This window comes from Pituophis catenifer, unplaced genomic scaffold (assembly GCF_029215685.1).
Source record: "Pituophis catenifer annectens isolate HBS135680 unplaced genomic scaffold, rPitCat1.0.hap2 SCAF_6, whole genome shotgun sequence".
Taxonomy (NCBI): Eukaryota; Metazoa; Chordata; class Lepidosauria; order Squamata; family Colubridae; genus Pituophis; species Pituophis catenifer.
The window spans coordinates 7,035,455-7,095,164 of record NW_027256886.1 but is presented as its reverse complement, the minus strand read 5'-3'; the positions used below and the strand labels follow the sequence as shown (position 1 = coordinate 7,095,164).

The 59,710-nt window shown below is 43.0% G+C and overlaps 3 protein-coding genes across 3 annotated transcripts; all 3 read right to left on the bottom strand.

The window, feature by feature from the left end:
- Positions 1-3,510: 3,510 nt before the first annotated feature.
- On the bottom strand, positions 3,511-14,697 carry LOC139318668 (fetuin-B-like). The gene is made up of 7 exons (XM_070946243.1): positions 14,456-14,697; positions 11,770-11,877; positions 9,963-10,050; positions 7,681-7,835; positions 7,092-7,205; positions 5,900-5,989; positions 3,511-4,801 (listed from the first exon to the last, which is right to left on the bottom strand). The coding sequence occupies exons 1-7, from the start codon at positions 14,660-14,662 to the stop codon at positions 4,511-4,513; spliced, it is 1,053 nt and encodes a 350-aa protein (XP_070802344.1). The 5' UTR covers positions 14,663-14,697; the 3' UTR covers positions 3,511-4,510.
- Positions 14,698-24,226: 9,529 nt separating this feature from the next.
- LOC139318670 (fetuin-B-like) lies at positions 24,227-35,334 on the bottom strand. Its single transcript, XM_070946245.1, has 7 exons — positions 35,122-35,334; positions 33,356-33,466; positions 32,058-32,145; positions 30,282-30,448; positions 29,290-29,403; positions 26,433-26,522; positions 24,227-24,479 (listed from the first exon to the last, which is right to left on the bottom strand). Exons 1-7 carry the CDS (start codon positions 35,332-35,334, stop codon positions 24,342-24,344), a joined length of 921 nt encoding a protein of 306 aa, XP_070802346.1. The 3' UTR covers positions 24,227-24,341.
- Positions 35,335-45,809: 10,475 nt separating this feature from the next.
- On the bottom strand, positions 45,810-58,380 carry FETUB (fetuin B). Its single transcript, XM_070945560.1, has 7 exons — positions 58,144-58,380; positions 56,077-56,187; positions 53,883-53,970; positions 51,308-51,474; positions 50,056-50,169; positions 47,787-47,876; positions 45,810-46,481 (listed from the first exon to the last, which is right to left on the bottom strand). The coding sequence occupies exons 1-7, from the start codon at positions 58,348-58,350 to the stop codon at positions 46,008-46,010; spliced, it is 1,251 nt and encodes a 416-aa protein (XP_070801661.1). The 5' UTR covers positions 58,351-58,380; the 3' UTR covers positions 45,810-46,007.
- Positions 58,381-59,710: the final 1,330 nt, after the last annotated feature.

Sequence of the window (59,710 nt, the reverse complement as noted above, 5' to 3'; positions counted from 1 at the left end):
CCTCTGATGATCGTGCGGCTCAGCAGGGATTTTTGCTACCGGTTCGCCGAACCACCCACTGCCCTCACTACCGGATCGGGTGATCCAGTCCGAACCGGGAGCATTTCACCCCTGCTAGGTAGTATTCAGAGTGGCTTCTGGTTTTTTTTTTTTTTTTGCACTTTAAAATTACGATAAGCACATTTCAAAACAAATTATCTCAGGTATTGTTATGAGCGTGCTAAATTAATTAGTAAAATGTTGAAAATATTATTAATTTTGAAAATGATTTTTACCCTAAAACGTACGTTTCAAAAATGATGCAAACAGATACATCCAAAATGATCACACAATATAGTCAAATACTAACTAAATTCCAGTATTTGAGGGGCTGCCACAAAGAAGAGGGGGTCAAATTATTCTTCAAAGTACCAGAGGGCAGGACAAGAAACAACGGATGGAAACAAATCAAGGAGAGAAGCAACCTGGAATTAAGGAGAAGCTTCTTAACAGTGAGGACAATTAACCAGTGGAACAGCTTGCCTCAGGAATTATGGGTGTCCATCACTGAAGGTTTTTAAGAAGAGTCTAGAGTCAGTTGCTTATTTAAAATGGTATAAATTCTCCTGCTTGAGCAAGGGAATGAACTAGAAGACTTCCAACTCATTCTATTCTAAACTATCTGGGGATTGCATTAAATCAGAGTACAGGTAGTCCTCGACTTACGACCACAACTGAGGCCAAACTTTTTGTTGAGACATTTGTTAAGTGAGTTTTGCCTCATTTTACGACCTTTATTGCCACACTGGTTAAGTGAACTATGGCAGTTCTTAAGTTAGGAACATGGTTGTTGAGTGAATCTGGCTTCTCCGTTGACTTTGCTCATGAGAAGGTCACAAAAGGTGATCACAGGACCCCAGCACACTGCCACCGTCATTAATATGAGTCGGTGGCCAAGCATCTGAGTTTTGATTACGTGACCATGGGGATGCTGCAATAATCTTGTGAAAAACGGTCATAAGTCACTTTTTTTTCCAGTGCCGTTGCAAGTTTGAACAGTCACTAAATGAACAGCGGTTGCACCTGAAAATCAGCAACACGAAACATGGCAAAACATAGCATCCTTTGCAAAGTTTATTGATTAGATTGAGTGCCACCCCCTTATCCTCCTCTCTTCCAATTTTCAGGGACTATCATACCTTGGCTTGGTCCATTCCACGATAAACAGAGTGCTGACATGGCCTGTGCAACAGTTTCTCTGAGATTAGAAAGTAAAAGATATTACGTAGTTAGCTGCAGAGTGCGCACATGCACACATGCATACTCTCACACACATGCCTCTTTCCATTTCTCTATTTTCCTACTTTATTAGCACATCTTCAGTCAGTATAGTGCAGTTAGTGGTGCTGGATCTGAACTGGAGAGAGTCACTGGATGAATTTGGACCTGACATCCTTTCTTAACACAGCCTCCATCGCAAGGCAGTAGTCGTGAGAAAATGCTTTGGACTTGGCACTGGGTGAGCTGCAGAGTGCATTTTGCCCAACCACTTTGCTTGAGATGGGAGAACATTCTCAGGAGGAGAGGTGGACTGAAACCCGGAGGCGGTGTTTTTCAGTCATTGGGCTAGCCCTGTTCTGTTCTCCAGGCATCTGGCTCTACTGGGAACAGACAGATAAACTCTAGCAAACAGGTTTTCATGCAGATTATATTTATTTCGGGTATCCTCAAACATAGACTTACAATCATGGTGAGTCAAGGTGAGATTCATCCAAGTATTTCATAATCTATCCCATTTCCGAGTATAATTTCCTAGTTCCGTCCCCCTGTTCAGAAAGCATGCTTCTCTCTTCTGTGGTAGTTCATAATGGCCAGGTTCTTTGTTCTGCACCTAGGCAGAGAGCCTCAGTGGCCAATCAGACACAAAGATGTGGTCACATGTCATGGACTACATTTCCCATAATGCAATCTCTCTCTACATCTCCCACAATGCAATCTCTTAAGGAGACAGCTCTTAATTCTTAAGGTAATTAATTCACTATAACTCACTATCTGAAACAGCACAGGCCCTGCAAAACGGCCTCCCACAGGAAGTTCAGAGGATTCAAAATGACCTCCTATCAGAGGTGGGTTGTACTTACCTTTACTACCGGTTCGCAATGGGGCCACATGTGCGCGCTTCTGGCATTGGGCAGAAGCTTCCTGATGGCATTGGGATCGGTGGGAGGAGCCTCCCGCTGGTTTTACTACCGGTTCTTGCGAACCGTTCCAAACCGGGGAAAACCCACCACTTCCTCCTATGACAAGTTCATTGGGTTCAGTGGAGGTGTATACAGGATACTGTTTGGGATTGCAGGTATGTTTTTATTTTTATTTTATTTTCTGAGGTCCTGAGAATGTCTTTGGTGGAGGGATAGATATTCAATGAATTAATGTATTAATGACATTGCCTTGATGCATAAGATTCCAAAGTTCAAAGTTGCAAATTAACCCTTTATGGAGTATGCTTGTGGTTGCATAGTTAGGGAACCAATAGTTGTTGGATCCTTATCCTACGGTTGGGTAGATAATATGTACTGTAACTTTAACTGCTACAAGATGACTAATTGATTAAGTGGTTAAAACAGAAATAAAAGGAAGGCAGGAAGTTCATTCACTCCTGCTCACTCCTGCTCGTGATATTACTGCTAAAGATACTGTGTCGGTGTTACGGAACTAGAACTGTAAGCAAACTTTGTTTTGTATTGAAAGTGTTATCTTTGTTTATGAGAAGCCAGGTTTGTTTGTTTTACAACAAGTAAAGACTATTTTTCTAACAACGTTCAGAGTCTGAGAGTATCTGTGTTGCAACGCTGTCTGGTCCGTCGCTCTACTCTGCAGAGGGCAGTTTACCCTCAACAATGGTCCTGCAAGATCTTGGGGTCTCCTTCAATACATATATTCAAGAAGAATTTAGAGGATTTTTTTTTCCTGGAATGCCTTAAAATGGGATTCCTGCACCAAGCCATGAGATGGACCAGTGGTCTCATTCTATGTTTTTCAACCTTAGCTGGACGTGTGGACTTCAATGCTCAGAATTCCCCAGCCAATGTGCAAACCCTGGTCTAAATATCCTCTTAACATTTTGTAGTATTGTTTACTTTGCTGGTTTTATTAGGCATCTTATGAGAAGTAAAGGAATGTTTGGATTTCTAGACATCAAATAACTTCTACTACTACCCAATTTCAAAGAGCATTTTCTCCAAGCTCTGAAACATCCAGGGAAAAATCAGGTGCTGCTCCTTACAAGAGGGAAAATACCTGGCATTCTCAAGGATCCTCTGCGAAGCCTGTGTGTTTGTTTCAAAAGAATAAATGGGATTTATTTTTTTTTTGAAATAACCACTACAAAAACTGTCATGGTACATGGGTTCTTTTATTGAATGTTTTTAATATTTCTTTTTTTTTAATTGAAAAGTTTTAAAAGTTTTACATATATATCCCCCCCTTCCCTCCACCCTCCCCAACCCTCCCCCTCCCACGCACCCCCCTCCCTACTTCCCAGAGCAAAATACAGGGTATAACATTCAACAATCATAATCTAACATAGTCTAATTAATTATAATCTCTTACATCTCTCTAATACTTTAACTCCTCATTTACCAAACTAAATTTGAATACATAATAACATCTCTCTATCTATTCGTAAGCTATTTGAATTTTTTTAATCCGGTATTTATTTTGAATATAATCTATCCATCTTCTCCATTCTATCATATATTTCTCATTTGAATAGTCCTTCAAATACGCTGAGATCTTTGCCATCTCTGCTAAATTTGCTACTTTTAATATCCATTCTTAAGTAGTAGGCAAATCTTCCTTCTTCCAATACTGCACCAACAACAATCTTGCTGCAGTTATTAAATTCAGGATCAAATTAGTCTCTATAACCGTACAATCCGTGATTATACCCAACAAAAATAACTGTGGAGTAAACTTTATCCTCTTTTTAAGAATATTTTGAATAATCCACCAAATTTTTATCCAAAATGCTTTAACCTTTTTACAAATCCACCATACATGAAAATAAGTAGCGTCATCACAATCACATCTCCAACATTTAGATTGTAAATTCGGATACATACAAGCTAACTTTTTGGGATCTAAATGCCATCTATAAAACATTTTGTAAAAGTTTTCTCTCCAATTTTGCGCTTGTGTAAATTTTACATTTCTTACCCATATCTTTTCCCATGTTTCCATCATTATTGGTTGTTCAAAGTTTTGTGCCCATTTTATCATACAATCCTTAACTAACTCTGTTTCCGAGTCTGTTTCTATCAATATATTATACAAACTTTTTATATGCATTTGACTCTGGTCTCTAATTTGTTTCACCAAATTTTCTTCACTTTGTATGATACCAATATTTAATATTTCCTTGAGCGGAAAAATAGTTGCTGTTCTTGTGATAAGTAAGCGAGTGAGTGAATGAGTGAGTGAGTGAGTGAATGACAGAAGAAGGGAGGGAGGCTTCCTCTGAATTAATCTTTCAGTGTTGTACATCACTCTTTGTTTGGGAAGTTTCAGCCTGTTGCCGTGAAAGCAGATGAAGGCCAAATATCTCGTTTAAAACCTTTCCTGGGCATTCAGCTGATTCAGAAAGCCCTTTGGGATAAGGAGGAACTTCTGGCACGTCACGGTTGCTCGAAGGATGATACTCAATCACCTGTACCACTGCTTCCTTCTGTTGTGGTGGCGTTTCTGTGACAGTAATATGAGGGTGGTGTAGCTCCTGTGTTTCAGACTGTGTTTGTGAAGTCTGTCCATCTTTAACTGATGGCTAATAAGAGAGAAGATAGATAAAGCGACTTAGAGAATTGTCCATATGTGGCAGGGGTGAAATCTACTTATCTTTCTTCCCGATTCGGAAGTGCATGCATCACATGCGCGCACAGAACCTCTGCGCATGCGCAGAGGATAAAAAACACATTACTTCCTGGTTAAAACCAGGAAGTAACGACACTCGGGCGGGTGGGCGGAGCCTCGCACTGCCATCGCTACTGGTTCTCCAAACCATCTGCCACAATCGCTACCGGATTGCCTGATCCGGTCCGAACCGGGAAGATTTCACCCCTGATACGTGGCCTATCAATTGTGCTTAGTTATTTTGTAAATTGTTCAAGACAGTTGATGTTCATACATTCTGCTCTCTGGATGCAAACAAGGAGAGATCTTTCCAACTGTACATCCTCAGGGGTCGATCTTAATCACTGTCAGTCTTGCTAAATGGATGGACTGGAAGCATGTCCAGATGAGATAATTTTAATTTCTTTATGGATACTTTAAGAGAATCTTGCAAATCTGAAGGTACAATAGCCCCACTCCTTTACATCCCAAGAAACTAGGGAGGGTCTCTTCTGAGTCTCTTTCTCCATCCATTATGCAGCTAAGAAGTAGCTCTTCTTCCCTAAGAAGCCATCCTGGTAGCACAGTGGTTAAAGTCCAGAATTGTAGGCAAATTCTGCCCCCATCCTGAAGATCGACCCTGACGGGGTTCAAGGTTGACTCATCCTTTCTCTATTTATTTAATTGTGGGAGGGATGTCATTCGATGGTTGCTAATCCTTTCACTACATTACTGTATTTTAAAAGTTACAAAGTGCCTCACTCCAAAGACTTTAGGCAGAATTTAAAATTGAAATTTAATAAAGATCATTCTTAAAGTAATATTAACTCATAAAAACATTATTAAGCAGATCTTCATCTGCCTGCTTAATCAAGCCAAGTCTTAACTAGTGATAATTATTGAATTATTATTTAACAGAAAAATTTGTTGGTTTGCTGGGTGAAATACAGTCAATGTGTTTTAAAAAGTAAATTAAACTGAACAACCCAGAAATAAATATTTTCTGCAGTTGATAGCTGTCTGAGAAACTTACCGGATGTGGGAAGAAATCGCATTGTACAGTGACAGTTTTTTCAAATTTTATTGGTTTGTTGATTACGGAGCCTTTGCATAGACCTGCCTCCTAGAGCAAAAGAGAAAGGTTGATTAAACCAAAAAGTTTAATCTGCTCAGAATTTTGAATATGCAGGGGGATAGCAGTGGATGTGGTTGATCAGAAGTTCTGTATCAAAGGGCCTTCTTCATTGCTCCACTGAATGACAGTTTCTGTGGTCCCATTAAAGATGATGGAGCCTCCATCGGAAAGCTGAATTCTTGTGCTGTGCTTCTTAGAATTTTTAATTCTTCCTTTTCACAGTCATCCAAACAGTGGTGAAATGTAAAATTTGTTACTACCAGTTCTGTGGGCGTGGCTTGGTGGTGGTAGGGTAATGTGACTGGGTGGGCATGGCCAACTTTTTTTTTTTTTACTTTTAAAAGCATTTTTTTCTACAACCTCTTTGCCTGAAGAGGTTGTTAAAAAAATGCTTTTAAAAGCTTCTGACGATCCCAGCTGAGTTGCCTGATTGTCAGAGGCTTTTGTTTTCTTTTAAAAGCATTTTTTTTTGCTTTTAAAAGAAAAAAAAAGCCTCTGACGATCAGGCAACTCAGCTGGGATCGTCAGAAGCTTTTAAAAGCATTTTTTTCTACAACCTCTTCCACCCAAAAAATGCTTTTAAAAGTAAAAAAAAAAAAAAAGCCTCTGATGATCACGCGGCTCAGCTGGGCATGGGGAGTGGGCAGGGATTTTTGCTACCAGTTCTCCAAACCACCCACCGTCATCGCTACCGGATCGGGCGATCCGGTCCGAACCGGGAGCATTTCATCCCTGCATCCAACCAGTCTATGGATTTCTTGAAGCAAATTTTCCAAATTAGGAAATGTGTTTTGGTGTTCCAGGTATTATTTTTGGTATCTTAATGATTATATTCCTATAATTATATACTATAGTTATATACATATAATTTATGAAACAAACTAAGAGAAGGTCTGGATTCCCACAGATTTTAGGCCAGGCTAAATGTTCTATAAATGCAGCCATTGAGTCTGGCAGACGTAGATGAATAAAGAACACGATATGAGCAGTGAAAAATTTGATTCTTCAGAAGAAATGAGCTAGGTTTTAGGCAACGTTGTATTGAGCCATGATGTCGGATTAGGTTTTATGTAATGTTGTGAATACTTACTGCAGTTTCAGTTGGGAGGAGAGGGCATTGAGTGATGTCAGACACAGGTGTACTTTTGCGACAGGAAGTCTCCTGGATCGTGTATTCTACGTAGTAAGAAGGACCAAAAACCCACTGTAGAAAGTAATGAACTAGAGTGAGTCACATTCTCTGTGGGAAATGTTCCCCATAATCTTTAATAACTTGAAGCTCTCCAGAGAGTCTCCATGATTCTTAGTACCAGGAGAACTGGTAGAACATTGTCAAATGTTATCAATAAGAGGACACTAAAATATTCAGTAAGCAAATTGAAAGTAACATTGTAGAAAGATTAGAGTCAAACCCATGTGGGAAACTAGATTTCTGGGAAGATCACTGGCAATTAAAAATTAAAATATACTTTAAGTCAGATTCCTGCAGACTTTGACCATCAGTCCCTATACTTCCTTTGGCAATAAGGTAGAAAGCAGCTGCCCTCTTCTGGAATTATTTCTGTTATTATTTTCAATTTCTACATTTCCCATAAACCCTGGTCTTTGCAGTACTTTCTATATAAATCAAGCATACAGCATCAACTCTCTTGCTCAAAAATACCCTGTTTCAGCTTTACCTGTGAACTTGCTTTGGTGACCTCAAGAACAGCAAAATAATGATTGTGGTTACTTTCAACATTGAATTTAGCCAGGCTCTCTCTTGCTGTTTTTTGAAAAATGTCTTCAGAAGTGTTTCCGCGTCGTGGACAGTCAGGACAACCAGATACAGAATCTTTAGGGGAAAAAACATCATTTGAAAAGGTCAGGCAAGGCGTTTGAATATCAGCTTGTACATTTAAATCAAAAAGCTTCGATCAGCTCGAAAATTAAGCTTCTCTGTCAAACCTGTATCTCATCAGGGTCATAGTTGTTTAGCAACCTGACACAACCCTCAACAGCACAGAACCAGTGAAGCCTGTCATTGTGAGCGGGAACAAATCTGAAGGCAGGAACCAATAGAAAAGAATAATGTCAGGGGTTCCAAGTAACACCCCCAACGAAAGAAGACTCCAAAGCTTGAAGTTCCTCAAAGCTAACTTTTATTAGAGATGTAATATTGGCACATCGGGGAAAACCCAAATCTGAAAGCTTCCGGGTTTTCCTCACCCACAAGAGAGTTCAAGACCTTGCCCACATCTCCCACATGTCCACACAGCTCCAATCAGTACTTTCCCAAACAGAAGACATCCTCCAATTTCTTCTTTGCACAGCTGCCGGACACCATGGCCTTGAACTTCTCTTAGAGAAGTTTGTTATGGCTATCTGTACTCCACTCATACAATCCCTCCCTCCCAACTTCCCACGGTATGATTGTGGCAGGCCTGGATCCTCAAGGCACACAGACAATATGGCTTCTAGGCATGACAAATATCTTATAGCTCAGGGTTGGATTGTGGCCAGGGGTGGGATTGAAAAATTTTAGCAACTGGTTCTCTACCCCGTTGCTGGGTGGGCATGGCCATGGGAGCGTGGCCTACTTGGCCTCCTACACCATGGCAGGAGGGGGGGCATTTTCACCCTCCCCAGGCTCCAGAGGCCTTTGTTGAGCCTCCGGGAGGGCAAAAAGGGCCTCCCCTGGCCTCTGGAGGCTCTCCGGGTGCCAGAAATGGGCCCATTTCCAGACTTCCGGCACCTCCAGTAGGCCCGTTTTTTGCCATCCCCAGGCTCCGGAGGCTTTCCTAGAGCCTCCAGGAGGGTGAAAATGGCCTCCCCTGGGCTCTGGAAGCTCTCTGGAGGCCAGAAATAGGCCCATTTCTGGACTTGCAGGAGGCCCATTTTTCCCCCTCCCAGAGCCTCTGCATATGCCCTGCACTTACCTCACATCCAAAACGGGCTGCACAGATACTCCTGAGAGGGGCGGGGGGGGGGGGGTCAGTCAGTCCTTGCAACTACCGGTTCGGTGAACTGGATGTAAAATTAACATCTGGTTCGCCCGAACCAGTCAGAACCGGCTGAATCCCACCCTTGATTGTGGTGCTCTCTCAGCTTGTTGGTTTTGCTTGTAGATGTTTCATTAGGTATGTAGCAGGTTCCTAGCAATTTTTCCTCATTTCCCAAGGTTTATACTGTATTTCTTTCAAACATTCATACTCATAACTTTATCATGGAGGGTCAGTTTTAGGAAGTTACCATATGGTGCAAGGCAGCAAAGTAATCATTAGTGAGAAACAACTTGTCAAAGTTAATATACCTTTCAACCACAGCTTTTACTAGATTTTTGATGTTAGCAGAGGCTGCACCTCTTCTATGCTGACAATCACACAATGCATCATGAATTGGCTGGAAAATGGGATTTGGGTCTGAGTAGGAGTTGTTTTTATTTTAATTTGATAGTGCAATTCAAAAACCAGCATGGAAATGCAGGCGTAGTTAGTAGAAGATAATATCTTATAGTAGTAAAAATGCTGGTGGAAAAAAGTGTGTGAAAAATGTATAAATTTGTAACAAAAATTTACAGAAAAGGAAATTGGGCCAAGCTGCACCTGTGGTTGAGAAACAGAGCAAACTGAAATTACAGGTGTAGCTCAGCGGTGAAATCCCCCCCGGTTCTGTCCTGCTCACCGAACTGGTAGTGCCCACCTGCCGGGATGTCATTATGTCCCGTTTTTTACCATTTGCACATGTGGTAAAATGCGCACTCCCATTCCTGAACCGGTAGTGAAGGTAAGTGGATTTCACCGCTGGTGTAGCCTAAGATACCTGGAACAATGGAACAAGTCTTTAAAATTTAATTTTGGGGCTTCAGAATCTACTTTTAAAACTTCATTGGGGATCTGTGTAAAACTACAATTGCAAGATGCATGTGCTCGGATATATATTTTTGGCAAGCCTCCATGCAGCAAATATGGAAAATACATACGAGGGCGTAAAATGCAGTCACTTTTGTATAACAATGATTCATTTGTTTTCCTGTTCAATTTAATTATTATTTCGCAATGGCCAAAGACCTGGAATGAAAGAAAATAGTGTGTTAGTGCTACCCATTTCTTTTACCAATAATTCCATGACACATAATCAAAAGCTGGATCTTTCCCATACCTGAAACTCAGGTTTACTTTCCTTTCATAATGTTTTCCACATCTCTACAGCACCTGCATTTCTTCCTGTGATTTTGTATGACTTCCTGTGGTCCGCTAGCAGCCTGCGGAGCTGGCAGTGGAGTCGGACAGCGATGAGGCTGAGGAAGAACAGAAGCCAGTCCTGGAGGCTGGGGAAGGCCCGGATGAGGGCTCTGCGTCGGAGGCAGAGATGGGGCCAGGGTCATCGGGGAGTGATGTGCAGACTTCAGAGCCTCCAGAGGCTGACAGTAGAGAGGCAGAGGAACAGGAGGAGCCTGTTCTTAGTGCACGTATGAGAAGAGCTGCCAGAAGGCAGGAGCAGCTAAAGCAGAGAGGACGACTCTGGAGTAAGGCCAAGAGATGATTGGCCCCTCCCATAAGGCTTAAAAGACCAGCAACGGCTCTTGGCCTCTTTGCCGGAAAACAAAGAGATTTGTTGAGAGATTTGCTTCGTGTTTGGATGTATTTCTTTCTTGTCAGCGTCTTCTGTTCCTGAACTGTTGCCAAGAAAAGCCTTTGGCAGTTTGCCTAATTATCCCAAGGTCAGAGATAAACTGAAGAATGGTGTTTTGAGGACTTTGCTTTCATTGAATTGGGAATACGCTGAGAATAAGTTAATTCTCAGCTGTTTTAATAAAATCTGTTTGTTTTTTTGGAACTGTTTTGCATTTAATATTAACTACGTGGACCTGGGTCACAACAATGACCCCACTGTCTGTTCTATTGCACTGAAGAATATATTAGGAGTTACTAAGAGTTACTCATTCGTGCAGCACAGATGATCGATCCAGCAGGCATGATCTTAATTCCACCTGATCTACTTCTTGCTTTTAGAGCAGACTTGAAAGGCCAAAGGCCAAAGTATTCGTTCAGAAAATTAATATACTTAGTATATCTAATTAGTATACTTAGTATATCTAATTATACTTCTATATTTAGAAGGATTCCGAGAGAGAGAGAGAGAGAGAGAGAGAGAGAGAGAGAGAGAGAGAGAGAGAGAGAGAGGGAGAGAGAGATGGAAAAGTGTCAGAAAAGGACAATGAGAATGCTCACAAGTCCTAAATTAAGAGATTGAAGGTGACGTGAATGTTTTGTTTGACAGAGGACTGGAGGGGAGGAGGGGGCAAGGATCACTTTGGTACCCAAAAGGGGGACATTTAGAAGAAGGCCAAGAATTGGATCCTTTCCTGCCATAGTGTCGACATCGAAGAACCCGTTTAGGTTGCAGGAGCGGATTTTGAATTGAATATTAAGAAATCTTTCCCAAGTGTAAGAGCTATGGAACAGTGGGACTGGCCGGCCAAGAGAAAGTATGAGCCATTTCTTGAGTTCCTGCACTCAGTTTAATTCATGTGTACAATCCCATTGACTTGAAATGCCACCTCAGTGCAGGGAATTATGATGAACACAAGAGATGTGAAGGAACCAGTAGTAAGATGGGAGAAGTGGTGAAGGCTATTGTGAAGAGAAGGTTTGTTACCACATGGCAAGCAGGTGGAGTAACTCCCTCAGCCACCTTTGCAAACCAGTTCAAAATCCAGTTTTTACTTCTTTCTAAACCCCATTGGGAGTTTTTTTTTTAAAAAAATAAGTAAATTGATTACTTACTGTCTCAGGCAGATGTCTAAACTCACACTCTTTCCAGGATTTCCTGCTCCGGACATGGCATTTGGTTTCGAGCACATCCAAAATAAGGTTGAAAACAGACTCATCACCCTGTTATGGACAAAGGCAAACTCTTGAAAAGGCAAGACGGGTTGTTAATCAACTTGAACACATCAGATGAAAATGAATTAACCTTCAAATCAAAACTCAGAAAAAGACAGGAAATCATCTGATTTTCACTTGAGGTCAAGAAACGGAACTCCATTCTCAGATAAATCCAGAAACTTCCTTGAACTGGGCAAGGATGTCCAATTAATTTAAATTATATGCCGCCCATCTTGCTTTTGAAGTAATGCAGGCATAGTTGTGTTTGTCTTGTGATGCAAGACTAATATCTTTTTTACCTGCTTGACGATATTGTGCGCATGCCAAAAAGACTTGCAGCTCTGGTGGGATACTGCAATGCTGCTCCTTAGTCTCTGATGAATGGGGGGCGAGAACCAGGGGTGGGTTCTAAATTTTTTTACTATCAGTTCTGTGGGCGTGGCTTATTTTGTGGGCATGGCTTGGGGGGTAATGTGACTGGATGGGTGTGGCCAACTTTTTTTTTTTTACTTTTAAAAGCATTTTTTCTACAACCTTAAGAGGTTGCAGAAAAAAATGCTTTTAGAAGCTTCTGACAATCAGGCAAATCTGCTGGGATCGCCAGAGGTTTTAAAGGGATTTTTTTTCCCTACAAAGAGGTTGTAGGGAAAAAAATCCCTTTAAAAGCCTCTGGCGATCCCAGCAGATTTGCCTGATCGTCAGAAGTTTCTAAGAGCATATTTTTCTGCAACCTCTTCAAGCTTCTGCTGATCAGGCAACTCAGCTTGGATAGTCAGAGGCATTTAAAAGAAAAGAAAGCCTCTGCCGATCAGGCAACTCAGCTTGGATCGTCAGAGGCTCTTAAAAGCATTTTTTCTGCAACCTCTGAAGAGGTTGCAGAAAAAATACTTTCAGAAGCCTCTGACAATCCCAGCTGAGCCGCGCGATCATCAGAGGCTTTTTAAAAAAACTTTTAAAAGCATTTTTTCAGCCAAAGAGGTTGTAGAAAAATGCTTTTAAAAGTAAAAAAAACCCAAAGCCACTGATGAGGTGGGCGGGGTAAGCGAGCGGCGACTGGGCCAGGGACCAGTTCGGGGGCGTGACCAGCCAATCTTATTACCGGTTCTCCAAACTACTAAAATTTTTTACTACTGGTTCTTGCGAACCGGTGTGAATCAGGAGCAACCCACCACTGGCGAGAACCTGCAGATACTGGATGAATCACTCAATATTTTAATGTTCTATGGATCACTGCATCTTCAATGCATCTTGGGAAATGAGTTAAACTCTTTTCTTCATTGTTTAAATTTCCTTCCCTGCATTTGGCACAGCAGTCACCTACTTCTTTGAGAAGCTTAAATGACACGGGACCAGTTCTGTTGGGGACTTAGGCAGCAAAAGACTGTAGCATATTGGAACTTTGTATGCCAAGAAATTTAGAGGGAACCTGTCATGCCTCTGTCGGAGCCTGAATCTGTGGGGGAAGGTGAGCTGGAACAAGAGCCGACAGAGATTGAGAAGGCATCTCTGTTGGCTTTGGAGGAAACTGGGGAAGGGCATAGTCAGTCTGGGCAAGGCTTTTCAGGAGTATAGAAAGGCTTGTAGACCGGGAGGAGCAGGAGAGACAGAGCTCAGGCGAAGAGCAAGGACCACCCCCTCCTGATCCTAGAGCACGAAGAGAAGAGAGAAGGCGAAAACAACGCAGACTGAGCCAGCTACGAGGGAGGAGAGTGCCCCGCCTCCCTTCACAAGGCACACCTGGGGACTAAGATGTAAGGGGGTGCTGGCGGGAGGGGAATTTGTCGGGAACAAGCGTGGAGCCTCGTGTGCACTTGCTGACACCTGGAGATTACTATGCTCTGTCTTGTGGGGCTTGCCCGATTTGCCTGCTTTGCTGAACTTCTTGCTCTGGTTGCTGTTTGGCTAACCTGGGTTACTGGACTGCTGGCCCTGGTTACTGTTTGGCTAACCTGGCTTACTGGACTGCTGGCCCTGGTTACTATTTGGCTAACCTCGCTTCCTGGACTACTCGCAGCCAGAGGCTGCTGAAGGTGCATGTGAGAGCTTTGCTCCAGGACTTGTAGTAAATGTGGGGACATTTGGGGGGAAAGTTGGAGCAATAAAGGGGAGTCAGACCTGTTCTGTGTTGCTTTCATGTCATGCCGCAGGTCATCACAGAACCAGTGTCCACAGAATCATGGTTTACTCCAGCTGGTTTGTTACATGCAGCAAAAGATTTATTTTTAATCCTAGCAATGGTGAATATATTATATTGAAACCTGATCTCAAATCATTAATTTAGAATGCCTTGGACAGATAGTACACTGTCCCATTTAAAAAAAGAGGATGGGATTCACCTGTGATAATAAGATCTGCCAGAAAATATATATTAGTTGCTTGACTCAGTCTAATGGTAAAGCTGTCCCTACTTTGAGTATGTCTTTTATTAGGGCTACCAAATCTAGGCTACATCTCTTGGGTACCATCAAATGATTTTGTAGATTCATTCCTGCTCAGATACATTAATGCTACCATGATTGGACACCGGAATGGCAGGTGCTGAGTGGAAAGAAAGGAAAAAAAAATCAGTAGAAGGAGATCTTACCTCAGTAACTTCTTGGGCATCAAAAATGCGCTGGAGACCAAGAACGTAGCCTTCTCTCCGATTTGCATTGAGTTTGTTGAGGGCCACTTCTGCAGCAGTCGTTACCTCCAAAGAGTTGCATGATGGGGAAAGGAAGAGAGGAAGTGGAACGGAAGCCACTGCATGAAACAGCTGTATCCCAATTAAGAATGAAATTAAAAGGGCCATTTTGGAAATTTTTGCAGAATCAAAGAAGACAGTAAATAGAGTTGTACTGAGAGAGCAAGGTTCTGACAGAGCTTAGTCTATATATACTTTGAAATCAATAGCTAATATTTATTCTTCTACTGTATGGTGTCCCTCACCTTTAAGCTTCAACCTGTGAGGCAATGATTAGATGTGCATGCCTTTGCAAGTTAATTCTTACCAATGGTCATATTCTTGAATTTAAGTTTTGCTGTACCTTCCTTTTTTCTTTCTTTCTTTCCTCCCTTTCTCTGTTTAATTTTGAGAGACATAGGACCAGAGGTGGGTTTCAGCAGGTTCTGACCAGTTCTGGAGAACCAGTAGTGGAAATTTTGAGTAGTTCGGAGAACCGGTAGTAAAAATTCTGACTGGCCTCTCCCCCATCTATTCTCTGCCTCCCGAGTCCTAGCTGATCAGGAGGAAATGGGGATTTTGCAGTAACCTTCCCCTGGAGTGGGGTGGGAATGGAGATTTTACAGTATCCTTCCCCTGCCACGCCCACCAAGCCACGCCCACCAAGCCACACCCACAGAACCGGTAGTAAAAAAATTTGAAACCCACCACTGCATAGGACCCGGTAGAGTTGACTATACTTTCTGTTGCTAAGTGAAGCATTTGTGAAGTGAGCTTTCCCTCATTTTACGACCTTTATGGCCACGTTTGTTAAGTGAACCATGGCAGTTGTTAAGTTAGAAACATGGTTGTTAAGTGAATCTGGCATCTCCATTGACTTTGCCTGTGAGATGGTCACAAAAGGTGATCCCAGGACCCCAAGAGACTGCAACTGTTATAAATATGGACAAGCATCCAAATTTTATTCATGTGATCATGGGGATGCTCCAATAACCTTGTGAAAAACGGTCATAAGTTACTTTTTTTTTTCATTCCTGTTGTAACTTTGAACAGTCACTAAACAAACAGCTGTTGCACATGAGAATCAACAACAAGGACAGGGAAAAATGTAGCCTGCTTTGCAATGTTTATTGATTAGATCAAGTGCCACCCCCACATCCTCCTCTATTCTTGCATTGTTGCAATCTTCAGGGAACTATCATGCCTTGGCTTGGTCCATGGTACAATAAACAGAGTGCTGACATTGTGCAACTACAGATCCTTTGACATAAAAAGTAAATTCCAGAAGTTCAAAGGAATATTTGTTTTATTGTAGGTCTGGCATTTTGAATCGGTTGTCTTGATTTCTGGTAAAGAAAAAATAAATAGAAAATGAATGATTAATGGAGAAAATAGGTGAGGAAGATGATCCAAAATGAGGAACTCAAATCTAACTCAAGGGGTAAAATAGGGTGAAACTCCAGTATCGCAAAGGGTAATGATAAAGACAGGTAGAAAGGGACACCTTGCATAAATTTAGGGGTAGATCTCAATACATTTGAATTCTGAATGTTTTAAAAAGAAATGAAGGCTCCTCATCCCTGCTACAAATAGGCAGAGACCAGGCTAAATTCCTTTCAGTTGCAGAGAAGCGGCCCAGGACACTTGCACACCAGTGAATTCACACATGAGTCCACCAAGGGAATGACTGAGTTCACATACTGACCTAAGCCACATTGTGACTTGCTTCTCTCTGGCTTAATACATTGAATTTTGAGACCACATTTCATGCTTTAGTGTGCTGTGGGAGCCCCCTCACTCGTGGGCAGTAGTGGGTTCCTCCCGGTTCGGCCCAGTTCCACCGAGCCGATAGCAGTGACGATATGATGTCACCGAATTGGTTCTTCCCCTCCGCCCCCCGCCCCCCCGCGTTATTCTTATCTTTTATTTGGCCCCACCCCCAATCTATTGCTGCCTCCTGAGTCCTAGCTGATCGGCTAGAAGGAAAAAAACTGTTTAAACTCTTGCCGCGGGGCTTCAAAGGGCTGCCCTACAGCTGAGCAGTGTTAAAAGGCAGTGTGGTGGTGGACTGGTGCCTCCAAAAACAAATGAGTAGACCGGTGCCTGCAAAAATAAATGGGTAGACCAGTGCCTCCAAAAACAAATGAGTAGACCGGTACAGCTCTGCAAGCAGTTAAAAGCCTGGTAGACCAGTACCTCTGCTAAATCCTAAAGAATTGTCACATGACCATCAAACCACACCCACAAAATAAGCCACGCCCACAGAACCGGTAGTAAAAAATTTTAGAACCCACCCCTGCTCACGGGGTATTGCCATCAGGATCTCTGGGGAAGATCAAAGCCTGTAGGATGGATTTTGGCCTTCTCCCCAGATGCTGCTGGTTTATTCCGACAACCATTTGTCCGAAATGGTATAAGGTTTCCTGCCTGAGCAGGGAGTTGGACTAGAAGACCTTCAAGGCCCCTTCCAGCTCTGTTATTCTGGAGTTAATTCAATGTGTTGGTTATTACCTACAGGCATAGGGCCAGGCTACCTACAGGACTGGCTTTTATTATTTATTTATTTATTTATTTATTTATTTATTTATTTATTTATTTATTTATGTATTTATTTATTTATTTATAAATTTTGTATGCCGCCCTATCTCCAAGGACTCAGGGCGGCTCACACAACAATTGACCAACAACTGTTAAAATCAACAAATATACACAAAAAATATAAAAAGTTTTAAAAATTTTTAAAAAATTAAAATATGCTACCCCATCAGTCCAGGCTAGGGGACATAAATAGCCAGGTTTTCAATTCACGGCAGAAGGTGCGAAGGTCAGGGGCCAACCGGAGCCCCAAGGGAAGTTGATTCCAAAGGGTGGGGGCGCTCACAGAGAAAGCTCTACTCCTGGGGGTCGCCAGCTGACATTGTCTGGCCAACGGCACCCTGAGTAGGCCCTCTCTGTGAGAACGCACCTGGCGATGGGAAGTTGACGCTGGGTGCAGGTGGTCCGACAAATAGCGTGGGCCTAAGCCATGAAGGGCTTTATAGGTTAACACCAGCACCTTGAATCTCACCCGGAGGGCAACTGGCAACCAATGCAAGCCACACAGGAGAGGTGTAATATGGGAGTATCGGGTCCCTCCCGTAACAACCCGCGCGGCCGCATTCTGTACCAGCTTTGCCCCATCACATCAACCTGTCCCACTCATTCAGGAAGGGCAAGTGTATTACAGACTCCATCGGTCAAAGAATTTCAACTGGTGGGACATCAGAGGTAGGTTCTATATAATGGGTTCAGCCATAATGACCATTTTTTTTTATGAGGTTACCTCATAAAATTCTTTATTCAATACCTCACAATTAAATAATCCATCATTTCCCATAGTACATGAATCCAGACAGTACAGTTATTCATGAAAATACTATCTGCAATATTTTCTTGATGTATGGTTTTACACTAATGATGTGTACCTGTTGGGATTACTAATGGAAGTGGCGATTTGAAGGTGGGCAGTCATCCCTTCAGAGATGGCAGAGATTCTCCAGGGGTTCAGGAAAGCTCTTCTTTATTGAAGGAGACTCTGGAGCTGACAGCACCCTCTCCAGTTCTGGCAGCTGCCTGGACTTCTCGTCATCCTTCCACTCGGGGTCCCCAAGAACTTCTCCCTGTTCCTGAGCTTGAGGCACAAACTCGGATGTCTGAACTGAGTTGCTCTGGCCCCATCTCAGTGCCCGATGTGGGAGAGGCTGTCCCAATGAACTCCCATGACCACAAACAGTTTCATACAGCCCTTCAGGTCATAGTTCCTCTTTTTTCTCTGTTGTCAGGCCCCTAAATGACTTGAGCCTTCTCATATGTCATCTTCAGGTCTCAACTGATTCATGTAGCTTCGGTATGGAGTGAGTGGGACCGCCTACTACCATCAATAACCTCCCACCGGCCGGTACGCTCTCATAGCGAGGGGCTTTTCCGGGTGCCGTCGGCTAAACAATGTTGACTGGCAGCCCCTAGGGGGAGACCCTTCTCTGTGGGGGCATCTACTATCTGGAACGAGCTCCCCCCGGAGATACGGAGGATCCTGGATCTGCACACCTTCTGCCGTGCTCTAAAGACCTTTTTATTTCACCAGGCGGGCCTGGCCTAACTTTCTCCCTCTTTTTAAACATTTTAAATATTTTTTTAATATTTTTTAGTATTTTTAATATTCTAAGTTTAAATTTGTTTTAAATTGATTGGGGTTTTAAATCTGTCTGGGCCAAACTATTTAATTCGATTTTATCTCTGTTTTTTAAATTTTGTATGTATGTATTTTATTATTGGCTGTTCACCGCCCTGAGTCCTTCAGGAGTAGGGCGGTATATAAATCAAATAAAAGTAAAGTAAAGTAAAAAGTGAGGTCTCGTCCATGGAGAAGACAGACACTATATCTACCAACAGTTGAGTGTTTCTGTCAAACATCGATTGGTATGGAGAGTACCCTGTAGCATCTCTTGGGCTATGGGTCTCCTTGTGTAGGGTAGGGAGTGGTGTGTGACTTCTGAATGTCTAGTATGTCTAATAGTTGTTTGACGAGCCTGCTCTTGAAACCTCTGCCTTGATCGGAATGTATGCACTGAGGTAGCCCATAATCCACAAAGAACTTTTCTACAAGTACCTTGGCTGCCGTGGTCATGCACTGATCCTTCATTGGGAAGGCCTGTGCGTAGTGAGTGAAGTGATCGGTCACAACCAATATATTCCCTGTCCACTGGTATCTGGTTCCAGACACAGGAAGTCAACGCAAACTAAATCAATGGGCCCACGACTTTGCAGGAAAAAAAAAATGAATTTCAACAACTGTAGAATCAGGCTGCAGGATAACAAAACTGACAAAAGTGAAGGGGGTGGGTGGGGTCTGAATACTTTCTGAATGCACTGTATATTCAGTGACTGAATGTATGAATTATTGCATTGATGAAGAAGCTTCCAAAGTTCCAATTTTCAGATTAACCCTTCATGGAGGGTGGTTGTGGCATAGTTAGGGAACCAACGGTCTAACAAGATCTTGGGTCTCTTTCAATACATATATTCAAGAAGAATTTAGAGGATTTTTTTCTGGAATGCCTTAAACGGAATTTCTGCACCAACATATGAATTGGTCCAGGGGTCTCAATCAGTATTTTTCAAACTGGGTTAGATATATGGGCGTCAATGCTCAGAATTCCCCAGCCAACATGCAAACCATGGTCTAAATAACCTCTTAGCACTTTGTAATATTGTTTACTTTGCTATTTTTAGGCATCCTATGAGAAGTAAATGAATGTTTTGGATTTCTATATATCAAATAACTTCTACTACTCAATTTCAAAGAGCATTTCCCCCAAGCTCTAAATTTGAAACATCCAGAGAAAAATCAGGTGACCATAACCACACAATATATATAGGTGCATGTTTATTTTATGAAAATGTTCAAAACTATTGGTGAACTTAATTTGTCTGCTCCTTACAATTGGAAAAAAAGCCTGACATTCTCTCAGGGTCTTCTGCATAGGGTGCGTGTTTGTTTCAAAAGAAAAAAAAATGGGGAAAAAACCCCCCCAAACCTAGTTTTTGAAATAACCACTACAAAATCCAAGATGGTAAATCCAAGATGGCGCCGCCGAAGGCTGCCTCTAATGGTTTATTTATTTTTAATTATTCTCTGTGACTCACTACGGATTTCTTACTCACGAGACCATCTGCTAAAAATTAAGCAACGTGTTATATCCCTGTTAGGGACGAACGGACTGAGGCAAGACAGGTTGAGGTAAAAGCTAAGAGGATTTATTTCACTAATATTGTTCTAACAGGTTTGCTAGCATTGCGACTGTCAGGTTTTGGTGTTATCTTAAATAAACTTCATTCTCAAACGCAAAGTCTCTGATGAATCTTTTCTTTATTTAAGAATAAAAACAACGTCATTCCTGAACTCTGAGTGCAGCCAAAACTGGCATCTCCTTCCAAACCCCTCCCTTTCCGTTCTTCATCCCCAATGTCTCATTGGCCATTGTGCAGATCCATCTCTCCGTCCCAAGCACTTTAGTCTGCTGCGCCACCAAGGCTCTTATAGAGGGCGCACACATAGTCCTCGAGGTAGGCCGGCCTTCTCCTAACACATCCTGACCTCCGAAGGCCTTCTGGTTCGTGTGGATTAGGTGGAAGCTCCGAAGAAGTCCCTGAAGTGGTGTCAGTAGGTTCTTTTTCGGCTTGGAGAGGTGCCGTCGCTGGAACAAAGTCCTCAGGTCCTGGTAAGTTGTCCTCGACTTCCGACTCTGGCTTGCTGGGCTCATCTGTAAGAAACCTTTTATCTGGTGGTTGTGCTTTATTATTTGAATCATTTAAGTCAATGTGTCGCCCCCTTAATTGGTCTATGTGTCTTCTCCACATTCTTCCATCCCCTAGGGCCGTGATGGCGAACCTATGGCACAGGTGCCACAGGTGGCACGTGGAGCCATATCGGTGGGCACACGAGCTCAGCTCCGGCACACATGCATGCGCCAGCCAGCTGATTTTTGGCCCTTCTGGGCCCACCAAAAGTCAGGAAACACACTGTTTCCGGCCTCCGGAGGGCCTCTGAGGGGGTGGGGAAGGCCGTTTTTGCCCTCCCCGGGCTCCTAGAAAGGCTCTGGAGCCTGGGGAGAGCAAAAAATGGGCCTACCGGGTCCATCGTGCCATTGTGTGCCAAAAGCGGAGAGAGCACAGGGGGGCATAGAATTATGGATGTGGGCACGTGTGTGTGTGACCCCACCACGCTCCCCCCCTCTTTTGGCACGCGATAGCAAAAAGGTTAGCCATCAGTGCCCTAGGGTTATTACATACGACCTGGGGCCTGTAACTTGTGTCACTATCCCAAGGAGCCATAGTGGAGGGCCTGAGTAATTCCTTGCATAGACAGAGTCCCCTGATTTGAAACTTCTGAGGCCTGGATGGGTTACCCTGGTTGTGTCTGGTGCATATATTGGGTGTAGTTTGTCCAATTTTGTCTTTATGCGTCTTCCCATCAGGAGTTCAGCTGGGCTTAGATTAGTGTCTGGGCAAGGGGTGGCATGTTGCATTAAGAGGTATTTAGAAATTTTAGAGTTCCAGTCTCCCAACCCCATCCTTGCCAGAGCCTCCTTTACAGAGCGCACAGCTCTTTCAGCTCGGCCATTTGTAGCTGGAAAAAAAGGGGCTGTGAGTGAATGTTTGATGCCCAGCCCTGCAAGGAAAAGTTCGAAAGGTGCCGATACTAGTTGGGGACCGTTATCTGAAACCAAGCAATCTGGTATGCCATGTGTTGCAAAGAGGTTCTCCATTTTCCGTGATCTCTATTGATCTACTATTGAGCAAGGTACCATATATACGGTACCTGTGCATTTTGTTTTTCTTGCCTAAATGTAGAACCTTGCTTTTTTCACCATTGAATTTCATTTTGTTAGATATCGCCCAATGTTCATGGTTCTTGACGATCCTTCTGTATCTTAAGCCTCTTAAGATCTGTATCTTAAGATCCTTCTGTATCTTCTGTATCTTATATGTTTGCTATAAAATGGTGAGTGTGGCTCGTCACGAAAGGATCTTATGGGTGTCATTAGTCAACAAATGCCTGATATTATGGGTATTGTTAGCTACAAAGTGTCTGGGATTGTGGGGGGGTCATTAGTCAGAAAATGGCTGATTCTGTGGGTGTCATTTGTTATAAAATGGCTGCCATTGGAGGTGCGGCTGATTGCTAAGCATTTATTAATGACAAGTAAATTGGGAAAGTGTCAATCCTTCTGAAGAACCAATGTTCAAATCTGCAACATAATACTTAATGGAGAATGTTTGTGGCATAGTTAGGATCTCCTTCACAGCATGTTTTCAGGTAGAATTTAGAAGACTCTTTTTCTGGGATGCATTAAATGGGATTTCCACACCAATACTGAGTTAGACTCGTGGCCTAATTCAGTATTTTACAACCTTGGTAACACCACAATGTAGGGACCTCAATGTTAGAATTCCCCAGCCATTATGCAAATTCTGGTCTAAATAACCACTTATAGTTTTGTAATGTTGTTTACTCTTGCTGTATTTTTTTTTGTTTTTTGGACAAATAAAGAGATGGTGCAATGTGGAGCTAGAAAATAGCGCTATGTATCATATGAGGAGTATAGAAATGTTTGGATTTCTATATATCAACTTCTACTAGTCTATTTGAAAGAGCATTTTTCCAAGCTTTAAGTTTGAAACATCCAGAGAAAACCATGTGTTCATAACCACCTTATATATTCTTTTTTATTTATTTTTTTTAATGTTCAAAACTACCGGTGATCTTTATTTTCCTGCTCCTTACAACAGTAAAAATGCCTGTCATTGCCACATGGATAGTGGTGGGTTGCCCCCGGTTCAGACCGGTTTGCAAGAACTGGTAGTAAAACCAGCGGGAGGCCCCACCCATCGCCCCAGATGTTGTTATCAGCGATCTGCACATGCGCAGAAGCAAGGTGCATGCGCAGAAGCAAGACGCATGTGCAGAAGCAAGGCGCACACGCTCATTTCACTCTCACATGCGCGCGATCTCGTTGTGAACCGGTGGTAAAGGTAAGTAGAACCCACCCCTGCACAGGAAGGATACTGTGCCTGGGCTGTGCCTCTAATGTAAATGAAGCGGGCTCTGATAGATGACCACTGGATAACTTTCTATTCACTCTATTCTAAAAAGCAATGCATCCGGTTGGAAAAAGTACAAACTCAGCCAAAATCCTTTTGGTTCCTCTAGGAGGCCTCTAAGTTGTCAGAAGAAAGGAACATTCTAATGACATACAGCTTAAAGGTTGGTTAGGTCAAGGGGATCCACATGAGTTAAAAGTTGTCTATCGTCAGAAGATGATTTGAATCTATGCTTCAGTAATCTACAAAAAGAATTATAACTGTTTTGCAAAGAAACTCAGTAATTAGGAAATGTCAATTAAAAATGACAAATGTATATGACCATATGAATTGCTGAGTTAACAGAATCCTTTGTCTAGAAGGGTATAAAGCCATTGTACCTAATTTCTGTCTTTGTTCAACGCTTCATGTACAGAGCTTTGAACCTATTGCGCAATATATAAAATTTGTCTCTGATTAATCTAAAAGTTGTGTTTGTCTTATTAAATCCACAACACCTCTGCTTCAAAAGTGAAAATGGAAAAAGAAAAACTTGTGATTTCTGACATAACCAGGGGTGGGCTTCAAAAATTTTAGCAAGGGGTTCTCTGCCCGGTTGATGGGTGGGCGTAGCCATGGTGGGCATGGCCTAATCGGCCTCCTGCATCATGGCAGCGGTGGGGGTGTGTGGAGTTTTGCCCTCCCCAGGTTTCGGAGGCTTTCCTTGAGCCTCTGGGAGGGCGAAAATGGCTTCCCCAGGTTCTGAAGCCCCTCTGGAGTTCTGGAACCTCCGGTAGGCCCATTTTTCACCCTCCCTGAGCCTCTGTGCGCACCCTGCACTTGCCTGCATCCAAAATGGGCTGCATGGGGACTCCTGGGAGGGGCGGGACGGGAAGGGCCACCCAGGAGTGGGATTTTGGGGTTCTCCAAACTGCACAGAATCTTAGCTAGAGGTTCTCCCAAACCCCTGTGAATCCCCAGCAGCCCACCCCTGGAAATAATCACTGCAAAGATAGTTTCTTTTATTGAATATTTTTAATATTTCCTTGAGCAGAAAAGTAATTGCTGTTCTTTGTAATTTCTGATGAAGGAGGGAAGGGAGGGAGGGAGGGAGGGAGGGAGGGAGGGGAAGGTTTCCTCTGAATTAAGCTTTCAGTGTTATACATCACTCTTTGTTCAAGGGCTTTTATCCCTTGGTGGGAAGTTGAAGACCTGGGACATCTATTGCGACATCTCCTGGGCATTTAGATGATCTTGAAAATCCTTTGGGGAAAGGAGGGATGGTTTGCACGATTTGCCTGAATGAGTAAGGAGATTGGCGTTTCTAATAAGACAAAAGATACAGAAAAGTTGCTTAGGCAGTTGACCATAACTGGATTATAGATTATGCTTACTTATTTCATGAAATGTTCAAGGAAGCTGGTGTTCATAACTTCTGCTCTCCGGATGCGGCAATGGTAGACCTTTCCAACTGTACTTCCTCATAGGTAGGATCTTAGTTATTGTCAGTCTTACAAGATGGATGGACAGGAAACACGTCCAGATGAGCTAATTCTACTTTGCTCTAAGGCTACGTTAAGATAAATGTGCTAATCTGAAAATACCTATCTGCCAAATCTCCCGTATCCTTTACAGTTCAAGAAACTAGGGAGAGTCCCTACTAAACCTCTTTCTCCATCCATTATGCAGCTGCTGGCTATCTGTTCTTTAAGAAGCATCTCTTTGCGCCATCTCCCAAGGTCTTTCCCATATAACATTACAATTTTCTCTGAATGTATTTCTCTACCTATTTATTTATTTATTTATTTATTTTATTTTATTTAAATTTGTATACCGCCCTTCTCCTAGTGGACTCAGGGCGGTGAACAGCCAGAACTAAAACACATGCAGATACAAAATTTAAAATTGTTAAAAGAATTATATGACTGGCCCAATTTAAAACAGTTCAATTTAAAACCCCATGACAATTTAAAACTAAAAACTAAAAAGACTAAAAAAAAAGGGGGGGGTTTCACGCCAGCCCTGCTTGATGGAAAAGAAAAGTTTTCAGGGCATGGCGAAAGACCTGGAGATCCGATATCCTTCGTATCTCCGGGGGCAAATCGTTCCAGAGGGCAGGAGCTGCCACAGAGAAGGCCCTCCCCCTGGGGGTCGCCAGCCGACATTTAATTGGGCGGGGGGATGTTGTTCAATTCCATGTCATTTTATTACTGTATTTTAAGAGTTATAAGTTGCCTCACTCCAGAGGCTTTAGACAGAATCTAAAATTGTAATATAATAAAGATTATTAATAACAGTTTTTCCCCGAACGCCATCACTCTGCTAAACAAATAATTCCCTCAACACTGTTAAACTATTCACTAAGTCTGCATTACTACTGTATTACTATTAATATTCTCATTGTTCCTATCACCCATCTCCTCCCACTTATGACTGTATGACTGTAAATTGTTGCTGTATCCTTACGATTTATATTGATTGTTTCCTAGTATGATTTGATTGCTTATTTGTACTCTATGACTATCATTAAGTGTTGTACCTTATGATTCTCAACGAACGTATCTTTTCTTTTTATGTACACTGAGAGCATATGCATCAAAGACAAATTCCTTGAGGAATGGACATTAAAAGTTGTGCATTTGGCGGAAATGGCAAAAATTTCATCATATCTTAAAGACCATTCAAATGAGAGATATATATTGGAATGGAGAAGATGGATTGATTATATTCAGAAGAAATATCCGAATAAGAATATTCATATAGCTTATGAATGAAATAATTTTAAGTAGTTTATGTTTGTTTGTTTTTTTGAGTTATAAGGAGTTAAGGACCTAGGGAGAATATGAAATGTAATAATTTGTTAGCATATTTTAGTTTTTGATTTGTGAATGCTATACCCTGTGCTTGTTCTGGGAAGTCTAGGGAGGGGGGTGGGGGGGGGAGGGAGGGGAAGGAAGGGTGGGGGGGGGGGTGAAAATGTTTGTATTTCTTATAAAACTTTTCAATTAAAAAAAAAGACAAATTCCTTGTGTGTCCAATCACACTTGGCTAATAAAGAATTCCTATTCTATTCCTAACTCACAACAAACTTATTCAGCACAACTTTGCCTCATTAATCAAACCACATCTTAACCAATGATGTAATGAGTTATTATTTGACTGAAAAATCTGTTGGTTTGTTGGACGAAGCCTGGTCAATGCATTTTAGAATGTAAACTATGCTCAACAACCCAGGAATGAATATTTTCTGCAGATCATAGCTGTTTGAGGAACTTACCGGACGTGGGAATAAATCGCATTTTACTTCGACAATTTCCTGAAATTGCTTCCCTTTGTTTATCACAGAGCCTTTGCATAGACCTCTCTCCTAGAGCAAAAGAGAAAGTTTTCATCAACAAAAACCAAGAAATTTAATCTGCCAAGATTTGAAATATGCAGTTGGATAGCAGTAGATGTGGTTGTTCAGACGTTCTCTATCAAAGGGAATTCTCCATTTTTCCCTGTGGTTGGCATGCCAATTCTCCTCCTTAAAATGATGGCTTCTTGTCAGTATGAGAGTTCATGAATTGGGATAGACATGGTACCAGGTCAGCCAATGGGGAATTTCTGGATTCTGAGTTCTGGTTCTGGCTTCTGCTGTATGGTATTGTATATACAGAAGTTTCTTATATAAATGAATCCTGCTGAATTATTTACTTGTGTGCTGGTTGAATTGCTGCAAATTCTAATACTTCTGTGGTCCCATTAGAGTGGATGGAGCCTCCATTGGGAAAGCTGAATTCCTGAGCTATGCTTCTTAGAATTTTAAATTCTTTCTTTTCAACCATTCTATGGATTTCCTGAAGCAGATTTTCCAGAACAGGAAATGCGTTTTGGTGTTCCAGATATGAATGTTGTTAATTTAAGGATTATATTCCTATAGTTATATACTCCGTGATCATTGGAGAATTCTCCTGCAAAATTTTGGAAATTGATAACTAACCTTTGTGGTTCATAAGTTGGTTTGGAAAATAATAAATGACTAAGCTTGAATTCAGATACAAACTAACTGGAACAACCTTTTTCTTTCAGTTGTTAAGTGAGGTCCATCATTTAAGGTTGGAGAGCCAGTTTTCTGAGATGATAAGAAGATTCCAGGCAGGAATGTTTGGTTTAGATTAGAAGACTACCAAACTCCATTCTAACCTAATTCTATGCCTCCTTTCCATTTCTAGAAGGTGGACCAGAGGTGGGTTTCAGCAGGTTCTGACCAGTTCTGGAGAACCCGTAGTGGAAATTTTGAGTAGTTCGGAGAACTGGTAAATACCACCTCTGACTGGCCCTGTCCCCATCTATTCGCTGCCTCCCAAGTCCCAGCTGATTGGGAGGAAATGGGGATTTTGTAGTAACCTTCCCCTGGAGTGAGGAGGGAATGGAGATTTTACAGTATCCTTCCCCTGCCATGCCCACCAAGCCACACCCATCAAGCCATGCCACGCCCACCAAGCCACACCCACAGAACCGGTAGTAAAAAAATTTGAAACCCACCACTGAGGTGGACATTTTAGATTATGTCCTCAGGTTGAATGATAAAAGTGTGATCTGGAAGTAGATTTACATATTAACCTTTTCTGCTGCTTTGAGGTGGGATGATTACTATGCATTCATTTATTTATTAAATTTATATTCTGCCCATCTCAGTGACCTGAGAAAATCTGGCATCTTAAAACAGGATAAAAACATAAGTATAAAACTTTGAAAACTGTTAATTCAAAATCAGCAGCAATGAAATAAAAGTTAAACGGTAATAGTAAGTGGTGGAATTTCACCTCTCTCCAGTCAACTACCATTGGTTATTACTTATTACTCTTATTTGTTTCTAGATCTATATAGCTAATATAGCTGATATTAGCATCTGTCTCCCAGTTGTTCTTGATTTATAAAGATAGCTTCATTCAACCGCAACAATACACAATACACAAGCACACAATAGATACAAACTCAAGGTAAACTGCTCCAAACTCGATTGCAGGAAATATGACTTCAGTAATAGAGTGGTCAATGCCTGGAATGCACTAGCTGACTCTGTGGTTTCTTCCCCAAACCCCCAAAACTTTAAGCTTAGACTGTCTACTGTTGACCTCACCCCATTCCTAAGAGGTCTGTAAGGGGCGTGCATAAGCATACCAACCACCTATTGTCCTTGTCCTACTGTCCCCCATTTATTCGTACCCATTTCCTGTATTCATAATCATGTTTATACTTATATCTGTTACCTTAAACATGCTTGACAAATAAATAAAATAAAAATAAATAAATAGAATTCTAAACAGGCGAGCAAAACCCAACTCCTGTATTCACTTAAGAATTTATGTCCAAACTAATGAGCTTTTGTGTGAGTTTTCCTTTCTTATCCTTTTGCGTCCCCTGGGACTTTGAGAACATAGAGACTACATGGCGGTGCAGAGGGAGAAAAAGAGAAATGATGAAGGTGCAGAAGATGAATTTTGGGAGAGAGAGGGAGGGAGGGAGAGAGAGAGAGAAAGACAGAAAGAGAGAGAGACAGAGAGACAGACAGACAGAGAGACAGACAGACAGACAGACAGACAGAGAGAGACAGAGAGAGAGAGAGAGAGAGAGAGAGAGAGAGAGAGAGAGAGCTGTGTTACCTTTACTGCTAAGGAACGTGGGTGGTTAAGAACACAATGGAAAAGAGAAATTTGCAACCTTGTTGAGTACTGTAAATAGTATGTCATTTGTTAATATAATATAATATTAATAGGTATATGAATTTGCATAGAATGCACTTAATATATTAGGGATGTATTGTTTGTGTAATAAATCTACCTCTTGTTTATACGAGAAAAGAAAATAAGCATTCAGCCTTCCACAATGCAATGGCCAAACTAATAACCTTATAACATGACATAATGGGGTAGCTTGATTTATACAGCAAACTAAGATAATTTCTATGTTCCAACAGACTGTCCAATCCGGCAAATTTAAATGTTGTATAAATGCAGCCATTGAGTCCGGCAGATATGAATGAATAAAGGACATGATTCTGTATGAGCAGTTGAAAATTTGGTTCTTGAGAAGGAATGCATTGAGCCATGATGTCGGATTAGGTTTTATGTAATGTTGTGAATACTTACTGCAGCTTCAGATGGGAGGAGAGGGCACTGAGTGATGTCAGACACAGGTGGACTTTTGCGACAGGAAGTCTCCCGGATGGTGTATTCTACGTAGTAGGAAGGACCTACAACCCACTGTAGAAAGTCATAAACTGTTAGAGTGGGTCACATTCTCTGCAGGAAGTGCCCTCATAATTTAGGTGCCATGCCAATCTTTATCAGCCTGATGCCTTCCAGAATAGTCCCCATAATTCTCAGCACTAGGTCCTGGAGAATTGGTAGGACATTGTTAAGTGTCCTCACTAATAAAAGAATATTAATCAAATTGAATGTCACATTGTCCAAAGATCAGAGACCCATCCATATGGGAAACTGGATGCTCCAGAGAAGCCCTCTGGCAGATAAAAATTAAAATCATCTTTACATCAGATTCCCTGCAGACTTTGTGAATCTGTCTATGCACTTTCTTTGGCAATAATGTAGACATAAATTATCCTCTTTTGCAGTGGTGGGATTCAGCCGGTTCGGGCCGGTTCGGGTGAAGCGGTAGTTAAATTGTTGGCTGGCCCCTCCCCTCCCTGCCCCGCCCCTTCCAGGAGTCCCCACATGCCCCATTTTGACTCCTAGGTAAGTGCAGGGAGGCCTCCTAGGCACAAAACAGGGCACGGGAGGGCAGCGCGCCTCCCCCTGCGGCCTGCTTTCACTCCCAGGAGTCTTCAGGGAGGCTTCCTAGGCCCAAAATGGGGTGTGGGGGGAGCACAGCGCATCCCCCCCCGTGGCCCATTTTTGCTCCCAGGGGGTTGCAGGAGGTGCTGCCTGTCACACCCCCTGGCCATACCCACCAAGTCACGCCCATGGAACTAGTAGTAAAAATTGTTTGAATCCCACCACTGCTCTTCTGGGATTATTTCTATTATCTTTTTTAATTTCTACATTTGGCATGTAGCAATTCTCATACAAATCAAAGCTACAGGATTAAGGTTTTGCTCAAAAATACTCCACTTCAACCTTACCTGTAACTTTCCTTTGGTGACATCGACAAGGCCAAAATAATAATTGCGGCCACTTTCAGCATTGAATTTGGCCAGGGTCTTTTTTGCTATCTTCTGAAAACTGTCTTCGGAAGGATTTCCAGGTTGTGGACAGTCGGGGCAAAAGCGTGAATTAACAGAACTAGAAACTTTAGAAAAGCAAAGAAGTATTATTTAAAATGGTGAGGCGATACATTTGAATTTGAGCTTGTACATTTAAATGAAGCGAAATACAGAAACCTTGGATCAGCCTGAAAATAAGCCATCTCTCTCAAACCTGTATCTAGTGAGGATCACAGCATTACTACTGTAATGCTCTCTACATGGGGCTCCCCTTGAGGAGCACCCGGAGGCTCCAACTGGGGCAGAGTGCAGCCGTGCGGGTGGTTATGGGAGCAATGGGGCATTCCCATGTAATACCTCTCCTGCGTGAGCTGCACTGGCTCCCGGTGGTCTTCCGGGTCTTCCGGGTGCGCTTCAAGGTTTTGGTTACCACCTTTAGAGCGCTCCATGGCTTAGGACCTGGGTACTTATGGGACTGCCTGCTGCCACCAGTAGCCTCTCACTGGCCAGTACACTCTCATAGAGAGGGGCTCCTCAGGGTGCCATCGGCCAAACAGTGTCGACTGGCAGCCCCCAGGGGGAGAGCCTTCTCTGTGGGGGCACCTGCTATCTGGAATGAGCTCCCCCCGGAGATATGGAGGATCCCGGATTTACCACCTTCCGCCGTGCCCTCAAGACCTTTTTATTTCAACAGGCTGGCCTGGCCTAACTTCCCTTTTTAATTGTAAATTTTTAAATTTGTCTTAAAATATTGGGGGTGTTTTAATTTGTCTTGGGCCAAATTATTTAATGGGTTTTTATATTGTCTTTTAAATTTTGTAGTCTGTGTGTTTTATCTCTTTGGCTGTTCACCGCCCTGAGTCCTTCAGGAGTAGGGCGGTATATAAATCTAATAAAGTGAAATGAAAATGAAATAGTTGTTTAGCAACCTGACACAACAGTCAACAGCAGGGAACCAGTGAAGTCTGTCATTGTAAGAGGGAACAAATCTGAAGGTGGGAACCAATAGAAGAGGATATCTATAGCTCAGGGTGGGACTGTGAAGTCCTTGGTGCTCTCTAAGCTTGGTGGTTTTGCTTGAAGAGGATTCATTACCCAAAACCTCTTCTGCCTCCAGCATGAGACTGGAATCCCCAACTATAAATTCAATTTGGATTTCCCCCCACCCTTCCATTTATTCATGCCTGATTCTTGGAGGCAGCCTGGACCACTCAAAATTTCCGCTACCGGTTCTCCAGAACTGGTCAGAACCTGCTGAAACCCACCTCTGGTTTGCTCAGAAATGTAGGCATTAAGATTGTGTAAGAGATCAATATAGAAGTGGTTTGAACCGTTCAGTGGTGTCGAACTCTTGGCGACTTTATAGGCTCTCAATGCTATACTGTCAAACGAAGATCAATATAAATGCACTCAGAAAAAACTGGGTAAAAATGAATAAACTTGCAACAAAAATATATACAGTAGAAAAGGAAACGGGACCAAATAGCACCTGTGGTTGAGAAACAGACCAAAATGAAACTACAGATGTAGTCTTAAGATACCCTGAAGAATGAAGCAAGGCTTTAAAATACAATTTTGGGACTTGCATCTATTTGATTTCTGTAGGGAAATCTGTTAAACTGTGACTGAGAGATATATGTGCCCGGATCGATATTTCTTGTAAATCTACATGCAGCAAACATGGAAGATACATACAAGAGCGTAAAGTGCAGCCATGACTGTAAACGAACGAACTCTTTGACTTCCCGTTGTACTGAATTACTGCTTTGCATTGGCCATACATCTGGAGCAAGAGAAAGTAGTTAGTGATAAGGCCACCCAATTATTTTCCCAATGGTGAAAATAATGAAACTGAGACCTTGAAGGAGATGTCAATGTTTTGTTTGACAATGGACTGGGGGGTGGTGGTGAAGGGGGAAGGGCCACCTTCAATACCAAAAACGGGGTCACTTAGAACTGTGATGGCAAACCTATGGCACACGTGCCAGAGGTGGCATGCAGCGCCCTCTCTGATAGCATACAAGCTATTGCCCCAGTTCAGCTCTGCTGCACATGCGTGCGCGTGCCTCCCACCAGCCAGCTGGTCTTCAGGTCTCTGCCATGCATATGCGGGGGCTGTGTGCGCATGCAGGGGGTGCGTACGGGGGCTGCGCATGTATGCGGGGCCCCGGGATGCATGCGTGGGGGCGGGGCACATGCGGAAGCTGCGCGCGCATGCATGGAGGCCGCGTGTGATGGCGTGTTATGTGTGGGAGGCTGTCCGTGTATGCATGGGGCGGAGCGCATGCACAGGGGATGGGGCACATGTGCAGGGGGTGTGGCACATGCATGGTGACCGCCCATACATGCGTGGGGGGTGGGGCACATGCACGGGGGTGCATGCACATTGCATTTTGTGGGTTTGGGTGCATGCACATGCTTTGGGCACTCGGTTAGCCATCACTGACTTAAAAGATAGCCGAGAACTGCTTCCTCTCCTTCCAGGGTACAGACATGGAAGAACGAATTTACGTTGGAGGAAGGAAATTCAGATTGATTATTCAGAGAACCTTCCCATGTGTAAGAGCCAGTGGGACAGCAGGACAGGCAAGAGAAATTATGAGATCTCTCTGTCCCTAAATAGGTTTACCTTACCACCAGGTGCTCTGAGAGCCCTCGGTCAGGAAGGCTGTCCCTTGAGTTCGTGCTGTGAGTGGAGGTTGGATCCCTTCGTCTCCCTCCCTTCCAATGCCATTCCAACTTCACGAGTACAATGCCATTGAATTGAAATAGCACTTCAGTGCAGGGAATTATCCTCAGCACAGACATGCCAAGGAGCCGGTGGCAAGATGGGAGAAGTGGTGAGGGCTATTGTGACGAGAGAGATTTGTTGCAACAGGGCAAGTGAGTAGAGTGACTCCTTCCGCCTCTTTTGTAAACCAGTTCAAAACTCAGATTCGACTTCCTTCCAAACCCCGTTGGTAGTTCTTTGAGTAAATACATCGATTACTTACTGTTCCCTGTTCACTTCTAAATTTGCATTCTTTCCACTTTTTCCCGCTTTGGATACGGCATTCGGTTTCTAAGACGTCCAAGGTGAGGTAGAAAAGAGAATCACCATTTTTCTATGGACAGACAAAGAAAAACTCCTGAAAAGCCGAATCAGGGTGTCAATCACCTTAAGCACATTTAGATGGAAATAAATTAACATTCAAATCACCATTAGGAAAAAAAAGGAAAAAAAAGGACAGGAGGTCAGCCGATTTTTCACTTGATGTCAAGAAGCCAGCTGTGCTCTCGGTTGAGTCCAGCAGCTTCCTTGAAAAGGACAAGGGGTCCAAGTAATTTTATTTATTTATTTATTTATTCCATTGGTATGGCATCCATCTAGCTTTCCAAGTAATGCAGGCATTGTGATCCAAGACTAATGACTTAAAAAAAAAAAACTGTTTAGCCATCTTGTGCACATGTCAAAAACATTTGCAATTCTGCTGGGATGCTGCAATACCACCACTTAATCTTTGATTTATTTATTTATTTATTGGTTCGATTTATATGCCACCCTTCTCCGGAGACTCAGGGCGGCTTACAATACGTTAAGCAATAGCCTTCATACTTTTGTATATACCTGCTTATTAGGGCTTTCGGCCCCCCCAAGCGGTGTTCTTTTTTATACAAAGTCAGTTTATTGCCCCCACAATCCGGGTCCTCATTTTACCTACCTCGGAAGGATGGAAGGCTGAGTCAACCTTGAGCCTGGTGAGATTTGAACTCGCAGCAATTGCAGGCAGCTGGCAGCTAAGTGCTACTTAACAGCACTTTAGTCCGCTGCACCACCAAGGCTCCTTGATAAAGAGGAAGAGAACTTCTAGGCCTCAGGATGAATCTCCCAGTATTTTAATGTTACAATGGATAGCAACTACTACATCGAGAATAAACTGGTTACTTTGGTGTGCAAAGAACAGGTCGTATAATGTGGATGCCTTTCAAGCTTTTTCTTTTCATCGTCCCTTGTTTAAATTTCCGCTCTCTGAATTTAGAACACCAATCGCATCTTTGAAAATATATAAACCCTAAGCTCTGTTCAGTTGGAGAGTTGGACAGAAAAAGACTATATAGCAGTGATGGCTAACCTTTTTGCCATCGTGTGCCAAAAGCAGGGGGAGCGTAGGGGGTTGCACACACCCATAATTCAATTCAGCCTGCCCCTCCATGCATGCGCGTGACACCCCCCCGCCCCGGCGTGACCCCCGCTTTTGGCACATGACGGCACCTACAACTTCTGGAGGCAAGTCATTCCACTGATTAATTATTCTAAGATCTAGGTTACTTCTCTCCTTGATTAGTTTCCATCCGTTGCTACTTGTTCTGCCTTCAGGTGTTTTGGAGAATAGGTTGACCCCCCCCTTCTTTGTGGCAGCCCCTTAGATATTGGGACATTGCTATCATGTCACCCCTAGTCCATCTCTTCATTAGACTAGACATATCCAATATTCCTGCAACCATTCTTCATATGTTTTCGCCTCCATCTTCTTTATTGCTCTTCTCGCAGTAAAGCTGTCCCTGCATCTAGTATGTAGGACGAACAAAAACTTCCCACTTACTCTCATTTTATCAGGGCTACCAAATCTAAGCTATATCTCTTGGGTGCCATCAAGTGATTTTTGCAAAGTTTTTTTCCCCCCTGCCAAGATACATAAGTGCTTCCATAATCTGACAGCAGAATAGCTGGTTTTGAATGGAAGGAAAGGAAAAACTCAGCAGAAGGCGGAGATCTTACCTGGGGTAGTTCATGGACATCGAAAATACGCTGGAGGCCAAGAACATAGCCTTTTTTCCGATTGGAATTGACTTCGTTAAGGGCCACTTCTGCAGCATCCTTTACCACCAAAGAATTGCAAGACGGGTAAACAAAGGAAGCTGTCGAGGCAGCCAACGTATGAACTATCTGTATCCCAATTAAGAATGAAATATAAAGAACCATTTTGGACATTTTTGCAGAATCAGGGAAGGCAGAAACTGGAACTATGCTGAGAAGAGCCAGGTTCTGAAAGAGCCTTGTCCATCTCCCTCTATATATACTTTGATATTAATCAATAGCTAATATTTATTCTTCTACTATAAAGATATGGTGGACCACACCTTTAGGCTTCATTCTGTGACTTAAAGAGTGTATCTTGGCAGGGAAATTTTCATCTGCGGTCATATTCTTGGATTCAAACCAGTTACACTGCAGAAAGAACCCTGCCTTCTTTCCTTGGAAAAGTGTCACTAATGTATAATAATTTATACTGTGAGTATTGTTGATGGTAAAATAACCTTGTGGGTGTGGCTGGTCAGAAAATGGCTCATACATTCACTGCAAAATGTCTGACACTGTGAGTGTGTGTCATGGCTATATATATATGCAAAAAATTAAAATCTCGGGTGTTTTCCCGCGGCATTATAAATAAGTTGGTTAAAATATTTAAAATCCTGGTTAAAATCCCAGCTTAAAATTTTCTAAAAATCCTTACAGCCCTGCACACCCGCAAAAACTTAAGAAGACATATATATATATATATTCTGAGGTTTTCGCGGGTGTTTATATGTAGGTCTTTGGTTATTCGGTTTTCTCCCACGTAAAATTGGAAGTGTCTTGGCGATGTTTCGACGAAGTCTCATTCGTCATCTTCAGGCTGGTGTTTTCGGCTTCTAGGATTGCTCCTAGAAGCACGAAGCCGAAAACACCAGCCTGAAGATGATGAATGAGACTTCGTCGAAACGTCGCCAAGACACTTCCAATTTTACGTGGGAGAAAACCCGAATAACCAAAGACCTACATATATATATATATATATATACTCTCAAACCAAGTGCATGCTGGGAAACCAGACTCCATTTTCCTTTAGCATTTGGAGAAGGCAGAAGCACAAAGAAGAATCCATCTTAATCTGTGGCACATGGTCATCCAAGAACAAATCCACATCCCACACACAGAGCATTGCTGGTGAGATTTAAATTGCTTGTATTTATTCATTGTTATGTTTAGCAGTAACTCAATATGGTCTGTCTTATTTTTGGTTCTCATTGTATGTATCCCTATTTTCCTCAGTTTCACCATATCTTGTTCTTTCAATAAAATATTCAGATCTATGCACGCAGTCTGTTTTATTGGAGCAGGGGTCTCCAACCTTTTGGACTTCAGGGACCACTAAATTCATAATTTTAAATCCCGTGGACCACTAATATGATCTGCCTAATGACTGGCTGGGTGGGCGTGGCTAGGTGGTCATGTGACTGGGTGGGTGTTGCCAACTTGATGTCACTCACATTGAGGGGCGCCTCGCCGGTCTCTACTCACCCCTCCCCTCCTATCCACTCCTCGCCTGCTCGCCCGGGCTCCTTAGGGCCCCAACAGGAAGCAGTTGTTGGAGCTAAGCAGCCACCATGAGAAAGAGTTGGCAAAACAGCTGGCTCAGTTCAAATTGGATCTGACCAAGAAGGAGGCTCAGCAGAAGCACCTCTCTGAGGACTACGAGCCTGGGCTTTCCAAGCAGAGGGAAGACTTGCGGGAGTGCAAGGCCAGGTACCGGCGCCTGGAGGCTCAGTGGGCTGAGATGGTCAGCCAGTTCCAGGCCATGATGCAGTCCCACTGGAACAAGGCCCTTCGGCTCTTTGCCACCAGTGACACTTCCCTCCAGCCTTCGCCCAAAGCCAAGTTGGAATTTCTGCCCCCCTCCGACCCACACAAAAAGACCCCAAAGGGGGAGACTTTCTGCAGCAACACAAGCACGTATTCGGCCCAGGGGCCGTAGTTTGAGGACCCCCGATTTGGTGCAATATTAAAAATACAAATAATTTTTCTGCGGACCACCAAAATTTTCTCACAGACCACCAGTGGTTCACGGACCACCAGTTGGTGACCATTGTATTGGAGGATAGGTGGGTTTAGCTGCATATGGAGCTGCACATAGACTAACATGTAGTCAGGACAGAACTGTGTGGTTAGTCACAAGACATGCATTGATGTGAAGACTAACTGGGAAAGTGTTCTCTCTCTCTCTCTCTCTCTCTCTCTCTCTCTCTCTCTCTCTCCCCCTCCCTCCCTCCCTCCCTCCCTCCCTCCCTCTCTCTCTCTCTCTCTCTCTCTCTCTCCCCCAGTATTGTCTATTTTCCCTGATTACCAGCTCATTATAAATTAGTAGTATGCATTTTGTGGTACTGAACTGCTGAGAGGCAGTGGATGACTCTGGGGCAGCCATTATTTCCCAATTCAGTCTATATTACAGGTTGTTGCTTTAATTTAGGGTGAAATTCAGGGGGAGGAGGTCTTATGGACAGTGATAGGGAAAGGGTGGGATATGAATGTAATATCAAGGTTGCAGAAAAACAATGCTTCCAATGTTAAAGAGCCCTTGATTTACAACCGTAATGGAGCCTGGAATTACTTCCATAAGTTACTGCAGTTATTCAGTGGGACACCATATGATCAGGCCTGATTTTGCAACCTTTTTGCAACCAGTCATTAAGCAAATGCTGTGGTCTTTAAGTGAAGCCATTATACCTCTTATACAATTTTTTTTTGCTGGAAACCATCGTAATTTTGAATAGTTACTAAGCTCAACTTCCATCTGGGTAATTCTTGGGTTACTTAATCCTTCTAGGACACCGTGGAAAGTTTTTCTTTACCAGATCTTAAAAATTACCACTTGGAGATAACCACATTGGCATCTACTTAGGGGTGGGCTTCAGATCCTTTAGCAACGGGTTTGCGGCCCTGTTGCTAATGGGCGTGGATCCTCAGATCCTTTAGCAATGGGCGGGGCCACCGTGGGCGTGGCCTAGTCGGCCACCTGCATCACAGGTTCCAGAGGCTTTCCTTGAGCCTCCAGGCAGGTGAAAACTGCTTCCCCTGGGGTCTGGAGGCCCTCTGGAGGCCAGAAACAGACCCATTTCCGGACTTCCAGAACTTCCGGGAGGTCCATTTTTCACCCTCCCTAGGCTCCAGAGGCTTTCCTCGAGCCTCTGGGAGGGAGAAAACAGCTTCCCCCGAGATCTGGAGGCCCTCCAGAGGCTGGAACAGGCCCGTTTTATTATTATTATTATTATTATTTATTAGATTTCTATACCGCCCTACTCCCAAAGGACTCAGGGCGGTGCACAGCCAGACAATAAAAACACATACAATACAAAATTTAAAAAATGGAATAAAATCAAATTAAATAATTTTGGCCCCGACAAATTTAAAACCCCAAACTTTTAAAACCAATTTAAAATTGAATATATAAATACTAAAAGATATTTAAAATTTTAAAAATCTTTTATAAAAGAGGGGGGAAATTAGGCCAGGCCGGCCTGGTGAAATAGTAAGGTCTTTAAGGCGCGGCGGAAGGTGCGCAGATCCGGGATCCTCCGTATCTCTGGGGGGAGCTCGTTTTATGCTCTACCAGACCTTTCGTGCAGCCCCAGCACTTACCTGGAATGATGAACGGGCTGCGTCGAGACTCCTGGGAGGGGAGGAGTGGGATCGGCTTGCCAGCTAGGGGGGGCATTTGGGGGTTTGCCCAACCCCGGCGATCCTTGGCTAGAGAATCACCCGAACCCTGCTGAACCCCCAAGATCCCACCCCTGCAATTACTGTATAAAAAAGAAAGAAATTGATGTTAATTTCTAACAGCTCTCCTTCAGAGCACCAACAATTCTTTTTCTCTTTCAGGCTGCACTGATTCAGCTGTTCTAGAGGTGGCTGAATAGTTTCCTGGAAGAAGGAAGCTATTTTCAGGTGTCCCAAAGATAAACTTATTATGTTAATTAATGTATTCCTATTGGTATATAGTTTCGGTTCATGAGGAAATGCACTGTGAAATTTTGGAAAATTACAATTAACATTACGATTCATAGGTTGGCCTGGAAAATGCTAAATTATACTGTATAGGTTTTTATTCAATTGGGACAGCCTGAATTCTAAAGTTATGTGTATTGTACCATTGGAGATTCTCAAGCAAAGATTGGGACACCAGGCTTCTTGGATGATATGAGAATTCCTGTGCAGAGGGTACAGGAACCGTATCTCTGTGTGGCTCCTGTCCACTTCTACGAGATGGAGATATAGACCCTATCATCAGGCGCAGTGGTAGTGCAGTATTGCAGGCTAATTTTGCTGACTGCCAGCAGTTTGATTCTCACTGTTGTGGCCCGTCAGCGGCCTGTGCAGATTGTAGCTGATTCTGACAACGAGGAGGCAGCTAGCGCTTGAGTCAGACAGTGAGGAGGCTGGAGAAGATGTGGTGCCAGAGGCGGGGATTCAGCCAGGGCCTTCAGAACCTCCAGAAGCTCCTTTAAGTGAAGAGGACGAAGAGGAGGAGCCTCTTCTCAATGCACGGCCGCGCAGAGCTGCCAAAAGGCAGGAGTGGCTCCTCAGGAGGAGGTCTCCTTGAAAGTAAGGCTTGGGGCTAATTGGCCATTCCCTTAGCCTATTTAAGGAGGAACGCCTACAGCAAACTGTAGGGAACAACTTTAGTTCACTCTCCTTTGCGTTTGGATTCTCTGCAAAATTGCTTCTGGGCTTTCTGCCAACCCTATAAGACTGTGATTATCTTATCTTACAATTCTTGTAGGCTGTTAAGACAGTTTATTAACAGCCTTTGGTTGAAAAAGACTGAGTTATTTGAGTAAAATAAACTTTGTATAGATTTTGTGTGTGCTGCGTTCTTTGAGGTCCGTAGCTGAGGCAGAACACTCACCAGCTCAAGGTTGACTCAACCTTCCATCCTTCCGAGGTTGATAGCAATAGCAACTTAGATTTATATACCGCTTTACAGTGCTGATTCATTGTGGAATTATTACTGCTCCTTTAATTTCTTTTCAAAAAGATTTATTACAGCTATAATAGTAATATACAGTAGCTGGCCATCATTTAGAATAGAATAGATTTTTTTTATTGGCCAAGTGTAATTGGACACACAAAGAATTTGTCTTTGGTGCATAGGCTCTCAGTGTACATAAAAGAAAAGATATGTTCATCAAGAATCATAAGGTACAACACTTAATGACAGTCATAGGGTACAAATTTAAAATGGCTTGGTTCCTACAACGTATTCAGTCCTAAACCTAAGCTAACAAAGACCAATTCCTAGACTTATATAAGAAGTTATGCCAAACTATTGTGCTTTATTGTGGCAAAAAAAGTGATGGCTTGGTTTACATCAGTTAAAAGCTGGCTTCGCCCAAACTATTCAATTCCATTTTAGTTGATTCTGGAGAAAAATGTACTAGACTTCAATGACACACTTGGTATAAGATGCCTGAATACTCAATGCAATATTGGAGCAGAGAACACTTAGGGATGGCAGACATCAATCACCTGGATTTTAGAAGAAGGGGTCTCTTTGATAGGGACAAAGTTGAAAAGATCAACAATCCACCATCAAAAAGTCATAGCTGAGTTACGGAAGATCTTATTGCCTGCAGGATGTGACCCTTAGTCAACCCGGTTAACAGTTCTCGGAAGCAAAGTCCAATTAATCAATACAACACCTTAAGTAATCATCAGGTATTATAGAGAACCACTTCTAGGGAATACTTTATTGTTATGTGCATCCAGATTGAAATATCCGTGTTTGCTTTAGGGAGGGTTTTAGTAGAAGAATACAAATGCAAAGCATTTGTTTAAATGATAAACTCCTAACCTTAAGCAACTAAAAAAATATTAGACAATAAGTCTTAATATTTACCCACAGGGGCTTAAAGTCTGGGAGGTAAAACATTGATACTTCAGATGGGAGTATTCTTTTTTTTTTTCCAAAGTTTTTTTTTTTTTTTCAAACAAAAAACAACATAAAAGCATCATCCTTTCAAACAATTACAGACAGTGTTTCGGTCGGTTAAAATCTTTTCGTGCTCACAAACTCTTCAAGATATCAATATATGACACATGTTTCTTTTCCACTAAGAAAAAAAACAAATTTTTACACATTTTATCTTAATTTCATTTCATATATCATATTTCATCTCCATGTTTTATTATCTATCCATTGATAAAATAAATCCCATATTAAATAATATTGTTTATCTTCCTGTTCTCTTATTTCCAATGTCAATTTACTCATTTCAGCACAATCCAACATTTTCTTAATAATGTCTTCATCAGTAGGTATCTTCTCTCCTTTCCAACTTTTGGCAAATACAATTCTAGCTGCTATTAAAACATTCACAATTAAATATTGCAATTCTTTATTAAATGTCTCTGGTAAGATCAGATGGGAGTATTCTTAAAATCAGGGAAGTGTGGCTATGAATCTTATCTTTTTGGAGGCGAACTCAAATTCAACTGTTGGCAATCTCATGGACCCATCCATGTAGTTTCATTGACAAGAAGTTCAGAATAGTTTGCTATTGCCTGTATATAATTTTTAATTTTTTCCCTCTTAAAGCTGGCTTGCAAACATTTTCAAAATGTTTGAGGAATCAGAATCAGGTCACTGAGTGAATCAATGGTACCCTATCAGTGTGGTTTTGCTGAAAACTGGAAGTAAATGTCCTTATTTTTGGGCAAAATCATTGTAAAAGATGATCACATGACCACAGTATGCTGGAAATGGCTGTAAAAGTGGCCTGGTTGACAAGTGCCAAAAGTTTGATCACATGACCTGGGGGAGGGGGGGAAATGACCATCGGAACTTTGAATCTGGTCATAAGTTGCCCCCAGGTAGATCCAGCCTAACTTCAAAAGGTCACAATGACTAGCAATAGGTTGAGGACTCACTGATTTAATAATGAAGCAGAATTTAACATAATCAAAAGATCTGAATCTCATCCATGAGGAAGGAAGGTAGGAAGGAAAGAAGGCAGGAAGGAAAGGAAGGAAGGAAGGAAGGAAGGAAGAAAGGAAGGAGACATAGAGCAAGATGTTTTCAACTGTTTTATTGTTTTCTGAGAGAAGGCATTCTGTGCAGTTGCTCAACAATCTGCTTGAGGATCCCATAATATATGGATCCCGGCCAATACGCTCTCACAGAAAGGGCCTCCTCAGGGTGTCGTCGGTCAAGCAATGTCAGCTGGCGGCCCCCAGGGAGAGAGCCTTCTCTGTGGGGGCACCCGCCCTGTGGAATGAGCTATCTCCTGGAATATGACTGATCACGGACCTCCGTACCTTCTGTAAGGCCCTGAAGACTTATTTATTCCAGCAAGCCGGCCTAGCCTAAATGGTTTTTTAATGGGATTTTTAAATTTTATAGACTTGGGGGTTTTAAATTGGGAGGCCGATTGATTTAATCTCTTTTAATTATCTTAACTTTTGTATTGTATGTATTTTAATTTTGGCTGTTCACCGCCCTGAGTTCCTTTTGGGAAAAGGGCGGTATACAAATAAAATAATAAAATAAAATAAAATAAAATAAAATAAAATAAAATAAAATAATAAAATCAAAATCAAAATCAAAATCCTGAAAGACTGCAGCAAGGGGCGAGGTTCTGAGGAAAATGCACACTTTTTTGAAAAACATACCCGGGACTCCAAAATTTTGGAGTGAATTCATTTGAGCCTTACATGCCATTGTGAAAGTAATGGGACTTTGAAGCATGGCAGAGCTGAGAAGAAGTCCTTATGCAGTTGGAAGCAGAGATCTGAAACTTCAAACAGCAAGAAATAGTGAGACTGAAATCTGCAAGGTTATATAAAGACCAAACCTGGGCCTTTTTTAAAAAAAGAGCTATTATTTGTAGCTCTGGATTCAACTATGGAGTTCTTGGTGCTCTCTGAACTTCTTCTTCTTATATTTTTTTTAATAACAGAGTTTGAAGGGACCTTGGAGGTCTTCTAGTCCAACCCCGTGCTTAGGCAGGAAACCCTACACCACTTCAGACAAATGGTTATCCAACATCTTCTTAAAAACTTCCAGTGTTGGAGCATTCACAAATCCTGCAGACAAGTTGTTCCACTGATTAATTGTTCCAACTGTCAGGAAGTTTCTCCTTAGTTCTAGGTTGCTTCTCTCCTTGATTATTTCCACCCATTGCTTCTTGTCCTGCCCTCAGGTGCTTTGGAGAATAGCTTGACTCCCTCTCCTTTCTTGCACTTGTTTTCTTACAGATGTTTCATTACCCAGCTTGGTTACATCTTAGGGTTTCAGTGAACAACCATTGAAAGAAGGTCATAAAATCAGGCACAGTCATGTGATGATTGTCATGAATGCCAGCTGTAATTGCAGGTTCAATTACAGTCATAAAACTGATGACTTCCTGTAATCAGGACAGCACCATTGGTTAAGATAGCATCAGTAAACTAAAAAGACAATCACATATGGTGCAGCAGCTACCTATAGAATCATTTAGTTAAAAACTAAATTTGATAAAAAAATAAGATATCTGATCCTACATATACTAACAGCAGCAAGAATTGTGTTCACGCAATATTGGAAGGAACATAACTTACCACTAGAGGGATTGATTATTCAGAAAATGTTTGAATGTGCTGAAATGAATAAACTAACTTTAGAATTAAAAGAAAAAGACAATTCGGAATATTATGTGGTTTGGGAAAAACAAAAATAGGTAATATTCATAATATTCATCTGCCCTAGTTTATCAGGCGGTAAAAAGAGATGGTGGAAGATTTGTACTTTCAGACATTCAAGATTCTCTAATGTAGCCTTACAGTGAAGAAGAATAAGCCGATCTGGTCATATTTCCTTTCAGGCATTCTTGGAAAGCTGACCTTGATGGCATCTTTGTTGCTCCTCCTGCCTTTTGCTTTGGTGTTCTCTTTTTTCCCAGCTTAGCAGCACATCATGAACCAGTATTGTCCGGTTAGTGGGGTTGGACCTGAACTGGGGAGAGTCACTGGTTGCCTTTGGGCCTGGCATTCTTCCTTAACACGCCTTCATCGCAACATGGTTGTCATGAGAAACTGCTTTGGGCTTGGGGTGGGTTGGCTGCAGACTGTATTTCTCCCAACTTCTTTGATTGACCTAGGAGAACATTCTTGGGAGGAGAACATTCAGGCAGGCTGAAGCCCAAGGACCTTGCCTTTTGGTCATTGGGTTGGCCCTTGAAAATGTCCTCCTATGAAAAGTTCAATACATTCCATGGAGGTGTGTACAGGATACTGTCTTGGATTGTAAATATGTTTTTTTTCTCATATATTCTTATATTATTAATCTATGAGATCCTATATAGTGATATATATTCAAGGAAGAAAGGAAGGAAGGAAGGAAGGAAGAAAGGAAGGAAGGAAGGAAGGAAGGAAGGAAGGAAGGAAGGAAGGAAGGAAGGAAGGAAAGAAATTGCATTGGTGCAGAAGATCCAAAGTTTAAATCTACAATATAACACTTCATAGACAGAAGGAGGGAGGGAGCAAGGGAGCGAGGGAGGAAAGAGGGGAGGAAAGAAGGAAGGAAGGAGGGAGGGAGGGAGGGAGGGAAGGAAGGTGAAAACTCTTATGATGGTCTTTAGGCACAGGAGAAGATTGTCTTCTGTTGGGAATAAAGCAGTAGTGGGTTTCAAATCCACTAGTAGTTCACTCGTGCGCATGCGCAGAGACATCCGGGCGCGTGGGCAGAGCCTCCCGCCACCGCTGCTACCGGTTCGCCTGATCCAGGGCGAACCTGTAGCAACCCATCACTGGAATAAAGATCTATAAATGCAACAGAATTTGTTGAACGTTACACGTGATCCCTTTTAAATACACAAAATGTCACAAAAGGGCTTTGAATGTTTTGCAGGAATGTTTGAAAAGCCTATCGGTTATGCCAATTGCAGTGTTTGCTGCCACTCAATCCCTTACATCACGCCACTTCTTCCATGGAAAAATGAAAAACTTTGCTGTGGAAAAGCGCAACAGGGTAGTATGTTTTCAGGAACAATTCCAGTTTTAATGTGAGTTCTGTTTCAAAAAGAAATACTGATTCTGAATATTCTCTCTCTCTCTCTGTCTTTCTCTCTATGTTCCTTTCTCTCTCTCTCTCCCCTCCCTCTCTCTCTCTCTCTCTGTCTTTCTCTCTCTGTCCCTTTCTCTCTCTCTCCCCTCCCTCTCTTTCTCTCTGTCTCTTTCTCTCTCTCCCTTTCTCTTTCTCTCTGTCTCTGTCTCTGTCTTTCTCTCTCTGTCTCTCTGTCTCTCTCTCTGTCTTTCTCTCTCTGTCCCTTTCTCTCTCTCCCTCTCCCTTCCCCTCTCTTTTTCTGTCTCTCTCTGTCTTTCTATCTGTCCCTTTCTCTCTCTCCCTCTCCCTCCCCCTTTCTTTTTCTGTCTCTCTCTGTCTTTCTCTCTGTCCCTTTCTCTCTCTCCCCCTCCCTCTCTTTCTCTTCCTCTCTTTCTTTCTCTCTCTCCCTTTCTCTTTCTCTCTGTCTCTGTCCTTCTCTCTCTGTCCCCCCTCTCGTCCAATTCCATAATTACAGAAATATAGGAGAATGAATGAATAATAATCTGGCTGTCATTTATACGTCTAACTTAAACCAAAGATCACAGGAATTAAGGAAGCTTAATTACCAAGGTTTATTTACTTCCATATCAGAAGGATGCTTTAATATGCTCACATATATCAATTCTGTCTACATCCACATTTTCCAGATACTTTTGATAATGAAAGAGCTCTAGAATGTTTTCCCTTCCTTTGGTTTCCTGCTCATCCAGAGGGTTTTTGCTCTGTTTCCTCTGAATTAAAGCTATCAGTGTTCTACATCACTCTTCGTTTAGGAGGTTTCAGCCTGTGGCTGTGAAGGCAGTTGAAGGCCAGGGATTTCTACTGCAGTGTCTCCTGGACATTGGGCTGATTTGGAAAACCCTCTGGGGAAGGGAGGAATAGTTGGCTGGGCTGGCTTGGCTGAATGAGGCCCACCTTCTTGTTCTGGAGAAGCAAGTGTGGGGCCAGAGGTTAAATTGGGTTCCTGCATTTCCAGAAATGGATTTTTGCTCGAAGAAGGATGGATGATCACCTGGCCCACTGGTTTCTTTTGCTTTGATGGTGTCTCCTGGATGCCAGCTGTGGGGTGAGGCTGGTGTGGCTTCTGGTCTTCCTGATCCTGTCCATGATGTTTGTGGTGGTGGAGATGAGAGTGGTGATGATGGCGTTGATTCTCATCTCTGTGTCTTTCACCATCATCCTGATGCTCCTCCTGCCCAGGTCTAGACTCGGATTGTGGAGTCTGTTCACCTGTTACTGGTGGCTAATAAGACAAAAGAGACAGAAAAGTGGCTGAGGGGGTTGATCGGATCTGGACTATAAATCATGCTTATATATTTGGTCAAATCAGAGGTGGGTTTCAGCAGGTTCTGACCAGTTCTGGAGAACCGGTAGCGGAAATTTTGAGTAGTTCGGAGAACCGGTAGTAAAAATTCTGACTGACCCCGCCCCCATCTATTCTCTGCCTCCCGAGTCCCAGCTGATCGGGAGGAAATGGGGATTTTGTAGAAACCTTCCCCTGCCACACCCACCATGCCATGCCCACCAAGCCGTGCCACACCCACCAAGCCGTGCCACGCCCACCAAGCCATGCCACGCCCACCAAGCCACACCCACAGAACCGGTAGTAAAAATTCTGACTGGCCCTGCCCCCATCTATTCTCTGCCTCCCAAGTTCCAGCTGATCGGGAGGAAATGGGGATTTTGCAGTAACCTTCTCCTGGATTGGGGAGGGAATGGAGATTTTACAGTATCTTTCCCCTGCCACGTCCACCAAGCCACACCCACAGAACCGGTTGTAAAAAATTTTGAAACCCACCACTGGGTCAAATGTTCGAGACAATTGGAGTTTGTAACTTCTGCTCTCTGAGATGCAGCATTGGGTAGACAGGGAAGATCTTTTCACCTGTACTTCCTCACAGGTAGATCTTAATTACTGTCAGACTTAATGGGTAAATCCAACCAGGTGAGCTAATTCTACTTTGTTTACTTTCTGGTAAGTTTACTTGACCAGAATTAAAAGAATCCCAACATCTTTAATGGAGAATATTTGTAGTTTAGGGTTGAAATTAGGGGTCCTTGGTGCTCTCTGAGCTTGGATGTTTTCCTGCAGACATTTAATTACCCAAACTGGGTAACATCATCAGTGCTAGTGATGTACTAGCATTGATGTTTTTACCTAGTTTGGGTAATGAATCGTCTGAAAGAAACCAACTAAACTCAGAGTACTGAAGGCTCCTCAAGTTCTTTCCCACATAAAATTACAATTACAATTACAATTATGAACTTGTTTGTGTACTTATTTAATGGGGGGGTGGGTGGCAGCAAATGTTATTCAATAGTTTCCATTTCTTTTCATTTCTTTATTGTATGTGTTATTTTAAGAGTTATAAACTGACTCGTTCCAGAAGCTTTAGGCATCATTAAAAGTAATTAATTAACAATAACTTTATTAAATTGATTTTCCTCTATCTGCTTAATCCAGCCAGTCAATGATCTTTAAAAATAAATTGTTCCACCACCCAGGAATGAATATTTTCTACAGATGATAGGTGACTGAGGAACTTACCAGATGTGGGAAGAACTCACATTTTACAGTGACAAATTTATTTTTGTCTACCTCACTGATCATCACAGAGCCTTTGCATAGACCTCTTTCCTAGAGCAAAAGAGAAAATTTTCATCAACAAAAACAAAACAAAAAAATTAACCTGCTCAGGTATTTCTACTATGGTGTAGTGTAACTGTAGTGTGGAGAGATTAAAAAAAAGGAACTATGAAGGTGCAGGGTGTGAATGTTGGTGGAGAGAGAAAGAGTGTTGAGTTGGAAAGCTGAAGGAGAAAGCAATGGTGCATAAAACTGCACATAAATGGTTTGGTGGAGTCTAACAGCTCCACTAATAATATGTAATATGTAATATGTAATAACAGAAGGGATGCGGTGGCTCAGTGGCTAAAATGCTGAGCTTGTCGATCGAAAGGTCGGCAGTTCAGTGATTCAAATCCCTAGTGCCACGTAACAGGTTGAGCTCCCAGGGTGAGCTTCCGCCAACCTAGCAGTTCGAAAGCATGTAAAAATGCAAGTAGAAAAATAGAGACCACCTTTGATGGGAAGGTAACAGCGTTCCGTGCGCCTTTGGCATTTAGTCATGGCGGCCGCATGACCACGGAGACGTCTTTGGACAGCGCTGGCTCTTCAGCTTTGAAACAGAGATGAGCACCGCCCCCTAGAGTCAGGAACAACTAGTACATATGTGCTAGGGGAACCTTTACCTTTACCTTTAACAGCTTTACAAGCCTTCCAAAGACACAGACCATCTACAGCTAGTCAGCAGTGAGTAATTGTTCCCCCCTCACCCTTACAAACTGAGAAATCCTGAGAGATTGAGAAGCAAATGAAAATAAGATAGCTATAACACTAGCAATGGCACCCGGGAGTAATACCAGTGGTGGGTTGCTCCCAGTTCTGTCCAGTTCTATAGAATCGGTAGTAAAACTGGCAGGAGGCTCCGCCCATCTGCCATGACATCATCATGGGTCCTCTGCGCATGCGCAAAAACGCGTGTGTGCGCTCCCACTGGGAACTGGTAGTAAAGGTAAGCAGAACCCACTCCTGAGTAATACCCTATGCGTATTGGGAGGAGCAGGTTGGGAAAACATAGCATCAAGTGTAGCTTGAACGACAATTTAGCCCTGCGTAAAGAAATAGGATTTGCAGTCCCTAAAGTCAGAGAAAGAACTGTGTTACTACTACCTTTACTGTTAAGAAACATGGATGATTAGGAACACAGTGGAACACTGAAATTTGTAACCTTGTGGAGTGCTGTAAATGATATCCTTATCACTTATATATAAAAAAGCATAACAGATGGTGCATAAATCTGAATATAATATGCGTAACATATTAGGGATGTGTTATTTGTACAATAAATCTACCTCTTGTTAATCTGTCAGAAGAAGCATTCAGCCTTCCACAATGCAATGGCCAAACTAATAAACTATAGCATGGCATAATGTGATGGATTTATACAACAAACTAAGATCATTTCTATGTTCCCACAGATTATGTAATCCCATTTTAAGGTAGTCTAAATGCTGTATAAAAGCAGCCATTGAATGTTGTGGCCCGTCAGCAGCCGGTGTAGCTAGTAGCTGATTCCGACAGCGAGGAGGCTGGTGTGTTGCTGAGCCAGCAGCCTGTGCAGCTGGCACTCGAGTCAGACAATTAGAAGGCTGGAGAAGATGTGGTGCCAGAGGCGGCGATTCAGCCAGGGCCTTCAGAACCTCCAGAAGCTCCTTTAAGTGAAGAGGACGAAGAGGAGGAGCCTCTTCTCGATGCACAGGCACGCAGAGCTGCCAAAAGGCAGGAGTGGCCCCTCAGGAGGAGGTCTCCTTGAGAGTAAGGCTTGGGGTTAATTGGCCACTCCCTTAGCCTATTTAAGGAGGAATGCCGACTGAAGCAATTTGCAGGGAACAACTCCGTTCACATACCTTTGTGTCTTGTCTTGCTTATCTTATCAGCTTCCTGCAAATTGCTTCTGGGCATTCTGCCAACCACAGTAAGCTTTCAGTATTATTCTTTGAATTCTTGGCGGCTGTTAATGCAGTTAATTAACAGCCGTTGTTGTAAAAAACTGGTTTATTTAGTAAATTAAGGTTTGAACGGACTTTATGTGTGCTGTGTCCTTTGGGGTCCATAGCTGGGGCAGAACATTGAGTCCAGCCATCACTGATGAATAAAGAACGTGATGTCAGCAGTTGGAAATGTGGTTCTTGAGAAAGAATGCATTGAGCCATAACGGCAAGTTAGGTGTTATGCAAGATGAGTGAATACTTACTGCAGTTTCAACTGGGAGGAGGGGGCACCGAGTGATGTCAGACACAGGTGGACTTTTGTGACAGGAAGTCTCCTGGATGAGGTATTCCACAAAGTAGGAAAGACCAATGACCCACTGTAAAAAAAATCACACACAAGGAGTTAGAGTGGGCCACATTGTCTGCAGGAAGTGCCCCACCTAATCTTAGGTGCCCTGCCAATCTTTATTGACCTGATGCCCTCTAGAATTGTCCCCGTAATTCTCAGCACTAGGTCCTGGAGAATTGGTAGGACATTGTCAAGTGTCTTTATTAATAAAAGAATATTTATATTCCGTAATCACATTGAAAGTCTCATTGTCCAAAGACCAGGGTGACCAGTGGTGAAATGTAAAATTTGTTACTATAGGTTCTGTGGGTGTGGCTTGGTGGTGGTGGTGGGTAATATGACTAAGTGGGCGTGGCCAACTTTTTTTTTTTTACTTTTAAAACCATTTTTTCTACAACCTCTCTGAAGAGGTTGTTAAAAAATGCTTTTAAAAGCCTCTGACGATCCCAGCTGACTTGCCTGATCGGCAAAGGCTTTCTTTCTTTTTTTTAAAAGCCTCTGACGATCCCAGCTGCCTTACCTGATCGGCAGCTTTTTTTAAAAAGCCTCTGACTTGCCTGATCGGCAGAGGCTTTTTTTCCTTTTAAAAACATTTTTTCTATAAGAGGTTGTAGAAAAAAATGCTTTTAAAAGCCTCCGATGATCCCAGTTGAGCTGTGCGATCATCAGAGGCTTTTTTTTTTTTTACTTTTAAAAGCATTTTTTTCGGCCAAAGAGGTTGAAGAAAAAATGCTTTTAAAAATAATTTAAAAAAAGCCTCTGATGATTGCGCGGCTCAGCTGGGCAATGGAGGGGGGGGGGCAGGGATTTTTGCTACCAGTTCTCCGAACCACCTGCCTCCATCACTACCGGATCGGGCAATTCGGTCCTAACCGGGAGCATTTCACCCCGGCAGGGTCCCATCCATGTGGAAAATTGGATGCTCCTGGGAAACCCTCTGGCAGATAAAAACTAAAATCAACTTTACATCAGACTCCTGCAGACCTTGTGAATCTGGCTCTGCACTTCCTTTGGCAATAATGCAGAAGTCAATCACCCTCTCGTGGGGTTATTTCCATTTATTATTTTTAATTTCTGAGTTTAGCTTATACATTGCAGCAGTCTTCATATCAATGAAAGATACAGCATCAACTTTCTGGCTGAAAAATGCTCCATTTCAACTTTACCTGTGAACTGGCTTTGGTGACTTTAACAAGGACAAAATAATGATTATGTTCATTTTCAGCATTGAATTTGGCCAGCGTCTCCAGTGTTGTCTGCTGATACTTGGCGTCAGTAAGATTTCCAGGCATTGGGCAGTCGGGACAAAGATCCAGAATAACCGAACTACAAACTTTAGAAAAGCAAAGAAGTGTTATTTAATAAGGTGAGACAAGACATTTGAATTTGAGCTTGTACATTTAAATGAACTGAAATACGGAAAGCTTGGATCAGCTTGAAAATTGAGCCTCCTTCTACCAATCAGCATCAGACTTGAATCCCCCAGAACAAAGTCAATTTGGATTCCCCCTCCTCCCCACCTCTGTTTAACCATATCTGATTCCTTGAGACTGCCTGGATAAGTCTCTGTAATTTTCTTGGCATGGTTTTTCAGTAGTGGCTTGCTATTACCGTCTTCCTAGGGCTGAGAGAAAGTGGCTGGTCCAAGGTCACTGCTGGCTTCGTGCCCCAGGTGGGACTAGAATTCACGGTCACCCAGTTTTTAGCCTGATGCCTTAACGCAGGGATGTAAAACTGAAGGCCCGTGGACCGGATCAGGCCTGAGTCTTAGATCTGACCCACGGGGCTGGCCTGGAAACAGCAAAGGACCTGCCTGCAGTGCCTCTGCCAGTGAAAACAGAGCTAGTGGCCGAAAATGGGGCGCGGGGAGGGGGGGCACACACAGCCCCCCCCCGACCTCTGTTTTCACTGGCAGAGGGCTATCAAAATAAACTAAAAGCAAAACAAAAGGAGAACTGTTTCCCCTTTTGCATTTGAGCATGCAAGAAGGGACAGGAAAAGGAGAAAGGGAAAGAGGAAGACAAAGAAAAAAGAAGAAAAGATGGGAAGAGAGCAAGGAAGGAAAAATAAGGAAAGAGGGGAAGGAAGAAGAAGGAAGAATGAAGAGGGAAAGAAAAGAAGGAGGGAGGGAGGAAAGGAAGGAAGAAAGGAAGGAGGGAATGAATGGAGGAAGGAAGGAAGGAAGGAAGGAAGGAAGGAAGGAAGGAAGGAAGGAAGGAAGGAAGGAAGGAAGGAGATTATAATGAGAGTGAGGAAGGGTCTCAGAAAAGTCCTGCCTTAGCATTTGGCCACCACAGGTGCACCCCAACACGAGTGATGTCGATCTGGCCAGCCCCACCATTGCCACCCCCACCAACCCCCAGCTATGGTTACCCCCGGCCCTCCAAGGTCAAACACAACCCTGATGAAATAGAGGTTGACACCCTTGCCTTAACCACTACATTAAACTGGCTCTCAATCTGGAGTTCTTTTTATTTTATGGTAGAATCGGATTAGACAACGTAGTAACATCTACTGAATGACTCTACCAAGACCGAATAACTTTTATTTAAACTGTGTTTGCAGCAACTTCTACTTTACCCAATTCACTCTCTAGCTGGCCTAGTCCGCTATGTTGATAAGCTAATTATTAACTAATTGCCTCCCTAGTACAAGCAGGCAATTACTTGACTCAATGACCAGTCACTTAGCGATTGTTCAAAATTATGACATATCCTCCTCCCCCACAAAAACGACCTACTTACAATCACTCCTTGTAGCCATGTGACCACATTTTGGGTGCTTGGGGCCTGGTTCACTCTTAAAGCCATTTGCAGTATTTTGTGGCCAGACCGCTACAATTTTTGAAGGGATTTTTTTGCAAGTGTCTGACATTTACTTCTGGTTTTTGGCAAAAAAAACACCCACTAGGCAAAATGGCTATGGCATTCAAAAGCAAGTTAATGGCCTCCTTAAAAAAAAATGTCATAAAATGAGGTTTGGGCATGTAGAGACCCAATTAATGGCCTCAATAACTTATGATCACATTCAATTGCGGTCATAAATTGAAGACTACTTATAACTACACTATGTTTTGATCTAACTAAACATAAGAGTCCTCTACTCCTCTGCTCACAACAGAATATTTTATGCCCCCAGGCTTGCAATTTTGGGATTAGACAATTTAGAATTATGCCGCCTTTGGTCTGACCTAAGCGTAGTACACAAAATTATCTGCTACAACGTCCTACCTGTCAGTGACTACTTCAGTTTCAACTGCAAAAATACTTGAGCAAGCAATAGATACAAACTCAAGGTAAACTGCTCCAAACTCGATTGCAGAAAATACGACTTCAGCAACAGAGTGGTCAATTCCTGGAATGCACTACTTGATTCTGTGGTTTCTTCTCCAAACCCCCAAAACTTTAACCTTAAACTGTCTACTGTTGACCTCACCCCATTCCTAAGAGGTCTGTAAGGGGCCTGCATAAGTACATCAAAGTGCCTACCGTCCCTGTCCTAATATTCCTTTTTACTTACTCTTTTCATGTATTCAAGTTATGTTTATACTTTTACCTGTTATCTTATATATGCTTGACAAAATAAACATGATTATGATTATAAGGCAGAAGCATTTTGGGGCTTCTGTGTTTATTTTTTATGTTTCTGTGAGGAAATCTGCAAAATGGCAATTGGGAGGTGTCTGTGCTGGAGATATTTTTCTTGCAAAGCTACATGCAGGCAAACATGGAAAATACGTACGTGGGCGTAAGTCACAGTGATAACTGTACAAGTGTGAATGATCAGAATTCCTGTTGAAGTGAATTATTACTTTACATTGGCCATAGATCTGGAACAAGAGAAGATAGTGTTAGACTCCAGTTTACTTTCCTTCCAAAATGAAAAAAAAAAAGTGAAAATGTCTACATTTCTTGTTTTCTATTGTAGGAAGTTAACACCCACTCCTCTCTTGGAAGAATGAAATATTTTAGGAAATATTAAAAAGGCAGAATATTATATTTCCCTGGTTGAGAAATGGAGAAGCATGTTTTAAAGATGAAGCAGCTCCCACCTTCCTGCCCCCCCACCCTTTGTCAATGGACCATCATCTGCAACACAATAGGACCCATCTAGCAACAGAAATTAACACAATAGGATCCATCTAGCAACAGAAACTCACCACATGGCACCTGGGAAGATTACATCAGCAAGCAAGGCTAGCTAAGACCCCCACCCCCTGGGAGTCTGACAACCAATCAGGATACTCTTTCTGGGCTCCAGGAAGTTCAAAGCCAGAGAGGGCATAAAACCCAGGGACTCGCTGAGTCTCGCCCCTTTTCTGTTCAGGAACTCAAACCATGTGATCGTGTCCACCATTAAACCATCTTTCCAAGCAGTCTCCATGTTTCCAGTGTCTTTTTCCCTACTTGAAGCTGAACCCAGAAGGATATTTCTTCCTACACTATATCTCTACACTTCCTACATTTCTTCTTGTGGCTTACAACCCCACTGACTTTTTGAACTGCAGAATGTATTTTTACAAATGCTCATTCGTGCAGCATTGGTGATCGATCCACCAGACATGATATAAATTCCATATGATCTACTTCCAGTCTAAGAGTTCTCCGAACTGCTCAAAATTTCCACTATCGGTTTTCCAGAACCTGTCAGAACCTGCTGGATTTCAGCCCTGATATTAGTGCAATGTTAGTACTACTTTATAATGCCTTAGTAAAACCACACCTTAGACTAGTGCATCCAGTTTTGGTCACCGTGATATAAAAAAGATGTTGAGACTCTAGAAAGATGCAGAGAAGTCTAACAAAGATGATTAGGGGACTGGAGGCTAAAACATACAAAGAACGGTTGCAGGAATTGGCTATGTCTAGTTTACTGAAAAGAAGGCGACATAATAGCAGCCTTCCAATATTTGAGGGGCTGCCACAAAGAAAAGGGGGTTTCCAAAACACCTGAGGGCATGACAAACAGCAATGGGTGGAAGCTCATTAAAGAGGGAGCCAATCTAAAACTAATTTCCTGTCGTTGAGAACCATTAACCAGTGGAATGGCTTGTCTGGAGGAGTTATGGGTGCTCCATCACTGGAGGTTTTTAAAAAGAGATTGGACAGCCATTGGTTCAGAATGGTATAGGGCAGTGATGGCGAACCGTTTGCTCCCGGTTCAGTCCAGTTCTATAGAACCAGTAGTAAAATTGGCGGGAGGCTCTGCCCACTTGCCCGGACGTCATAAATAACGATCTGCGCATGCACAGAAGCCCACGTAGCCCCATTGCGAACAGGTAGTAAAGGTAAGTAGAACCCACCCCTGGAGTGTGCGTGTGTGTGCGTGCGCTTGTCGGGGACACAACCCGGAAGAGAAGCTGCCAAGTGGGCATTCACACATGGGGAAGTGAACTTCCGGTTTCCGGCACGTGCATGTGAACCAGCCAGGCAGCCTGTCTTCCGGTTACTGGCATGCATGCACATGCGCCAATCAGCTGGCTGGCGCGCATGCGCACAATTCTTCCGGTTGTGCGCATGCGCGCACCAACTCTTTCGGTTGTGGGCATGCACGCACCAACTCTTTCGGTTGTGGGCATGCACGCACCAACTCTTCTGGTTTCCGGCAGGGCCAGATGGGCAAAAAGACAGCTGACCATCGTGCGTGCATGCACGCCAGAAACCCGAAAGAGGAACGGGCCACGCCATGTGTGCCAGCCGACATGCCTCCACTTCAGGCACGCGTGCCATAGGTTCGCCATCACGGATATAGGCTCTCCTGCTTGAGCAGGGGATTGGACTAGAAGACCTCCAAGGTCCCTTCTATGCAGTTATTCCATTATTAGGAAACCTTTCCCAAGTGTAAGAGCTACGGGACGAACTATTCAAAACTCTGATGTGGCTTCCTGTTAATCCTCCTTGGTGGTTCTTTTAACCGAAGTAGATCAGTTACTTACTGTCTCGTGCATGTCTCTAATCTTGCATTCTTTCCACTGTTTCCCAGTCAGGACATAGCATTCCGTTTCTAATACATCCAGGGTGAGGTAGAAAAGAGAACCGCCATTCCGCTATGGACAAACAAAGACAAACCCTTGAAATGGCAAGGCAGGGTGTCCATCATCTTAAAGCTGGGGTCTCCAACCTTGGGAACTTTAAGACTTGTGGACTTCAACTCCCAGAATTCCTCAGCCGGCAAAGCTGGATGAGGAAATCTGGGAGTTGAAGTCCACAAGTCTTAAAGTTCCCAAGGTTGGAGACCCCTGCCTTAAAACACATTGCAAGGAAATAAATGAACCTTCAAATCAACCTTCAGAAAAAGTTAAGGGGTCAACCTGGTTACATGATGTCAATGGAAGCGCAGCGGTGGTGGCCTTGCGATGCTAGACTGATGTCTTTTCTCTTTGGCAATATAGTTAGTCCTCGACTTATAACCACCGCTGGGACCAGAATTTCCATTGCTAAGCAAGGTGGTTATTAAGTGAGTCAATGCTCAGTTTTATGACCCTTTTTTCCCCATGGTTGTTCAGTGAACCGCTACCATTGTTAAGGGAATCAGGTTGTCAATAAGTGAATCTGGCTTCCCCCATTGACTTCCTCCAGGGAAGCCGGATTCATTCATTCCCTTAACAACCGTGGCAAAAAAAGGTCATAAACATAGAATAACTTTATTGGCACTTGGAATGTACACTAATCGGCATACATTCAAATGAAACTGATTCACTTAGCACACGTAGCCAGAAAGGTCGTAAAATGGGGTAAAGTTCACTTACCAAATGTCTCACTTAGCAACAGAAATGTGGGGTCTTGTTTGTGGTCGTAAATCAAAGACCATCTGTATGCCAAGACATTGAGAGGGCGCATGGTGCAAAATATGTATTTTAATCCTAGTAACAGGTGAGCATCCGTTATCACCAAACTTGACCTCCAAAGATTAACAGACAATCTGGAACAGGCATTATTCTGTCCCCTGACATTTGCTGTCAGCAGATAAGAATTGACTCAAAGGTGCTTTTTCAAAGGGGGATCTGGATTTTGTTTTTCTTTGAAGATGTTTCACTTCTCATGCAAGAAGCTTCTTCAGTTCCGGACAAAGTTCAGTTGTCTTTTGAAAAATCACCTTTGGGATAACCATGACTTCTGTGACTGAGAATCTCCATAGATATTTAGCAAAGAGTTGCTTTACTCTGCCTCATGGCTCTTAGTATGCAGGAGAAACATACCTTTATTTTATTAGGATTAAGGTAAAGGTAAAGGTTCCCCTCGCACATATGTGCTAGTTGTTCCTGACTCTAGGGGGCAGTGCTCATCTCCGTTTCAAAGCCGAAGAGCCCGCGCTGTCCGAAGACGTCTCCGTGGTCATATGGCCAGCATGACTAAACGCCAAAGGCGCACAGAACGCTGTTATCTTCCCACCAAAGGTGGTCCCTATTTTTCTACTTGCATTTTTTACATGCTTTCGAACTGCTAGGTTGTCAGAAGCTGGGACAAGTAACGGGAGCTCACCCCATGACGCGGCACTAGGGATTCAAACCTCTGAACTGCCAACCTTTCGATCAACAAGCTCAGCTTCTTAGAATTCTGAGCTGGGCTGACCAGTAGATTCAAGGATAGCATGACAGCTTCCTCTATCTTCTGGGAGCTATCAAATGATTTTGTAGATTCCTTTCCTGCCCAGATACATTAGTGCTGCCATGTCCCAAAGGTGCTTTTTTCAAGAGGCAACTGGACTTTCTGGTTTTACTTTGAAGACGTTTCGCTTCTCATCCAAGAAGCTTCCACGACCTGGAGGACTGAGAATCTCCATAGACACAGTGCTACCCTGATTCAACAACAGAATGGCTGGTGCTGAGGGGAAGGAAAAGAAGAAGAAGAAGAAGAAGAAGAAGAAGAGGAAGAGGAAGAGGAAGAGGAAGAGGAAGAAGAAGAAGAAGAAGAAGAAGAAGAAGAAGAAGAAGAAGAAGAAGAAGAAGAAGAAGAAGAAGAAGAAGAAGAAGAAAAGAGTCAGTAGAAGGAGTAGACCTTACCTGGGGTATTTCACGGGCATCATAAATGCGCTGGAGGGCAAGAATGTAGCCTTCTGACCGATCGGCGTTGAGTTTGTCAAGGGCCACTTCTGCAGCGGCCTTTACCACCAAAGAATTGCATGACGGGTAAAGAAAAGGAAAAGGGGACGAGGCAGCTACCAAGTGGAGCATCTGTATCCCAATCAAGAAGGAAATTAAAAGAGACATTTTGGAAGCTTTTGCGGAATCAGAGAAGACAGCAACTGGAGCTACGCTAAGAGAGCAAGGCTCTGACAGTGCTTTGTCTTTCTATATATACTTTGAAACCAAGAGCTAATATTTGTTCTTCTACTCCATGGTCACCCTCACCTATGAAATTCAACCCGTGATTCAATTATTGGAAGTTTATACTTTGGCAGGGTAATTCTGACCTAGAATTATTGTCATGTCCTCTAAACCAAGTTCATTGCAGAAAGAACTACTGTATGTCTTCCTTCCTTCCTTCCTTCCTTCCTTCCTTCCTTCCTTCCTTCCTTCCTTCCTTCCTTCCTTCCTCCCTCCCTCCCTCCCTCCCTCCCTTTCTCCCTTCCTTCCCCCCCTCCTTCCTTTCTCCCTTCCTTCCTTCCTTCCTTCCTTCCTTCCTTCCTTCCTTCCTTCCTTCCTTCCTCCCTCCCTCTTTCCCTTCCCTCCTCCCTCCCTTCCTTCCTTTCTCCCTCCCTCCCTCCCTTTCTCCCTTCCTTCCACCCTCCCTCCTTTCCTTCCTTTCTCCCTCCCTCCCTTCCTTTCTCCCTCCCTCCCTCCCTCCCTTCCTCCTCTCTCCCTTCCTCCCTCCCTCTTTCCCTTCCCTCCTTCCTCCCTTCCTTCCTTTCTCCCCCTCCCTCCCTTTCTCCCTTCCTTCCTTCCTTCCTTCCTCCCTCCCTCCCTCCGTCCCTTCCTTTCTCCCTCCCTCCCTTCCTGTCTCCCTCCCTCCTTCCCAACCTCCCTCCCTGGACATAAGACCCAGTGGAGTTGACTCACCATTAAAATGAGGCTGGCTGTATGTAGTAGTACAATATTGAAAGAACTGAAGGATGTTTTAAAAATTATGGGTATGACTCAGTGGTGAAATCCAAATTTTTTTACTACTGGTTCTGTGAGTGTGGCTTGGTGGGCGTGGTGTGGCTTGGCGGGCGTGGCTTGGTAGGCGTGGCAGGAGAAGGATACTGCAAAATCTCCATTCCAGGGGTGGGTTCTACTTACCTTTACTTCTGTTTTGCAATGGGATTGCTTGCGCATGCTCCTTGCTTCTGTGCATGTGCAGTAGCTTCTGCACATGCGCAGTTCACTGATGATAACATCTGGGGTGGTGGACGGGGCCTCCCACCGGTTTTACTATCGGTTTTTGCGAATTGGTCCGAACCGGAGGCAACCCATCACTGCTCCATTCCCATCCCACTCCAGGGGGAAGGATATTGCAAAATCTCCATTCCCACCCCACTCTGGGGCCAGCCAGAGGTGGTATTTGCCGGTTTTCTGAACTACTCAAAGTTTCCACTACCGGTTCTTTGAACTGCTCAAAATTTCCGCTATCGGTTCTCCAGAACCTGTC

What these genes read in the sequence shown, in the direction of transcription:
- LOC139318670 (XM_070946245.1), bottom strand. Translation starts at nt 35,334, where the DNA reads ATGTCCAAAATGGTTCTTTATATTTCATTCTTAATTGGGATACAGATA. An exon ending in TGGCTGCACTTTACGCTCTT is followed by an intron (nt 30,449 to 32,057) that starts GTATGTATCTTC and finishes GCTTTTCTAAAG; the next exon opens with TTTCTAGTTCTGTTAATTCA. An exon ending in TCCTCCCATCTGAAGCTGCA is followed by an intron (nt 26,523 to 29,289) that starts GTAAGTATTCAC and finishes CTTTTGCTCTAG; the next exon opens with GAGAGAGGTCTATGCAAAGG.
- FETUB (XM_070945560.1), bottom strand. Translation starts at nt 58,350, where the DNA reads ATGTCTCTTTTAATTTCCTTCTTGATTGGGATACAGATGCTCCACTTG. An exon ending in TTAGAGACATGCACGAGACA is followed by an intron (nt 53,971 to 56,076) that starts GTAAGTAACTGA and finishes CTCTTGTTCCAG; the next exon opens with ATCTATGGCCAATGTAAAGT. An exon ending in TCCTCCCAGTTGAAACTGCA is followed by an intron (nt 47,877 to 50,055) that starts GTAAGTATTCAC and finishes CTTTTGCTCTAG; the next exon opens with GAAAGAGGTCTATGCAAAGG.
- LOC139318668 (XM_070946243.1), bottom strand. Translation starts at nt 14,662, where the DNA reads ATGGCCCTTTTAATTTCATTCTTAATTGGGATACAGCTGTTTCATGCA. An exon ending in ATGCCCAAGAAGTTACTGAG is followed by an intron (nt 11,878 to 14,455) that starts GTAAGATCTCCT and finishes TGTCCATAACAG; the next exon opens with GGTGATGAGTCTGTTTTCAA. An exon ending in TCCTCCCAACTGAAACTGCA is followed by an intron (nt 5,990 to 7,091) that starts GTAAGTATTCAC and finishes CTTTTGCTCTAG; the next exon opens with GAGGCAGGTCTATGCAAAGG.